This window comes from Ranitomeya imitator, chromosome 8, assembly GCF_032444005.1.
Source record: "Ranitomeya imitator isolate aRanImi1 chromosome 8, aRanImi1.pri, whole genome shotgun sequence".
Lineage (NCBI taxonomy): Eukaryota > Metazoa > Chordata > Amphibia > Anura > Dendrobatidae > Ranitomeya > Ranitomeya imitator.
The window spans coordinates 62,866,323-62,938,411 of record NC_091289.1 but is presented as its reverse complement, the minus strand read 5'-3'; the positions used below and the strand labels follow the sequence as shown (position 1 = coordinate 62,938,411).

Sequence of the window (72,089 nt, the reverse complement as noted above, 5' to 3'; positions counted from 1 at the left end):
ACTGCTCATACACGGTCAAGCAAAACAGCCATTGTCCATAGAAACTTAAGGTACTGTCACACTCAGCAACTTTTGAACGATAACGATAGCGATCCGTGACGTTGCAGCGTCCTGGATAGCGATATCGTTGTGTTTGACACGCAGCAGCGATCTGGATCCTGCTGTGACATCGCTGGTCAGAGCTAGAAGGCCAGAACTTTATTTCGTCGCTGGATCACCTGCTGTCATCGCTGGATCGGCGTGTGTGACGCCGATCCAGCGATGTGTTCACTGGTAACCAGGATAAATATCGGGTTACTAAGCGCAGGGCCGCGCTTAGTAACCCGATATTTAGCCTGGTTACCATTGTAAATGTAAAAAAAAAAAAACACTACATACTCACATTCCGGTGTTTGTCACGTCCCCCGCCTTCAGCTTCCCGCACTGACTGTGAGCGCTGGCCGTAAAGCACAGCGGTGATGTCACCGCTGTGCTCTGCTTTACGGCCGGCCGGCGCTCACAGTCAGTGCGGGAAGCTGAAAGCGAGGGACGTGACGGATACCGGAATGTGAGTATGTAGTTTTTTTTTAACTTTTACAATGGTAACCAGGGTAAACATCGGGTTACTAAGCGCGACCCTGCTCTTAGTAACCCGATGTTTACCCTGGTTACCCGGGGACTTCGGCATCGTTGGTCGCTGGAGAGCTGTCTGTGTGACAGCTCTCCAGCGACCACACAAGGACTTTCCAACGATCACAGCCAGGTCGTATCGCTGGTCATGATCGTTGGAAAGTTGATCAGTGTGAAGGTACCTTTAGACACTTATGGTTCTCTGCACGCGGCATGTGTATTTACTTATTATCACATACAGTATGTCAAGGCAGGCTCACCAGAACAGATTACGGTCCTTTCTCCCTGATCAAACTTCATACACAGAAGAGGGACAATCCCACCAGTTGCGACATCCCCTTCAGCCTGAGCTCCAGCAGCTTCCAGAGGCAAACAGAAGTTTTCAACTCTGCGCACAATTCACACTGAACAAGCTGCAGCTTCCGCATGGTTCTCTACAGCTCTCACAAATAGACTTAGCGCAGTCTTCATTCAGAGAGACTCTGGCGTGTCTCTATCTCAGCTACAGCTCACATTTTAGCTGGTCACACACCAGTTGCACACTAAACTCTGCTCAACATCCAGCAGACTGACACTCCCTCAGGAGACCGCCACTCCATGAAGATACTTCCTGGTTCTTAGTAAAACCCTACAGTTGTATTTATTCAAGACCCTACAGAGCGGGGATTTATCCCTGTCCTTATTGTATTGCCATTTTATGTGATATATCAACACAAAGTAGCAAGTATTTGTGAAGCGTGAAGGAAATAATATATGGTTTTCTAGTTATTTAAAATATATAAATCTGAAAAGTGTGATGTTTATTTCTATAAAGCCTCCTGTAATCTGATACCCCTAAATAAAATTCTGAGTGAGCAATTACTTCCAGAAGATACATAATTAGTAAATTAAGTCAACCAGTGTGCAATTCTTACTATAACTACAGCTATTCTGTGAAGGCCTCAGAGGTTTGTTTGAGAACATTAGAGATCAAACAGCATCATGAAAACCAAGGAACACACCAGACAGGTCAGTGATAAAGTAGTGGAGAAGAGTAAAGTAGGGTTAAGTTATAAAAATAAAAGCCCAGATGCTAAACATTTCACAGAGTACTGTTCAATCCATCACTTAAAAATGAAAGGAGTTTGGTGCAACTGCAAACCTATCACGACATGGCTGTCAACCTAAACTGATATCCCAAAGAGGGAGAGCACTAATTAGAGAGAAAGTCAAGAGGTCCATGGTCATTCTGGAGATGCTGCAGAGATCCACAGCTCAGGTGGGAGAATCTGTTCACAGGACAATGATTAGTACTTGCTCACACTGCTCATGCGAGAGAATCAAACTCTGCTGCGAGGGTGATATGATGCTCTCACATGAGAGCATTGCAAGTGCAACATAGGTGTGTAGAAGATGGAGAAAGCAATTTCTCCATCTGCCCCATTGCTGGCGTCTGCGGTAATCAGAAGACAGTAGCTGGACATTTAACTCCCTCCAACCACACAATTGAGGTGGCGATATGATGATTAGGTGTCCTGCCTATCTCTTAAACCTACTGACAACAAAACCAAGACCCTGGTAACAGCTGGTTTGTTCTCAGCACATATTATGCTGGAGGGAAACTTATGGGTTACACATCTCGCAAGATAACAACTTTGAGACAGATATCACCCTCATATACAGCGCCAGTCACCATGTCACAGTGCTATCCGATAAAACATCTCATAGCACTTGGCTGTGTAATATGGCAGTGTGAGCGAACATTTAGTCATATACTCCCATAAAGGCCAGATTTATGAAGAGTGGCAAAAACAAAGACATCTTTGAAAAAAAAAGCCATAAGAAGTCGCATATGCAGTTTGCAAAAAGCCATTTAGGGGACACAGCTAGCATGTCGAAAAGGTACTCTGGTCAAAAGAGACCAAAGCAGAACTTTTTGGGCTAAATGCAAATTGCTTCGTGTGGCGGAAAACCAACACTGCACATCACCCTGAAAACACGATATGCACCGTCAAATATGGTGGTGGCAACATCATGCTATAGTGATGCTGTCTTCAGAAGAGTCAGGGAAGCTGGTCAGAGTTGATGGGAAGATGGATTGAGCTAAATATAGAACATTCCTGGAGGAAAACCTGCTAGAGGCTACTAAAAACTTGAGACTAGGGCGCAGGATCATCTTTCTGCAAAAGAACGACCCTAAACATACAGGCAGAGCTACAATGAATAGTTTAGATCAAAGCATATTCATGTGTGGGAGGGGGACCAAATACAAATGCACAAACACAATTTTCAGACTTATACTTTTAAAATAATTAGAAAACAGGGAATCATTTCCTGTACATTTCACAAATATTTTCTACTTTGTGTTGGTATTCACGGTGTTCCAAATTATTATGCAAATTGGATTTAAGTGTCATAAAGATTTAATTGTTTTGTTTTTCAAATAAACTCATGGATGGTATTGTATCTCAGGGCTCGATGGATCACTGAAATCAATCTTAAACACATGTGATAATTAGTTTTTCAGGTGATTCTAATTAAAGGAAAACTACTTTAAAATGATGTTCCACATTATTAAGAAGGCCACAGGTTTCAAGCAATATGGGAAATAAAAAGGATCTCTCTGCTGCTCAAAAGCTTTAAATAGTGCAATGCCTTGGACAAGGTATGAAAACATTAGATATTTCATGAAAACTTATCATACAGTGAAGAGATTTGTGACTGAAACAGAGCACAGAGTTCATGCAGACAAAGGCATAATGAGGAAGGTTTCTGTCAGACAAATTAATTGGATTAAGAGAGCAGCTGCCAAAATACCATTACAAAGCAGCAGTTATTTGAAGCTGCTGGTGCCTTTGGAGTCCCTCGAACCTCAAGGTGTAGGATCCTTCAAAGGCTTGCTGTGGTGCATAAACCTACTATTCAGCCACCCCTAAACAGTGTTCACAAGCAGAAACGGTTGCAGTGGGCCCAGACATACATGAAGACTAATGTTCAGTCTTGTTTACTGATGAGTGTCGAGCAACCCTGGATGGTCCAGATGGATGGAGTAGTGGATGGCCACTATGTCCCAACAAGGCTGCGATGTCAGCAAGAAGGTGGAGTCATGTTTTGGGACGGAATCATGGGGAAACAGCTGATAGGGCCCTTTAAGGTCCCTGAAGGTGTGAAAATGACCTCTGCAAAGTATATAGAGTTTCTGACGACTTTCTTCCATAGTATAAAAAGTAGAAACGTGCCTTCAGGAGCAAAATCATCTTCATGCATGACAATGCACCATCTCATGCTGCAAAGAATACCTCTGAGTCATTGGCTGCTATGGGCATAAAAGGAGATAAACTCATGGTGTGGCCACCATCTTTCCCAGACCTCAAAACTATAGAGAACCATTGGAGAATCATCAAGCAAAAGATCGATGAGGGTGGGAGGCAGTTCACATCAAAACAGCAGCTCTGGGAGGCGATTCTGACTTCATGCAAAGAAATACAAGCAGAAACTCTCCAAAAACTCACAAGTTCAATGGATGCAAGAATTGTGAAGGTGATATCAAAGAAAGGTTCCTACAGTCATGGCCAAAAGTATTAACACCCCTGGAATTCTGTCAGATAATACTCAGTTTCTTCCTGAAAATGATTGCAATCACAAATTCTTTGGTATTATTATCTTCATTTAATTTGTCTTAAATGAAAAAACACAAAAAGAATTGTCCTAAAGCCAAATTGGATATAATTCCACACCAAATATAAAAAGGGGGTGGACAAAAGTATTGGTACCATTCGAAAAATCATGTGATGCTTCTCTAATTTGTGTAATTAACAGCGCCTGTAACTTACCTGTGGCACCTAACAGGTGTTGGCAATAACTAAATCACACTTGCAGCCAGTTGACATGGATTAAAGTTGACTCAACCTCTGTCCTGTGTCCTTGTGTGTACCACATTGAGCATGGAGAAAAGAAAGAAGACCAAAGAACTGTCTGAGGACTTGAGAAACCAAATTGTGAGGAAGCATGAGCAGTCTCAAGGCTACAAGTCCATCTTCAAAGACCTAAATGTTCCTGTGTCTACCGTGTGCAGTGTCATCAAGAAGTTTAACGCCCATGGCACTGTGGCTAACCTCCCTAGCTGTGGATGGAAAAGAAAAATTGACAAGAGATTTCAACGCAAGATTGTGCGGATGTTGGATAAAGAACCTCGTCTAACATCCAAACAAGTTCAAGCTGCCCTGCAGTCTGAGGGTACAACAGTGTCAACCCGTACTATCCGTCTGCGTCTGTATGAAAAGGGACTGTATGGTAGGAGACCCAGGAAGACCCCACTTCTTACCCAGAGACATAAAAAAGCCAGGCTGGAGTTTGCCAAAACTTACCTGAGAAAGCCTAAAACGTTTTGGAAGAATGTTCTCTGGTCAGATGAGACAAAAGTAGAGCTTTTTGGGCAAAGGCATCAACATAGAGTTTACAGGAGAAAAAAAGAGGCATTCAAAGAAAAGAACACGGTCCCTACAGTCAAACATGGCGGAGGTTCCCTGATGTTTTGGGGTTGCTTTACTGCCTCTGGCACTGGACTGCTTGACCGTGTGCATGGCATTATGAAGTCTGAAGACTACCAACAAATTTTGCATCATAATGTAGGGCCCAGTGTGAGAAAGCTGGGTCTCCCTCAGAGGTCATGGGTCTTCCAGCAGGACAATGACCCAAAACACACTTCAAAAAGCACTAGAAAATGGTTTGAGAGAAAGCACTGGAGACTTCTAAGGTGGCCAGCAATGAATCCAGACCCGAATCCCATAGAACACCTGTGGAGAGATCTAAAAATGGCAGTTTGGAGAAGGCACCCTTCAAATATCAGGGACCTGGAGCAGTTTGCCAAAGAAGAATGGTCTAGAGGGCAGATACAGCTAGAATACAGACTGACTTGGCAGGTACAGATGGTATACAGACTGGCACAGCAGGTGAGGGCAGATACAGCTAGAATACAGACTGACTTGGCAGGTGCGGCTGGTATACAGACTGGCACGACAAGTACGCTGAAAGGCACAAGCAGGCACAGGCAGAGCAAGTGGGTACAGGCAGGTTCTAGCGGGTACATAGAAAGGGGACCTGAGAACTAACAAGCGTGCAGGCTATCTGACTAAATACTTTGCTTAGGGACCCCCCATCAGGTGGGGTGCCTTAATCCCTAAACGATCACCAATACGCCTTTTAACGGCGGCAGTTAAGGGTACTTATTCCTCAGTGCTGCTTTTTAACGGTGTTGGGAAATAAGGTTATAGCGCCCCCCAGCATCATAAATTCTCCATGGGTCTCGGCTACCGGGGGTAGCTGAGACCCCAGAGAACACGATTCGGTTCAGTTTTTACTGACCCCAGTGTTGTGATCACTGTTATTCACGGAATAATGGCAACCGCAAAAAAAAAGTCTGATTTCCCATTTCATTTCTCTCTCCTCTGATATGATCTAACACATCAGAGGAGAGAGGAATGGGGTCCTCCAAACTCTCTCCCCCCACTTCCTCTGGAGTCCCTGGACCCTCCTGCATCCCCCAGTCCTGTCCCCTGGCCATCGGCGTCTTCTTCTGGAAAGAAAATGTTCGGCGCATTCGCAGTGCACCTGACGAGATCTGCCGGCCGCCACCCGGCAACAATAGGAAATTTTTCCTATTGGTTCATTTTGATCACTGTGATAGACTTTATCACAGTGATCAAAATAAAAAAAAAATAGTAAATCAAGCCCCCCTTTATCAAATAAAAAAATCCATTTATTTCCAGTTTTTCCATTAGGGTTATGGTTGGGCTAGGGTTAGGGTTGGGGCTAGGGTTAGGTTTGTGTTGGGGTTAGGGTTATGGTTGGAATTAGGGTTAGGGGTGTGTTAGAGTTAAAGTTGTGGTTAGGGTTATGGCTAGGGTTGGGATCAGGGGTGTGTTGGGGTTAGGGTTGGAGTTAAAATTGGGGGATTCCACTGTTTAGGTACATCAGGGGGTCTCCAGAAGTGACATGGAACAACAGTAAGCATCTTGGAGGTTTCAATGATGCTCTGAGGCTCCTCCTCTTGGTCAGAACACAGAAGGGACCTGGAAAGCGGGTCCGCTTTGATGTTCTTGTCTGCTTGCTGGAAATGGAGAACAAAATCAAAGCGAGTGAAGAACAAAAACCACCTGGTTTGACATGGATTTAGGCGCTGTGCAGACTGCAGGTAGGACAGGTTTTTGTGGTCCATATAGATAATTATTTAATGAACCGTCCCTTCCGATAGAGAGCGCCACTCCGCCAAAGCCAGTTTTATCTCCAACAGTTATCGTCTATTGATTAATTTTGTTCTGGAGCCGAGAAGGCTTTAGAAAAGTAACCGCAGGTTACCATATGGCCAGAAGGAGATTTCTGGGTGATGGCGGCTTCAGCAACGGTGGAAGAGGCATCCACCTCTAAGAAGAATTGTTTATTGTTGTCCGGTCAGTGCAACACTAGAGCGGAGGCAAAGGCCTGTTTTAAGGAGACAAAGGCGCTTTCAGCCTCCAGAGTCCACACCCTGGGTTTAGATCCCTTGCAGGTCAGGGGAGAGATTGGGGCAGTCCGGGAGGAGAAATGTAGGAATGAACTAGCAATAGTAATTAGCGAAACCAAGGAAGCGCTGAATTGCCTTTAGACAGTCAGGGCGAGGCCAATGCAGGACAGCGGGTACCTTCTTGGGATCCATGTTTAGCCCTGTCTCAGAGATGATGTACACAATGAAGGTAGAGAGGTTTGCACAAAGATGCATTTTTCAAACTTGGTGTACAAACTATTCTTCCTCAGTCTCTGAAGAACCTTGAGACCATCCCTACTGTCTGTGGGCAGATAGGGAGGGAACACTATTAGGTCGTCCAGGTAGACCACCACATATGAAAAGGTCCCAGAACATATCGTTCACCAGTTCTTAGAAGACTGCTGAAGCAATTCAGAGGACAAATGGTATTACAAGATATTCATAATGGCAATCCCAAGTGTTAAAGGCAGTCTTCCATTCGTCCTTCTGGCGTATTCAGATCAGGTTGTATGCCCCCCGCAGGTCAAGTTTAGTAAACGCTCTAGAACCTTTCAGATGATCAAACAGTTCAGATATGAGAGGTAGAGGATATTTATTTTTGACCGTTATCTGATTGAGACCCCTATAGTCTATACAGTGAAAAGTGAGATGTCCTTTTTCTTTACAAAGAAGAATCCTGCTCCAGCCAGGAGGAAGACTTCCAGATACATCACCTGGCTAGGTTCTCTTTGATATACTTGGAAAAGGCTCAGGTGTTAGAGCCAGGAAGGAGGTCTATAAGGCAATCGTATGGCCTGTGTGGTGGTAGTGTCTCTGCCTCCGTTTTATCAAAGACATCCGCATAAGTCCAATAAACGGGAGGCAGGTCAGGTAAGGCTGGTATACAGACTGGCACGGCAGATGCAGGCAGGTATGGCTGGTATATAGACTATCATGGCTGGTGCAGGGAGGTACGGCTGGTATACAGACTGGCACGGCAGTTGCAGGGAGTAACGGCTGTTATAGACTGGCACGGCCGATGCAAGCAGGTACGGCTGGTATGCAAACTGGCATGGTCGGTGCAGGCAGGTACAGCTGGTATACAGCCTTGGACGGCCAATGCAATGTAATAATAATAATAATCTTTATTTATATAACATATTCCTCAGTGCTTTACAATTAAACAGTTTCAAATGCAAGTCATAAGTAACAACGTTAATAATACAATAATTAAAGCACAATAAGACGACCCTGCTCGTGAGAGCTTACAATCTACAATGAGGTGGGGGAGATACAAAGTACAGGAGCTTATTTACAATGATGGTCCAGCCATCTTCAGGAGGTGGGGGATAGATGGAGATAGTGAATTGGGCTACACACGCGCCCTTACACATAAAATGACTTTTATTAGGGAACGCGATAGGTCGCTCTGAACAAATGTTTTGAGGGTGCGCCTGTGCAGGCAGGTACAGCTAGTATGCAGACTGGCACGGCAGGTGCAGGGAGGTACAGCCAGGGCCGGCGTCAGCACCCGGCGCAGCGGGCAAATGCCGGGGCCCTGGGAAGAGAGGGGGGCCCACTCACGCTGTCATAGATACAGCTGGGAGAGCAGAGCAGGAGATAACATGCTCTCTCCGCCCACAAAGTCACTGCTGGCTGCGTTCTCTTAACCCCTATGTGCCAGCTCTGACACAAGCATCTTCTCACTCAGTGAGTGCAGCCAGGCAGGCACACATAGGGGTTAAGAGAAGGCAGCCAGTGTGACATTGTTTGTGGGCGGAGAGAGCACGTTCTCTGCTCTGATCTCTGCCCCTGGCTGGCTGCCGTGCTGCTGAAGTTATGAGGCAGATTCAGGAGGAGCTCCTAGTCCTACCAGTGCCTGAGTGGGTGGCGCTGCTATATACTACGTGGGCTGCGCTGCTATATACTACGTGGGCTGCGCTGCTATATACTACGTGGGCTGCGCTGCTATATACTACGTGGGCTGCGCTGCTATATACTACGTGGGCTGCGCTGCTATATACTACGTGGACTGCGCTGCTATATACTACGTGGGCTGTGCTATATACTACATGGCTGTGTTTATATGCGATCATGAATCGGGGTATGTGTTAAAGGGGGGGGCCCACTGAGACTCTTTCGCCCGGGGCCCTCAAAAACCTGGAGCCGGCCCTGGGTACAGCTGGTATACAGACTGACGCAGTCGGTGTGCGACACCCGCTAAGGCAGTGGGGTACTCGGAACTGGGTCAGACAATTCTTAAAGGGATGTTTACAGCAGCGGTGACCTGGTCCTTGGCCCTGGGCGCGCAATAAAAGTATGATGATGGAATGTTTGTAGGGGATAGGGGAATTGTTCGTGACGCCACCTGTGGTACTCGGCTAGTGATAGCCGACTCTGCTTAAAGAGACCCCTGGGGCTGATGGTGATGCAGCATAGTTGGCACAGCTCTCCATAGGTAGTGCTAAGTCCCAGGGCACCTATGAAGTTACAGATGGTGATGGTGGATGTAGTGCAGGATGAGTGGCGCAATAAAGAGAGAGAACACAGCAAGGTGCAGTCTTCACGTTTTACTCACATTTCGGGTTCGGTATCCAGCCAGGACCTGTGTCCTCCGGGTTTAGTGGTCCAGCCAACTCTCCAGTAACTTGGGGCACTTGTCCAGAACCCCTTTTGTACGTGCCTTTCCTGGCGGACTCTCTGCGATGGCTCTCACTTCTCCTGCCCTGCGCTTCACACCCAGTGTCCCAAGCTGGTAGTCGCGGGTCCTGTCGGGCGACGTCATCACTGTCCCCTTTGACTCCCTTTTCAGCTAAATAGATGTGCATGTGGCCGTCGCACTTGCAGACACGACAGCCTCCGGGTTCCTAGCTGGGACTTGTAGTTCCTCCACTAGACCAGGGGCCGGTTCACCTACTGTGCCATGGGTGTTTCCACACTTCCCGTGCCCCTAGGACCCCTTTTTTACTTCTGGGAGCTTCTTTCCTTTCCTCCCTCTCTTCAGACTGTCAGGAGCTCCAGACCCACACGTCTGATCCACTCCACTTCTCCTCATACACTCTCCTTACTGTTCATCTAACTCCTCCCCTTCTTTACTTTCTCCACCCACACCCTCAACCTAATCCCTCTCTGGCCTGGAGATGTCTAGTGATGGGTGCAAGTGTTGGGGTTCTGTACAGTGTCCCCTCCTTGCCAGAGAGTTGGGGTATCACACCTCTGGCTGAGATGCAGTACCTCTGTGGCGACTGGACCCTCGGGGGAGCCACAGGTGCAGGCAGGTACACCTGGTATAAAGACTGACACGGCAGGTGCAGGGAGGTACAGCTGGTAGACTGTCGTGAATTCTGTTATCGAACTCCCTCCTGTGGTCATGAATGGTACTTCGGCGAGTTCTGTCCATGGACTCCCTCTGGTGGCTGTGAGTGGAGCTGCTGGTTCTGAGGTTCCTTCCACAGGTGACTTAGTTTATTCTTTGGCTGGCTGCTCTATTTAACTCCACTCAGATTGTTACTCCATGCCAGCTGTCAATGTTCTTGTACTGGTTCAGTTTGCTCTTGGATCTTTCTGATGACCTGTCTACTCCAGCAGAAGCTAAGTCCCTGCTAGTTAATTATTTGTTCATTGTTTTCTTGTCCAGCTTGCTATCATGATTTTGCCTTGCTAGCTGGAAGCTCTGGGATGCAGAGTGGCACCTCCGCACCGTGAGTCGGTACGGGGGTCTTTTTGCACACTCTGCGTGGTCTTTTGTAGTTTTTGTGCTGACCGCAAAGATACCTTTCCTATCCTCAGTCTGTTTAGTAAGTCTGGCCTCCTTTGCTGAAACCTGTTTCATTTCTGTGTTTGTGACTTTCATCTTAACTCACAGTCAATATATGTGGGGGGCTGCCTTTTCCTTTGGGGAATTTCTCTGAGGCAAGGTAGGCTTTATTTTCTATATCTAGGGCTAGTTAGCTCTTAGGCTGTGAAGAGGCGTCTAGGCAGAGTTAGGTACGCTCCACGGCTATTTCTAGTGTGTGTGATAGGATTAGGGGTTGCGGTCAGCAGAGCTCCCACTTCCCAGAGCTTGTCCTGTGGTAGTTTAACCATCAGGTCGTTCCGGGTGCTCCTAACCACCAGGTCCATAACAGTAGACAGACTGGCACGGCCAATGCAGGCTGGTATACAGACTGGCACGGTTGGAGCAGGCAGGTACAGCCAATATACAGACTGGCACGGGGTGCAGGGAGGTACAGCTGGTATACCAACTTGGTAACCAAAGGAAAAATTGGTCACAACTATATCGCACTTCCAATCAAACAATATACCCAAAAAACATATGAAAGCGTGAACTAACACATGAAGATAAAAGTACCTTTTATTGAAAGAATAAGGCCATGTTCACACAGTGCGTTTTTTACCGCGGAACCGCGGCGGTTTTGCCGCTGCGGTTCCGCAGCTGTTTTCCATGCAGGGTACAGTACACTGTACCCTATGGAAAACAGGACACACTGTGCACATGGTCCGGAAATTGTAAAAAAAAAGACGCGCTGAATAGCTCCCGGAAAAAAGAAGGAGCATGTCAATTCTTTTTCCGGAGCCGCAGCGGTTCTGCACCCATAGACCTCCATTGTGAGGTCCAAACCGCAGTAAAACCCGCAGATCAAAAATATATCTGCGGGTTTTACTGCGGTTTGATGTGCAGAACCGCTGCAGCAGGAAGTGCGGGGAGCGGGCGGAAGTGCGTGGGCGGAGTGTGGCTGCCCCCCCCGTGTTCCGATCCCGCCCCCCCGTGCTCCGATGCCCCCCCCCAGTGCTCCGATGCCCCCCCCCCAGTGCTCTGATGCCCCCCCCGTGCCCTAATCTCCCCCCCTTATACTCACCCGGCGTCCCGGTGTCCGTCCGGCCGTCTTCTCCCTGGGCGCCGCCATCTTGCAAAATGGCGGGCGCATGCGCAGTGCGCCCGCCGAATCTGCCGGCCGGCAGATTCGTTCCAAAGTGCATTTTGATCACTGAGATATAACCTATCTCAGTGATCAAAATAAAAAAATAGTAAATGACACCCCCCCCCTTTGTCACCCCCATAGGTAGGGACAATAAAAAAAATAAAGAATTTTTTTTTTTTTTTTCACTAAGGTTAGAATAGGGGTAGGGGTAGGGGTAGGGTTAGGGGTAGGGTTAGGGTTAGGGGTAGGGTTAGGGGTAGGGTTAGGGGTAGGGTTAGGGTTAGGGGTAGGGTTAGGGGTAGGGTTAGGGGTAGGGTTAGGGTATTTTCAGCCATTTTAACCCTAAAAAAATTCCTAGAAAACACACAGACTCTGGCTAGAAAACTGCATCAAAAAAACGCATCAAAAAACGCATCAAAAAACGCATCAAAAACGGACCAAAAAAGGACCAAAAAAAGGACCTGCGTTTTCTGCCAAGAGCTGCAGTTTTTTAAAAAACAGTCAGGAAAAAAAAAGGATGGAAATCCTGAACGTGTGAACATACCCTAAATAACATTTTTTGTTGATAAAAAAGATGATGAGTCATGGAGTGTCACATGACCAGGAACACATGGGTCTACAAACAAAATGTAGATGGTAAGTATAAAACAAATATACAAGGGGGGAGAAATGATGGCACTAAAGATAAATGTAGGTGGACGATAACAGTAAATTTCTATAGATAATTTAGTACAGGAATGGAATAATAAGACTATTTGGAGACAAATAATCGTGGCATCCGTAGAAGGCTACATGAAAACTGTTGAATATCACAAGGGGAACTCCTAATCAGAGCAAAGGCATTGTAGCAGTCACATGACCAACCCATCAGACTCCAGATGTAATATTCAATGTAAGCAGACCCATCAGCATATACAAGCAAAGTGCAGCATGCGTTAACTGGAAATGAGGTGCAACAAACCACAGACTGACACGGCAGGTGCAGAGAGGAACGGCTGGTATACAGACTGACATGGCACCTGCAAGGAGGTACGGCTAGTATACAGACTGACATGGCAGGTGCCCTGGAAGGCACAAGCAGAACAAATGGATACAGGCAGGTAGTAGCAGGTACTCACAGCCAGGGACCTGAGAAGTACCACGCGTACTGACTAAACTTGTTGCTCAGACAACTCCCATCAGGTGGAGATGCCTTAAATAATGTGTTTCCCAGCTGGGGACACTTTAGGATGGCATGCGCTGTCCCTTTAAGAAGGAGGGAGCGCGTGTGTGCCCTAAGCACAGTTCCTGGGGATCTGCAGGTAGTGCACAGACCTCGGGCAGTAGCAGCAGGAAGTTAGGGCCATGGCAGTGAGTTGGCGTCCCTACCGGGGAAGGGAGGAATCGTGCAGGAATGCCGACACTACAGTAAATAACATATATTCCCAATGAAAAACATTTAAGTTTATGGGTGCAAAGTGAAAAAATATGGAAAAGTTCACAGGGTATGAATACTTTTTCAAGGCACTGTGTATGTGAATATAGACTCTATATTATAGTGCAAGCCATTTCTATGCACACCTACAAATAGCTCTACGATGCTGGTCGGTTTCTTATTCAGCAATTTATTTTTTTTCTGTTTTTTATAGGTTTAACAATAAAAAATAATCATCACAATAATAACATACAATGCAGCGAGGTGCCCCGATGTGAATACACTTAAAAACAGCAACAAAAATTATAAAACTGGCACAAAAATGGGCAACAAAGGGCGTTAATCAAGGGGTTAAATGACTTTGGGCCACTGATAACACACTGCAGACAGGGAGCCCCACATCAAAACCAGGTCTCTCCAGCCTGACCCAAATGGGTTCTGGGCATCAGAACTGGCATCAAAGTGGGCAGTTGATTTTGGCCATTTGAATCTGTAACTGGCGTTTTTAAGGGGTTAAAGGGAACCTGTCACACCCAAAATCGAAGGTGAGCTAAGCCCACCAGCATCAGGGGCTTATCTACAGCATTCTGGAATGCTGTAGATAAGCCCCCCGATGTATCCTGAAAGATGAGAAAAAGAGGTTAGATTATACTCACCTGGACGGGTGGTCCGATCCGATGGCCCAGCCTGTATCCATTCATTCTTCTTATGCCTTCCAGCGCACCTGCCATGCCAGTCTGTATACCAGCCGTACCTCCTTGCAAATGCTGTGCCAATCTGTATACCAACCGTTTCTCCCTGCACCTGCCGTGTCAGTCTGTGGCCTCTCTGACTTTTCCCTGCGCCTGCGCACTGCAGTACTTTGCTCTGCCCTCAACAGGGCATACAAAGTACGCCTGCGCCGGAGCGTGAAGAAAAGAAGAGGACGTAATCTGATGAAGATGGGAGGCCCCGGACCGTGACACCCATCAGATCAGACCGCCTGCCCAGGTGAGTATAATCTAACATCTTTTTCTCATCTTTCAGGATACATCGGGGGCTTATCTACAGCATAACAAAATGTTGTAGATAAGCCCTGATGCCGGTGGCCTTAGCTCATCTTCCATTTTGGGGGTGACAGGTTCCCTTTAAATGACTTTGGGCCGCTGATCTCACACTAAGAATACATAGTGATGAACGCATCAAACCCAGGTCCCTCCAGCCTGGTCCAAATGGGTTCTGGGCATCAGAACTGGCATCAAAGTGGGTAAACAACCAAGTTTCACAGAGCTGACTAAGTAACTGAAGGTTTTTTATGGGTTATACTTATTCACATCTGGGAGAATTGGGTTTCAATGAATAGGACACCAACTTCAGTATGGTAATAGCTCTGCACCGTGTAATGAAGCACAGGCACATGTGGTTGTGTCCACACATATCCAGGTACGGGCAACTCTGCACCGCCAGCATTAGACTACGCGGCACACAGCAGCCTGCAGCACCTGTACTGTGTGACTACCACCAGCCCCACAGCTGCTCCGCTCTGCGCACACTCGGGTTACTAAACACAAGTGTCCGGACCAGGACTCCTCCCACACACGTGACGGATCACATGACCAAGACATCATGAAAGGTCCTTCACGTGTAGGATCCTGCGGCTTCATGAAATCGGTGACACGTCTGTAGCTGGAGGCTTAGAGGCTGCGGATCGCAGGTATGGCAGCGGCAGTGCACTGGGTGATCCTCCGGGTGTGCAACTGAAGCGGCGCTGCCGTCCACGCTGCTCTTTCCTTCTCCGCACTGCCCCCCCACCGTCTGTGCCCCCGTCCACGCTGTCCTTTCCTCTTCTGCGCTGCCCCTCCCCCGCTGTCTGTGCTGCCCCTCCTGCCGTTCAGACTGCCCCTCCCCCGCCGTCCTCGCTGCCCCTCCCCCTGTCGTCTGCGCCGCTGTCCACGCTGCTCTTTCCTCTTCTGCGCTGCCCCTCCCCCGCCATCTGTGCTGCCCCGCGTCTGCCCTGCCCCTCCCCCGCCGTCTGCTGCCCCTCCCCCGCCGTCTGCTGCCCCTCCCCCACCGCCTGTGCTGCCCCTCCCCCGCCGTCCGCGCTGCTCCTCCCCTGCCGTCTGCGCTGCCCCTCCCCGCCGTCCGCTCTGCCACTCCCCCGCCGTCCACTCTGCCCCTCCCCCGCCATCTGTGCTGCTCCTCCCCGCCGTCCACTCTGCCCCTCCCCCGCCATCTGTACTGCCCCTCCCCCGCCGTCCACTCGGCCCCTCCCCCGCCATCTGTGCTGCCCCTCCTCCGCCGTCCGCTCTGCCCCTCCTCCGCCGTCCGCTCTGCCCCTCCCCTGCCGTCCGTTCTGCCCCTCCCCCGCCGCCCTCTGCTCTTTCCTCTGCGTAGCTGATTCTTTATTAGAGCGATTTTCAGTATAATAATGTAACTATCAGAATCGGTGCAGAGACGTCACGTGACGTCAGAAGGGTGAACTGGTTTTGGTGAGTGACTGCAGTGAGAACCCCAGGACCCGCAGCCATTGTACAGTTTCTCAGCACCGCAGATGTCTTGTTAACCCATTCTGAGAGCTGCACCGATTTTCTTACTTCGGGTTTAATCCACAGTGTCCGGAGCCGCCGGGTGAATTCCACCTTCTGCCATTTTACTCCATGAACTAATTTGCCATGAATTGTGACACATATTTGGGTGCGCTCTGCAGCATTATCGCTGTGACATTCACCGTATGCAGCATAAAGGGTTAAATCCACTGCTATTCTGTTCAAGAATCTACATGTGGGTTGTGGCAGAAAATGCCGGTATGTGTGAGCACAGCCATAGGTGGATCCGAGCACAGCCATAGGGGGATCCGAGCACCACGGGGGATCCGAGCACAGCCATAGGTGGATCCGAGCACAGCCATAGGTGGATCCGAGCACAGCCATAGGGGGATCCGAGCACAGCCATAGGTGGATCCGAGCACAGCCATAGGGGGATCCGAGCACAGCAATAGGGGGATCCGAGCACAGCCATAGGGGGATCTGAGCACAGCCATAGGTGGATCCGAGCACAGCCATAGGGGGATCCGAGCACAGCCATAGGTGGATCCGAGCACAGCCATAGGGGGATCCGAGCACAGCCATAGGGGGATCCGAGCACTGCCATAGGGGGATCCGAGCACCACGGGGGATCCGAGCACAGCCATAGGGGGATCCGAGCACCACGGGGGATCCGAGCACAGCCATAGGGGGATCCGAGCACAGCCATAGGGGGATCCGAGCACAGCCATAGGTGGATCCGAGCACAGCCATAGGTGGATCCGAGCACAGCCATAGGGGGATCCGAGCACAGCCATAGGGGGATCCGAGCACAGCCATAGGAGGATCCGAGCACAGCCATAGGGGGATCCGAGCACAGCCATAGGAGGATCCGAGCACAGCAATAGGGGGATCCGAGCACAGCAATAGGGGGATCCGAGCACACCGCTGCATGTATGTCTGCTCAGAGGGTATGTAGATTGTGGTCAGATCCTCCAGAGATGGTGAGAATCGAATGCCATTCCACCTGCCCTGACAATGGTCTGCGGGCACTGTACCACCTCTCACCTGCCCTGGCAATGGTCTGCGGGAGCTGTAAATCACTTTATGAGCTTGCCACTTGGATTTTTGCCCACTCCTCAATGCAAAACTGCTCCAGCTCCTTCAAGTTAGATGGTTTCCTCTGGAGAACAGCAATCTTCAAGTCTGACCACATATTGCCAATTGGATTAGGATCTGGGCTTTGACTAGGCCACTCCAAAACATTTACATGTTTCCCCTTAAACCACTTCAACTTGTATTGTTGGAAGGTGAACCTCTGTCCCAGTCTCAAATTACTGAGAGACTGAAACAGCTCCCTGTCCCTGCTGGCGATAAACATCCCCACATGATGCTGCTACCACCATGTTTCACTGTGGGAATGGTGTTCTTGGGGTAATAAGTAGGTTTCACTAACCGCCAAAATGCAATGATGCTAATTACATGAACCAAGCAATTCCTAATGCTCGGATTGTCGTAATGAGTATAATGAGAAATCCAAGCATTTTTCCGGCAGACCCTACAAGAAGGTTTGGACGGCAGTGAAAATATTGAAATGGATGGAAAAAGTGCTGAATGGAAGGAGAATAGCATGGGGAAGACCCCATGAATCATCTTGGACTCCCATATGGCTGCTGCTAACAGTGGCGTCACACTTTTAACCCAACTTTAAGGACTGATGATGAATCATTAAAAATCAACGAGAGATTGACGTTTACAGGAAAAAATGTTCAGAAACATTCTTTCCTGTACAGTGACTTGTATTTAAGTCAAAATTTAAGAAGAATTGGAAAAAATAATTTAAGTAAATCAAAATTGATTTTTTTTTTAATAAAAAAAAAATTGGAAATTTCAGTGTAATTTATGAAGGAAGCAAAAACTGCCAAAAAGTAGATGGACAATGGACTCAGATTCACCCTGTATTAAACGTAAAGTAGAGATCCATACACATTCTGTTCAAATTGTCATGCACTCCTACACTTGTAAAGGCTATGCACTAAGTGCAAAGCCTGCCAAAAATTACAAGCAAAGTCATCCATACACCCTTGAAGGCAACAGCTGTAGTGCCTCATTCATATATTATGAACAAAGTGTAGTAGTGGTACTCCTACACTCATAAAAGCTTTACACACAGTGCAAAGCCAAAAAATATAAGGAGGGTCACCCATATACCCTTGAAGGTACCAAATGGAGTGCCTAATAAAAAAAATTAAGAAATTGTAGTTGCTCTACTCCTACACTCATAAAGGCTTTGCACAAGTTGCAAAGCCAGGAAAGAATAATGAGGGTAATACAGTTATCCTATTCAGGTGTTCGCTGCTTCTTCTCCTTCCTTGGGAGGCTGGGGGGACTGCCTCCATCTGTTTCCTGGAGCTTGATTCCCAGGTGCCTGGGCTGTAAGGCAATGTGCTCACGTTGCGGATTCGTGTGCGGATTCTTACGCAGCATTTTTGAAAAATCCGCTGGTAAAGTGCACTGCTTTTTACCTGCGGATTTACCGCGGGTTTCCTGTGTGGATTTCACCTGCGTTTTTACGCCTGCAGATTCCTATTGACGAGCAGGTGTAAAACGCTGCGGAATCCGCACAAAGAATTGACGTGCTGCGGAAAATAAAACGTAGAGTTTCCGCGCAGTATTTTCTGCAGCATGGGCACTGCAGGTTTGGTTTTCTATAGGTTTACATGGTACTGTAAGCCACATGGAAAACTGCTTCATATCCACAGCAAAATCTGCAACGTGTGCACATACCCTTAGTGACCTGGCTTTGGGTAGGGCTGGTGCCCCCGACATATAAAAAAGGGGTCCAGCCCCCTGTGTCGCCTGCACCATCTCCAGCTTCCACATTGGAGATGGGGAACCTCAAGGATAGTTTGATCTCTCAGGGGTGGTAACCCCATCTCGAGGAGCCTCTCTCATGATCATTTCGCCAGAAGGGTTCACCCTGCTCCCTTCCTTCTCAGATCACACCTGCCGCATACCAGCGATGTTACCCTCCGTTTTGAGAAACGTGGCCCTGTTCCAGCCATCAGCTCTTGCAGCCTTTGAGGCACACGTTCCATCTTTACTGCCCGCTGGTTGTACACGATGTGATGACAGGTCCAAAACTGTTCTATGGACCCCCCATCACTGCTGTCTGTCATACGTAACTGCCTCCCCCTGGAATTCCACCTCTCGGTACCTTGCGGCTAGCGCATGTCTCCAGCCATGGTCCTGGCTCTCCTCCTCTCTTCCGACCAGCCTAGGCCCTGCAGTTTGCTCACCAGTTGCTGGATCCTGGCTCTTCTAAAACCTTGGCACAGTACTGTGTAACATATATATGTTAATGTATATGTGTTTGCACCTATATTTTATATTCTATTTTTGTGTTTTGCTTTTTTCTGTATTTGCAGCCCAGGTCAGCTTCCACTATGTTTGTCCTTGTAGAGATGGTGGACACTGTGCGGACTACTCCATGGCAGTTTGAACGGAAACTAAATGACTCAATCTCTGAAGAACTCAACAAGAAATTGGCCAATAAGGTAAAATATGTTGGCAGTTCCCTTTTGGGATGAGGATGATTGTGAGATTAATTTAGCTGCCCATGTACATGAGTTAGCAGTCAGCCGATGGCCTATGAGGCTGACCCGTGAAATAGGATCATGTGTTTTTAAAGAGAAGACCGATGTTGGCCATTGTGTATTTCCCAATCTGATATTTCTCTTCACCAAAATCATCTACTTTTTTTATCATAGAAGAAGAGTGGGCACTCACCATCTGCTAATATTCAGTCTTTATTATGACCACACTAGATGGTGGCCCGATTCTAACGCATCAGGTATTCTAGAATATGCATGTCCACGCAGTATATTACACAGCCCACGCAGTATATTGCCCAGCCACGTAGTATATTGCCCAGCCACGTAGTATATTGCCCAGCCACGTAGTATATTGCCCAGCCACGTAGTATGTAGTATATTGCCCAGTCACGTAGTATATTGCCCAGTCACGTAGTATATTGCCCAGCGACGTAGTATATTGCCCAGCCACGTAGTATATTGCCCAGCCATGTAGTATGTAGTATATTGCCCAGTCACGTAGTATATTGCCCAGTCACGTAGTATATTGCCCAGCGACGTAGTATATTGCCCAGCCACGTAGTATATTGCCCAGCCACGTAGTATGTAGTATATTGCCCAGTCACGTAGTATATTGCCCAGCGACGTAGTATATTGCCCAGCCACGTAGTATATTGCCCAGCCACGTAGTATATTGCCCAGCGACGTAGTATATTGCCCAGCCACGTAGTATATTGCCCAGCCACGTAGTATGTAGTATATTGCCCAGCCACGTAGTATGTAGTATATTGCCCAGTCACGTAGTATATTGCCCAGCGACGTAGTATATTGCCCAGCCACGTAGTATATTGCCCAGCCACGTAGTATATTGCCCAGCCACGTAATATATTGCCCAGCGACGTAGTATATTGCCCAGCCACGTAGTATATTGCCCAGCCACGTAGTATGTAGTATATTGCCCAGCCACGTAGTATGTAGTATATTGCCCAGTCACGTAGTATATTGCCCAGTCACGTAGTATATTGCCCAGCGACGTAGTATATTGCCCAGCCACGTAGTATATTGCCCAGTCACGTAGTATATTGCCCAGCGACGTAGTATATTGCCCAGCCACGTAGTATATTGCCCAGCCACGTAGTATGTAGTATATTGCCCAGCCACGTAGTATATTGCCCAGTCACGTAGTATACTGCCCAGCCACGTAGTATATTGCCCAGCCACGTAGTATATTGCCCAGCCACGTAGTATGTAGTATATTGCCTAGCCACGTAGTATGTAGTATATTGCCCAGCCACGTAGTATATTGCCCAGTCACGTAGTATATTGCCCAGCGACGTAGTATTCAGCACAGAGCCACGTAGTATATTGCCCAGCCACGTAGTATATTGCCCAGCCACGTAGTATGTAGTATATTGCCCAGCCACGTAGTATATTGCCCAGCCACGTAGTATATTGCCCAGCCACGTAGTATATTGCCCAGTCACGTAAGTATATAACACTGCCCACGCAGTATTTAGCAGTGTGTGCACCATATCCCTGTTAAAAAAAAAAAAAAAAAGTAATTAAAATAAAAACCAGTTATATACTCACCACTGGGATCCAGCGAAGCTGTGTGATGCGGCCGCCATCTTCCGTTCCCAAGATGCATTGCGAAATTACCCAGATGACTTGCGTAAGTTCGCAATGCATCTCTGGGAACGGAAGATGGCAGCCGGTGCAAGCGGCTCAGCGGACAACGAGGGTGAGTATAGCAGGTTTTTTGTTTTTTTATTATTTTTAACATTACATCTTTTTACTATTGATGCTGCCAACGCAGCATCAATAGTAAAAACTTGGTCACACAGGGTTCATAGCAGCGGATATGGAGTGCGTTACCGGCGGCATAACGCGGTCCGTTACTGCTGGCATTAACCCTGTGTGAGCGGTTATTGGAGGGGAGTATGGAGCGGGCACTGACTGCGGGGAGTATGGAGCGGGCGCCGGGGACACTGACTGCGGCCAGCGGGGAGTATGGAGCGGAGCGCCGGGGACACTGCGGGGAGCGGGGAGTATGGAGCGGGCGCCGGGGACACTGACTGCAGGGAGCGGGGAGTATGGAGCGGGCGCCGGGGACACTGACTGCAGGGAGCGGGGAGTATGGAGCGGGCGCCGGGGACACTGACTGCGGGGAGCGGGGAGTATGGAGCGGAGCGACGGGGACACTGACTGCGTGGAGTATGGAGCAGGCGGCGGGCACTGTGACTGTAAGGGAGGGACTAATCGGACTGTGCCCATCGCTGATTGGTCGCAGCAGCCATGACAGGCAGCTGCCGAGACCAATCAGCGACGCGGGATTTCCGTTACGGAAGTTGAGGACAGAAAGACGGAAGTACCCCTTAGACAATTATATATATAGATGTCAATTGCAGGAACAGCAGTGAGAAACGTGATATCACAAGACGACGGCCGTTTTGCGTTGGCGTGCTTCCACGGGTCTTGATCAAGTTGTCACAGTTGTCACTCTTGCGCTATCAGCCCCGGCTGATTTTGAAACTGATCTGGGCAGATTAACCCTTTAAAAAATCCTTAAATACCGCTATCAATCACTAAAGCTGTATATAATGAGTTGAAAGACGCTCTATGGCAGGATCAAACTTCCCCCACCGTGATCATAATCGTGGGTGCCTACCATTAACATGGTACCCTGTGGTCATCGGATGACCCCAGATTCCAGTGGCCTGTAAGATCAAGCTAAAAGCCGGGTCCCACAGCCTGAGTCAGTGAGACACTGACAGTCATACACTGCAGTACACGAGTGCTGCAGTGTATGAGACCAGTGATCAAAGTAAAAATTATACATGTCCCACAGTTGGAGTTCGTGAAAAAATAAATTGCATAAAATTTGTAAAAAGGTTAAAAAAAAAATGCAGAAAAAGTGCACTTAAATCGAAAATTTCCTTTTACCACTAAAAACGCAGCCTTTATGATAAAGCAAAAATAAACAGAAAAACCTAATTGGTATTGCCGCATCCAGAACTACCCAATCTATAAAACGGCACGTTATTTATTGCATACGGCAAACGCCATACAAGAAATAAAATGCACCTTTTTTCATCACACTAACACAAAAAATGTAATAAAAAGCGTTCAAAAAGACCTATGTAAAAAAAAATGGTATAAATGAAAATGCCAAGCTGTCCCGCAAAAAAACAAGCCCTAATATGTCTTATTCAGCAAAAAAATAAAAAAGTTCCAGCTCTCAGAGTATGATGATGCAAAAGTAATTACATTTTGGCAGAATATTGTTTTTATTCTGTAAAAATAGCCAAGCGTGGAAACACTATATAAACCTGCTATCGCTGTAATCATACTGGCCCGACGAATAAATTGGTCTTATTATTTTTACTGCATAGTGAACGGCACAAAAAAATTAAAACAATTTATTTGCTGAGGTTTTGTTTATTCTGTGTCTAAACAATCTGAATAAAAAGTGATAAAAACATGTTAGGTGCCCCAAAATGGTACCTAAAAACCTCTAATTTGTAGCACACAAAATAAGCCCTCATACAGCTCTGCTCGCCAAAAAATAAAAGTTACATTCTTCAGAATATGGTGATGGAAAAAACTATTTTTTTTTTTTTTTTAAAAAAGGCATTTTTACTGTGCGAGAGAAGTAAAACGTGAAATTTTTTTATATAAATCTGATACCGCTGTAATCGCACCAACCTGAAGAATAAAGTTGTGTAATTGCTTATACCGTACTAGGGAAAAAATAAATATGGTAACTAAGAGCTATTCTTGTACTGCTGTCTATTTGTTCATTCTACCTCCTAAAAATCGGAATAATGCTCGAATCACATTTATCCTGTGTATAAATGCCAAAAACTGCGATTCAGACAACACCCACCAAAGAAACCGCTAGCTTACGAGGCAGAGTCACTTTCTATTCTGTCCGGTCTGTGTTCCGGCAGTGTCCCATCATTTGACGTGTCTTTTTAGCGCGCTAGTGTGGTCGACCAAAGTTCTGTTAAAAAAGATGTATGGTAGTAAGAAATGATACATGGGACATTTTCTATCAAACTTGGCGACCTTGGATAGACCTGGATGTTAATAGTAACCTGGAGCAGACCTTATTATTATCCTTACTAGCTATTGAACCCGTTCTACGCCCGGGTGGCGAGCATTTATATTGGTATATGGTCTCCATCCTGGTATGTGCTGCTCCATCCTGCGCCCCCATCCTGTCATGTGCTGCTCCCATCCTGCGCCCCCGTTCTGTCATGTGCTGCTCCCATCCTGCGCCCCCGTTCTGTCATGTGCTGCTCCCATCCTGCGCCTCCATTCTGTCATTTGCTGCTCCCATCCTGTCATTTGCTGCGCCCGTTCTGTCATTTGCTGCTCCCATCCTGCGTCCCCGTTCTGTCATTTGCTGCTGCCATCCTGTCATTTGCTGCTCCCATCCTGCGCCCGTTCTGTCATTTGCTGCTCCCATCCTGCGTCCCCGTTCTGTCATTTGCTGCTGCCATCCTGCGCCCGTTCTGTCATGTGCTGCTGCCATCCTGCGCCCGTTCTGTCATGTGCTGCTGCCATCCTGCGCCCGTTCTGTCATGTGCTGCTGCCATCCTGCGCCCGTTCTGTCATGTGCTGCTGCCATCCTGCGCCCGTTCTGTCATGTGCTGCTGCCATCCTGCGCCCGTTCTGTCATGTGCTGCTGCCATCCTGCGCCCGTTCTGTCATGTGCTGCTGCCATCCTGCGCCCGTTCTGTCATGTGCTGCTGCCATCCTGCGCCCGTTCTGTCATGTGCTGCTGCCATCCTGCGCCCGTTCTGTCATGTGCTGCTGCCATCCTGCGCCCGTTCTGTCATGTGCTGCTGCCATCCTGCGCCCGTTCTGTCATGTGCTGCTGCCATCCTGCGCCCGTTCTGTCATGTGCTGCTCCCATCCTGCGCCCGTTCTGTCATGTGCTGCTGCCATCCTGCGCCCGTTCTGTCATGTGCTGCTGCCATCCTTCGCCCGTTCTGTCATGTGCTGCTGCCATCCTGCGCCCGTTCTGTCATGTGCTGCGGCCATCCTGCGCCCGTTCTGTCATGTGCTGCTCCCATCCTGCGCCTCCATTCTGTCATTTGCTGCTCCCATCCTGTCATTTGCTGCTCCCATCCTGCGTCCCCGTTCTGTCATTTGCTGCTGCCATCCTGTCATTTGCTGCTCCCATCCTGCGCCCGTTCTGTCATTTGCTGCTCCCATCCTGCGCCCGTTCTGTCATTTGCTGCTCCCATCCTGCGTCCCCGTTCTGTCATTTGCTGCTGCCATCCTGCGCCCGTTCTGTCATGTGCTGCTGCCATCCTCCGCCCGTTCTGTCATGTGCTGCTGCCATCCTGCGCCCGTTCTGTCATGTGCTGCTGCCATCCTGCGCCCGTTCTGTCATGTGCTGCTGCCATCCTGCGCCCGTTCTGTCATGTGCTGCTGCCATCCTGCGCCCGTTCTGTCATGTGCTGCTGCCATCCTGCGCCCGTTCTGTCATGTGCTGCTGCCATCCTGCGCCCGTTCTGTCATGTGCTGCTGCCATCCTGCGCCCGTTCTGTCATGTGCTGCTGCCATCCTGCGCCCGTTCTGTCATGTGCTGCTGCCATCCTGCGCCCGTTCTGTCATGTGCTGCTGCCATCCTGCGCCCGTTCTGTCATGTGCTGCTGCCATCCTGCGCCCGTTCTGTCATGTGCTGCTGCCATCCTGCGCCCGATCTGTCATGTGCTGTTGCCATCCTGCGCCCGTTCTGTCATGTGCTGCTCCCATCCTGCGCCCGTTCTGTCATGTGCTGCTGCCATCCTGCGCCCGTTCTGTCATGTGCTGCTGCCATCCTGCGCCCGTTCTGTCATGTGCTGCTGCCATCCTGCGCCCGTTCTGTCATGTGCTGCTGCCATCCTTCGCCCGTTCTGTCATGTGCTGCTGCCATCCTTCGCCCGTTCTGTCATGTGCTGCTGCCATCCTGCGCCCGTTCTGTCATGTGCTGCGGCCATCCTGCGCCCGTTCTGTCATGTGCTGCTGCCATCCTGCGCCCGTTCTGTCATGTGCTGCGGCCATCCTGCGCCCGTTCTGACATGTGCTGCTGCCATCCTGCGCCCGTTCTGTCATGTGTTGCGGCCATCCTGCGCCCGTTCTGTCATGTGCTGCTGCCATCCTGCGCCCGTTCTGTCATGTGCTGCTCCCATCCTGCGCCCGTTCTGTCATGTGCTGCTCCCATCCTGCGCCCGTTCTGTCATGTGCTGCTGCCATCCTGCGCCCGTTCTGTCATGTGCTGCTGCCATCCTGCGCCCGTTCTGTCATGTGCTGCTGCCATCCTTCGCCCGTTCTGTCATGTGCTGCTGCCATCCTTCGCCCGTTCTGTCATGTGCTGCTGCCATCCTGCGCCCGTTCTGTCATGTGCTGCGGCCATCCTGCGCCCGTTCTGTCATGTGCTGCTGCCATCCTGCGCCCGTTCTGTCATGTGCTGCGGCCATCCTGCGCCCGTTCTGACATGTGCTGCTGCCATCCTGCGCCCGTTCTGTCATGTGTTGCGGCCATCCTGCGCCCGTTCTGTCATGTGCTGCTGCCATCCTGCGCCCGTTCTGTCATGTGCTGCTGCCATCCTTCGCCCGTTCTGTCATGTGCTGCTGCCATCCTGCGCCCGTTCTGTCATGTGCTGCGGCCATCCTGCGCCCGTTCTGTCATGTGCTGCTCCCATCCTGCGCCTCCATTCTGTCATTTGCTGCTCCCATCCTGTCATTTGCTGCTCCCATCCTGCGTCCCCGTTCTGTCATTTGCTGCTGCCATCCTGTCATTTGCTGCTCCCATCCTGCGCCCGTTCTGTCATTTGCTGCTCCCATCCTGCGCCCGTTCTGTCATTTGCTGCTCCCATCCTGCGTCCCCGTTCTGTCATTTGCTGCTGCCATCCTGCGCCCGTTCTGTCATGTGCTGCTGCCATCCTGCGCCCGTTCTGTCATGTGCTGCTCCCATCCTGCGCCCGTTCTGTCATGTGCTGCTGCCATCCTGCGCCCGTTCTGTCATGTGCTGCTGCCATCCTGCGCCCGTTCTGTCATGTGCTGCTGCCATCCTGCGCCCGTTCTGTCATGTGCTGCTGCCATCCTTCGCCCGTTCTGTCATGTGCTGCTGCCATCCTGCGCCCGTTCTGTCATTTGCTGCTCCCATCCTGCGCCCGTTCTGTCATGTGCTGCTGCCATCCTGCGCCCGTTCTGTCATGTGCTGCTGCCATCCTGCGCCCGTTCTGTCATGTGCTGCTGCCATCCTGCGCCCGTTCTGTCATGTGCTGCTGCCATCCTTCGCCCGTTCTGTCATGTGCTGCTGCCATCCTTCGCCCGTTCTGTCATGTGCTGCTGCCATCCTGCGCCCGTTCTGTCATGTGCTGCGGCCATCCTGCGCCCGTTCTGTCATGTGCTGCTGCCATCCTGCGCCCGTTCTGTCATGTGCTGCGGCCATCCTGCGCCCGTTCTGACATGTGCTGCTGCCATCCTGCGCCCGTTCTGTCATGTGTTGCGGCCATCCTGCGCCCGTTCTGTCATGTGCTGCTGCCATCCTGCGCCCGTTCTGTCATGTGCTGCTGCCATCCTTCGCCCGTTCTGTCATGTGCTGCTGCCATCCTGCGCCCGTTCTGTCATGTGCTGCTGCCATCCTGCGCCCGTTCTGTCATGTGCTGCTGCCATCCTGCGCCCGTTCTGTCATGTGCTGCTGCCATCCTGCGCCCGTTCTGTCATGTGCTGCTGCCATCCTTCGCCCGTTCTGTCATGTGCTGCTGCCATCCTGCGCCCGTTCTGTCATTTGCTGCTCCCATCCTGCGCCCGTTCTGTCATGTGCTGCTGCCATCCTGCGCCCGTTCTGTCATGTGCTGCTGCCATCCTTCGCCCGTTCTGTCATGTGCTGCTGCCATCCTTCGCCCGTTCTGTCATGTGCTGCGGCCATCCTGCGCCCGTTCTGTCATGTGCTGCTGCCATCCTGCGCCCGTTCTGTCATTTGCTGCTCCCATCCTGCGCCCGTTCTGTCATGTGCTGCTGCCATCCTGCGCCCGTTCTGTCATGTGCTGCTGCCATCCTTCGCCCGTTCTGTCATGTGCTGCTGCCATCCTTCGCCCGTTCTGTCATGTGCTGCTGCCATCCTGCGCCCGTTCTGTCATTTGCTGCTCCCATCCTGCGCCCGTTCTGTCATGTGCTGCTGCCATCCTGCGCCCGTTCTGTCATGTGCTGCTGCCATCCTGCGCCCGTTCTGTCATGTGCTGCGGCCATCCTGCGCCCGTTCTGTCATGTGCTGCTGCCATCCTGCGCCCGTTCTGTCATGTGCTGCTGCCATCCTGCGCCCGTTCTGTCATGTGCTGCTGCCATCCTGCGCCCGTTCTGTCATGTGCTGCTGCCATCCTGCGCCCGTTCTGTCATGTGCTGCTGCCATCCTGCGCCCGTTCTGTCATGTGCTGCTGCCATCCTTCGCCCGTTCTGTCATGTGCTGCTGCCATCCTGCGCCCGTTCTGTCATTTGCTGCTCCCATCCTGCGCCCGTTCTGTCATGTGCTGCTGCCATCCTGCGCCCGTTCTGTCATGTGCTGCTGCCATCCTTCGCCCGTTCTGTCATGTGCTGCTGCCATCCTTCGCCCGTTCTGTCATGTGCTGCTGCCATCCTGCGCCCGTTCTGTCATTTGCTGCTCCCATCCTGCGCCCGTTCTGTCATGTGCTGCTGCCATCCTGCGCCCGTTCTGTCATGTGCTGCTGCCATCCTGCGCCCGTTCTGTCATGTGCTGCTGCCATCCTGCGCCCGTTCTGTCATGTGCTGCTGCCATCCTTCGCCCGTTCTGTCATGTGCTGCTGCCATCCTTCGCCCGTTCTGTCATGTGCTGCTGCCATCCTGCGCCCGTTCTGTCATGTGCTGCTGCCATCCTTCGCCCGTTCTGTCATGTGCTGCTGCCATCCTTCGCCCGTTCTGTCATGTGCTGCTGCCATCCTTCGCCCGTTCTGTCATGTGCTGCTGCCATCCTGCGCCCGTTCTGTCATGTGCTGCGGCCATCCTGCGCCCGTTCTGTCATGTGCTGCTGCCATCCTGCGCCCGTTCTGTCATGTGCTGCTGCCATCCTGCGCCCGTTCTGTCATGTGCTGCTGCCATCCTGCGCCCGTTCTGTCATGTGCTGCTGCCATCCTTCGCCCGTTCTGTCATGTGCTGCTGCCATCCTTCGCCCGTTCTGTCATGTGCTGCTGCCATCCTGCGCCCGTTCTGTCATGTGCTGCGGCCATCCTGCGCCCGTTCTGTCATGTGCTGCTGCCATCCTGCGCCCGTTCTGTCATGTGCTGCGGCCATCCTGCGCCCGTTCTGACATGTGCTGCTGCCATCCTGCGCCCGTTCTGTCATGTGTTGCGGCCATCCTGCGCCCGTTCTGTCATGTGCTGCTGCCATCCTGCGCCCGTTCTGTCATGTGCTGCTGCCATCCTTCGCCCGTTCTGTCATGTGCTGCTGCCATCCTGCGCCCGTTCTGTCATGTGCTGCGGCCATCCTGCGCCCGTTCTGTCATGTGCTGCTCCCATCCTGCGCCTCCATTCTGTCATTTGCTGCTCCCATCCTGTCATTTGCTGCTCCCATCCTGCGTCCCCGTTCTGTCATTTGCTGCTGCCATCCTGTCATTTGCTGCTCCCATCCTGCGCCCGTTCTGTCATTTGCTGCTCCCATCCTGCGCCCGTTCTGTCATTTGCTGCTCCCATCCTGCGTCCCCGTTCTGTCATTTGCTGCTGCCATCCTGCGCCCGTTCTGTCATGTGCTGCTGCCATCCTCCGCCCGTTCTGTCATGTGCTGCTGCCATCCTGCGCCCGTTCTGTCATGTGCTGCTGCCATCCTGCGCCCGTTCTGTCATGTGCTGCTGCCATCCTGCGCCCGTTCTGTCATGTGCTGCTGCCATCCTGCGCCCGTTCTGTCATGTGCTGCTGCCATCCTGCGCCCGTTCTGTCATGTGCTGCTGCCATCCTGCGCCCGTTCTGTCATGTGCTGCTGCCATCCTGCGCCCGTTCTGTCATGTGCTGCTGCCATCCTGCGCCCGTTCTGTCATGTGCTGCTGCCATCCTGCGCCCGTTCTGTCATGTGCTGCTGCCATCCTGCGCCCGTTCTGTCATGTGCTGCTGCCATCCTGCGCCCGTTCTGTCATGTGCTGCTGCCATCCTGCGCCCGTTCTGTCATGTGCTGCTGCCATCCTGCGCCCGTTCTGTCATGTGCTGCTGCCATCCTGCGCCCGTTCTGTCATGTGCTGCTGCCATCCTGCGCCCGTTCTGTCATGTGCTGCTCCCATCCTGCGCCCGTTCTGTCATGTGCTGCTGCCATCCTGCGCCCGTTCTGTCATGTGCTGCTGCCATCCTGCGCCCGTTCTGTCATGTGCTGCTGCCATCCTGCGCCCGTTCTGTCATGTGCTGCTGCCATCCTTCGCCCGTTCTGTCATGTGCTGCTGCCATCCTTCGCCCGTTCTGTCATGTGCTGCTGCCATCCTGCGCCCGTTCTGTCATGTGCTGCGGCCATCCTGCGCCCGTTCTGTCATGTGCTGCTGCCATCCTGCGCCCGTTCTGTCATGTGCTGCGGCCATCCTGCGCCCGTTCTGACGTGCTGCTGCCATCCTGCGCCCGTTCTGTCATGTGTTGCGGCCATCCTGCGCCCGTTCTGTCATGTGCTGCTGCCATCCTGCGCCCGTTCTGTCATGTGCTGCTGCCATCCTGCGCCCGTTCTGTCATGTGCTGCTCCCATCCTGCGCCCGTTCTGTCATGTGCTGCTGCCATCCTGCGCCCGTTCTGTCATGTGCTGCGGCCATCCTGCGCCCGTTCTGTCATGTGCTGCTGCCATCCTGCGCCCGTTCTGTCATGTGCTGCGGCCATCCTGCGCCCGTTCTGACATGTGCTGCTGCCATCCTGCGCCCGTTCTGTCATGTGTTGCGGCCATCCTGCGCCCGTTCTGTCATGTGCTGCTGCCATCCTGCGCCCGTTCTGTCATGTGCTGCGGCCATCCTGCGCCCGTTCTGTCATGTGCTGCTGCCATCCTGCGCCCGTTCTGTCATGTGCTGCTGCCATCCTGCGCCCGTTCTGTCATGTGCTGCGGCCATCCTGCGCCCGTTCTGACATGTGCTGCTGCCATCCTGCGCCCGTTCTGTCATGTGCTGCGGCCATCCTGCGCCCGTTCTGTCATGTGCTGCGGCCATCCTGCGCCCGTTCTGTCATGTGCTGCTGCCATCCTGCGCCCGTTCTGTCATGTGCTGCTGCCATCCTGCGCCCGTTCTGTCATGTGCTGCGGCCATCCTGCGCCCGTTCTGTCTTGTGCTGCGGCCATCCTGCGCCCGTTCTGTCATGTGCTGCGGCCATCCTGCGCCCGTTCTGTCATGTGCTGCGGCCATCCTGCGGCCTTTCTGTCATGTGCTGCGGCCATCCTGAGCCCGTTCTGTCATGTGCTGCTGCCATCCTGCGCCCGTTCTGTCATGTGCTGCTGCCATCCTGCGCCCGTTCTGTCATGTGCTGCGGCCATCCTGCGCCCGTTCTGTCATGTGCTGCGGCCATCCTGCGCCCGTTCTGTCATGTGCTGCGGCCATCCTGCGCCCGTTCTGTCATGTGCTGCGGCCATCCTGCGTCCGTTCTGTCATGTGCTGCTCCCATCCTGCGCCCGTTCTGTCATGTGCTGCTCCCATCCTGAGCCCGTTCTGTCATGTGCTGCTGCCATCCTGCGCCCGTTCTGTCATGTGCTGCTGCCATCCTGCGCCCGTTCTGTCATGTGCTGCTGCCATCCTGCGCCCGTTCTGTCATGTGCTGCTGCCATCCTGCGCCCGTTCTGTCATGTGCTGCTGCCATCCTGCGCCCGTTCTGTCATGTGCTGCTGCCATCCTGCGCCCGTTCTGTCATGTGCTGCTGCCATCCTGCGCCCGTTCTGTCATGTGCTGCTGCCATCCTGCGCCCGTTCTGTCATGTGCTGCGGCCATCCTGCGCCCGTTCTGTCATGTGCTGCTGCCATCCTGCGCCCGTTCTGTCATGTGCTGCTCCCATCCTGCGCCACCATTGTATTATATGCCCCCCGCTCCAGTGTGTATGCCCCCGAATGCTGCTGCCATATAATAAAAAAAAAAATACCATACTCACCTATCGTCCGGCTCCACTGCAGGTATGTCTTCAAGAAAATGGCGCCGGAAAGCGGGGACTGCGCAGGCGCCGATTCCGGCAGCAGGAATCGGCGCCTGCGCAGTCCGCGCTTTCCGGCGCCATTTTCTTGAAGACACACCTGCAGTGGAGCCGGAGTGTGTCTTCAAGAAAATGGCGCCGGAAAGCGCGGACTGCGCAGGCGCCGATTCCGGCAGCAGGAATCGGCGCCTGCGCAGTCCGCGCCCTCCGGAGCCGGGAGCAGAAGAGCCGGGAGACGGAGCCGCAAGCAGCGCTGGAACCGGGAAAGGTGAGTATACTTACCCTCCCTCCTGGCGGTCTCTGACTCTCCGGTGGAGATCGCGGTATGCGTTCAGTGCTTACGCATACCGCGATCTCCCGGGAGCGTCGCTCTGTGAGGCCCAGACTGCGCCAGCGCTTGCGCTTGCGCAGTCTATAGAGGCTTCGGACAGAGTGACGCTCCCAGCGTTATATTATAGATGATGGTTTTGACTCTATTTGCACTCATTCCTGTTGCATAATGCTCAATGGCTATTTAACCCCCCCCCCCCCTCCTTATGTGTTTTCCTTCTTTGTCTATGTCTTACTGTTTTATTGTTTACTTTGAATAAGTTTAGTCGTTCCTTTTATACGACTCATGTCCTTATGTTACATAACTTACAATTGAACGATAATCCCTTGCAAGGGAAAATTACTGTTAAATTTTATTGAGAAAATAAAAATCTATTGAAACTAAAAAGATGTATGGTAGTCAGGTCACCTGGTAGGCAGAATTCCCCTATGTCTACAGCTCGCATGGAGGAAGGCTGAGCAGCCATTCATGAACCAAACAAAAAACGGACTAAATCCAGCAAGCAACTGTGTCCAGATAAAATATAGCTTTTAATGAGCCATATAGAAAAGGATTACTATGGTGTTCCACAAAAAATGAACGCAGCACATTACAGCAGCATACACATAATGCAGCGTTATAACCAACGCGTTTCGACTACTGTCTTAATCATGGTATCCTAATAAGCCTTATTCTGGAAACTTTAAAAAAATTATGTACCCCAACATTTTGCCAATAAAAACCCAAACTCATCCTGCATAAAACCAGCCCCCACTCAGGTCCGTCATCTGTCACTGGAACTATAGGGTGTTCTCATGTCACTGGTAGAACAAACTGGAAAAAATACATGGCTCCCATCCCCTCCAATAAAATCCAGTGAATTCTGAGCTCCAAATTCCAACTGCGGCCATCGGGAGCCTAAGCCACAGTAAGCGGCCACATGTTTGGCATTACTGTAGTGGGGAGGGTAAACTTAACAATTTACGGGGTTCGGATCAATATACGGGGGCACTATACAGTATGGGGGCACAATGTGGGTACTAGACTGGCAGATTTTCAATTCTCAAGAAAAAAAGCCTGGTGTGGATGTTACTAAATAGTTACTGCAGCCGTAGATGAATTCATTGAGAGGTTCAAATTCTACAGTGGGGTCACTTTGGGGTTTTCTGCTGTTCTGACACCTTTGGGGCTCTGTAAACTATTACAGCAAAATCTGTGCTCCAAATAGTGTTCCTTCCTTCCCAGTCCTGGTGTGTGGCCTTTCAGTAGTGTCTGACAATTATGTGGGGCAGCATCACGTTTGGGAGAAATTGCACAATAAATTGTGGGGTCCAATTTCACCTAAAACCCTTGTGTACCTGACAAATATGCAACAATTAAAATAATTGCTGTATTTTTCGGATTATAAGACACACTTTTTTCCCCAAATTTGGGGGGAAAATGGGGGTGCGTCTTATGAGGATATTCCTTACCGTTGCCATAGGCTGGGATGAGGAGGTGTCCGGTGCTGTGGGGTGTCCAGTGCTGCGAGGGCTCTGCCGACATTTTGTGAGAGGCAAAGCCCCCCGCAGTTCCATGGTTTCCTATGCGGTGGACTCCGAGAAAATGGCCACCGGGGGGGAGGCGCATTCGCAGATAGAGAGCTCGGCACCAAGATCTCAGGAGATGAGCAGCACCACCGGAGACAGCCACAGCAGCACCAGACAGCCGCAGCACCGGAAACCAGCAGCATAACCGGACACCCGAAGCGGCGCACCACACATCGGAACACCCCCTCATCCCAGCCTGCGACCTGCAGCATCACCCCACTCCTGCCTCCTCCAGCAGCGACCCTGGGACCCCGCTTCACCGCAGCCACCACCCCCGGTAAGCAATAAGACTGATGGATTATAAGAAGCACCACCGTTTAATTAAAATAAACAAAAAAAAAATCCCATTTTTCTCCTCAAAATTTGGGGTGCGTCTTATAATCTGAAATATACGGTGCATTTTTACCACTAAAATGTCATATTTCCATTTCCCAATATTATAAAATTCTGTGAGGCATTATAGGTTCAAAATACTCACCTCACCCCTAGAAGAATTCCTTTAAAAGTCAAGTTCGCTATATGGGGTCACTTGTGGGGTGTTACTGGTGTTCTGGCACCTCAGGGGTTCAGCTGATTGAGCACAATCTATTCAGACGGCATCTGCCAAGTAGTGCTCCTTCCTATCCAATCCCTGCCGTGGGCTCAGACAGTAGTGTATTGCCACATATGGGGCACTGCCAGCTTCAGTAAATATTACATAAATTGTGGGGTCCAAATTCTCCTACTATCCCTCAAGTAAATATAAATTTGGTGCTAAAACAATATTTTAGTGGGATTTTTTTTTTTTCACATCTAGATGTTAAAGTTTTGTGAATTACATGTAGGTTAAAAATGCTCTGTACATCCTTAAATGAACGCCTTGAGAGGTCTAGTTTAAAAAATGGGGTCACTTGTGGGGGGGTTTCTGCTTTTTTAGCATGTCAGGGGCTCTGCTAATGCAAGATGGTGTTCCCAATCTATTCCAGACAAATTTACGCTTCAAAAATCAAATGGCGCTCTTTCCTTTCTGAGCCCTGCCATGCGCCCATACAGCCGATATTGACCACATATGGGGTATCTTTGTGTTCAGAATAAATTGTGTAACAATTTTTGGGGTCTGTTTTTTCCTATAATCTATTGTGAAAATTACAAATTTGGGGCTAAAACAACATTTTAGCAGAAAAAACTTAATTTTCACTCTCAAATCCACATTTTAAAAATTTTTGTGAAGTACTTATGGGTTCAACAAGCTCAACACCCTTGATGGGTTTAGTTTTCAAAATGGGGTCACTTGTGCGGGTTTCTTCTGTTTTTTTGGTACCTCTGGGGCTCAGTTAATGAGACATGGTGCCTGCAATCTATTTCAGCCACATTTACATTCCTAATACCAGAGACACTTGACCTCAGAATTGAAATTTAGGCAACGAGCAGTAAACTAGAGGAGGTTTTATCAAATTTTTAATGTTGAACTGTACACCTCTTGTAATAGTAACTGCAGTTTGGAGTAAAACAAAACCTTTTTTCTTAATTTTTTTGCCTCTCTATTGCGCATATATTATCATTCAAAGTATTTGGCCCATAAGGAGTTAATTTTATGTTCTTGCTGGGGGCATGTACTTCTTCTTCCCCCCCCCCCTGTATGATGCTGACCAATCATAAGCGCTAACACTGAATAGAAAGAACACGCCCCCGCCACAGCTTAGAGCTGGTTTCTCAGTGTGTGAGATGTAATGCCACAGCCCTGGTCTCCTGGTCTAACCTCCTGTATGAGTTGTGTGGGGGGAGGGGCAGCACAGCTTCAACTTGCTTAACTGTTCACAAGAGCAGTGATTTTGACAAGATGTGCCCAAACTTTTACATGAAACTGTAAGTATGAGTGCTCATCTACAGATAGACAGGAACATTTGGTGAAGGGTCTTGTTTAAAAATCTTAGTTCTTGAGAGGATCTACTATATAATTGTCTAAGGATCACTTCCGTCTTTCTGTCTGTCTTTCTGTCTGTCACGGAAATCCCAAGTCGCTGATTGGTCGCAGCAAAACAGCCACGACCAATCAGCGACGGGCACAGTCCAGCAGCAAAATGGCCGCTCCTTACTCCCCGCAGTCAGTGCCCCCTCTATACTCCCCTCCAGTCAGCACTCACACAGGGTTAATGGCATCGTTAACGGACCGCATTATGCCGCGGTGTAACGCACTCCGTTAACGCTTTAACGCTGCTATTAACCCTGTGTGACCAACTTTTTACTATTGATGCTGCCTATGCAGCATCAATAGTAAAAAGATCTAATGTTAAAAATAATAAAAAATCATTAGTCACCTTCCGGATCCAGCCCAGGCCTTTTCCGCTCCTCACGACGCTGTGGTCCATGCATTGCGGTCTCGCGAGATGATGACGTAGCGGTCTCGCGAGACTGCTACGTCATCATCTCGCGAGACCGCAATGCACTCTTGGGAGCGACGGGCACAGTCCGGCTGCGAAATGGCCGCTCCCTCCTCCCTCACTCAGTGCCCCTCTATACTCCCCAACCCCTTCTCCCCCCAGTCATCGCCCGCTGCCCACATAGTGTTGTAGCAGTCCTTTAAAGCGACTGCGTTACACCGTGGCATAACGCAGTGTAACACAGTGTGTTAACGCTGCTATTAACCCTATGTGACAAACTTTTTACTATTGATGCTGCCTATGCAGCATCAATAGTAAAAATATATAATCTACTATATAATTGTCTAAGGGTCACTTCCGTCTGTCTGTCTTTCTGTCTGTCTGTCTGTCACGGATATTCATTGGTCGTGGCCTCTGTCTGTCATGGAAATCCAAGTCGCAAAACGCCCACGACCATTGCCACGACCAATCAGCGACGGGCACAGTCCGGCGGCAAAATGGCTGCTCTTTCCTCCCCGCAGTCAGTGCCCGCTCCATACTCCCCTCCAGTCAGCCCTCACACAGGGTTAATGCCAGCGTTACCGGAGTGCGGTGTAACTCACTCTGGTAACGCAGCTATTAACCCTGTGTGACCAACTTTTTACTATTGATGCTGCGTATGAGACCGCTATGTCATCATCTCGCGAGACCGCAATGCACTCTTGGGACCGGAGCGTCGCGAGGAGCATCGGTAAACGCCTTGGCTGGATCCGGGGGGCCGACGTAGGGTGAGTATACAGTTATATGAAAAAGTTTGGGCACCCCTATTAATCTTATGCTTAATGTTTTATAAAAATTGTTTTTTTTTGCAACCGCTATTTCAGTTTCATATATCTAATAACTGTTGGACACAGTAATGTTTCTGCCTTGAAATGAGGTTTATTGTACTAACACAGTGATTTTCAACCTTTTTTGAGCCGCGGCACACTTTTTATACTTAAAAAATCCCGAGGCACACCACCAACCAAAATGGCACAAAATGGTGCGTCCAGGTTTGAGATGAAAGTCTGCAGTCATTCTATGTGACTGCAGGCTTCTGAATTCTCACAGCGCAAGCACTGCACACTTTCAGGATTCTCCCTTGCCGGTGGCCAGAGTGGACGGTCATGACAGCACAAGTATGTGATTTGGATACTTCTGGCCACATTCTAACTAGACGTGTCCGGCCTCAGTCAATTCATTTTCATTGAATGAGGCCACACATGTCTAGTCAGCACGTGACCGCATGTATGTAAATCACCAACATCAGAGAATTATGATAGCAGTGTGCACTGTGAGAATTCAGAAGTCTGCAGTCACATAGTATGACTGCAGACTCATCACAACCTTGGACATCCCCTTTAATGTTCCTAACAAATAAAAATGAGAATTAGTATCACAAAAAAACACATTTACATCCAGGTACCTGATAGATGACGTTGTTTGTGGAGTCGCCTCTTTCTTTTCATCTTCACCTTGTCCAGATGCCATGATGACTCTTCTCATCCACCGGCAGAGCTCGTTTCTGCAGACTTCCATCTTCTCCTGTCTTCTGCAGCACATCCCGACACAACACCCTTAAAGATAGCAGTGTTATTATAATGCTCCGGAATAACAATATCTGCCCTAGGCTGAGCCCCTGAGTAAATAATTGCCCCTCACTTTATTCCCAACACATAATATGACCCTCACTGTCCCTCTTATGGTACATGCCATCCACACTGCCCTCTCTCTCTTTTCTATACTTCACACTGCCTTCTCATACGGTGTCCCTCATAGAGAGCCCAGTCTCTCTACTGTGCCCCTTCATTACACTCCTCCTGCTTGGCATACTGTCTCCTCCTGGCTGTTACCCTCACACTACTCAGTATCTATTATGTGTCCACTCACACTTTCATCCCCCCATACTGTCTGCACACATTTCTAATAGCCTCCTCCTGTACATCCCCCCCTGCTAACATACCCCTTTGCTCTCTCCATATTTCCTCCTCACACATTCCCCCCTCACACATTCCCCCGACTCCCCATACTGTCCTCACACATCCCATCACCGTTGCTCCCAGTACTGTCAGCACACATTTTTCCCCTCGCTACTGTGTCCACCCCCATCTCCCCACTCGCCCCCACAGAATATATCCACTCCCCTTCCGATAGAATAAATCCATCCCCTTCCACACAGAATAAATGCACCCTGCCCCACACATGCTAAATAAATTCCAGCTCCCCCCCCCCACGTACACACTGAATAAATCCCCCCCACACACTGAATAAATCCCCCCCACACACTGAATAAATCCCCCCCACACACTGAATAAATCCCCCCCACACACTGAATAAATCCCCCCACACACTGAATAAATCCCCCCCACACACACTGAATAAATCCCCCCCACACACTGAATAAATCCCCCCACACACTGAATAAATCCCCCCCACAGAATAAATCCCCCCACACACTGAATAAATCCCCCCAACACACTGAATAAATCCCCCCACACACTGAATAAATCCCCCCACACACTGAATAAATCCCCCACACACTGAATAAATCCCCCCCACACACTGAATAAATCCCCCCCACACTGAATAAATCCCCCCCACACACTGAATAAATCCCCCCACACACTGAATAAATCTCCCCCCCCCACACTGAATAAATCCCCCCCCACACTGAATAAATCCCCCCCACACACTGAATAAATCCCCCCACACACTTAATAAATCCCCCCACACACTTAATAAATCCCCCCACATACTCCCCATAAACCCACCCCACGCTGAATCTTCGGTGTCTTCAGCTCCACAGCACAGGAGCACTTACCACCAAGTGTCTTCTGTCTCCTGCGCGCCGGATAGTGACGTCAGCAGCGTGATCACATGACTTGATCACGCTGCTGGCGTCGCTCTGACCCAGCGGTCAGAGCCTCAATTGTACTCGCAGCTGGTAGATGTCTGCGAGTACAATTGATCTCCGGGAGCCGGCGCGCTGCAGCTTCTCTGTGCCGGCTGTCAGCTTGACAGTCGGCACAGAGAACAGCTGACCCCCCGTTCCCCGCGGCACACCCGACCATGTGTCGCGGCACACTAGTGTGCCGCGGCACACTGGTTGAAAAACACTGTACTAACAGAAAATGTGCAATCTGCATTCAAACAAAATTTGACAGGTGCATAAGTATGGGCACCCCACCAGAAAATATTTAGTAGATCCTCCTTTTGCAAAAATAACAGCCTCTAGTCGCTTCCTGTAGCTTTTAATGAGTTCCTGGATCCTGGATGAAGGTATTTTTGACCATTCCTCTTTACAAAACAACTCCAGTTCAGTTAAGTTTGATGGTTTCTGAGCATGGACAGCCCTCTTCAAATGATCCCACAGATGTTCAATGATATTCAGGTCTGGGGACTGGGATGGCCATTCCAGAACAGTGTAATTGTTCCTCTGCATGAATACCTGAGTAGATTTGGAGCGGTGTTTTGGATCATTGTCTTGCTGAAAGATCCATCCCCTGCGTAACTTCAACTTTGTCACTGATTCATGAACATTATTGTCAAGAATCTGCTGATACTGAGAGGAATCCATGCGTCCCTCAACTTTAACAAGATTCCCGATGCCGGCATTGGCCACACAGCCCCAAAGCATGATGGAACTTCCACCAAATTTTACTATGGGTAGCAAGTGTTTTTCTTGGAATGCTGTGTTTTTTGGCCGCCATGCATAACGCCTTTTTGTATGATCAAACAACTCAATCTTGGTTTCATCAGTCCACAGGACCTTCTTCCAAAAAGAAATTGGCTTCTCCAAATGTGCCTTTACATACCTCAGCCGACTCTGTTTGTGGCGTGCTTGCAGAAACGGCTTCTTTCGCATCACTCTCCCATACAGCTTCTCCTTGTGCAAAGTGCGTTGTATAGTTGACCGATGCACAGTGACACCATCTGCAGCAAGTTGATGCTGCAGCTCTCTGGAGGTGGTCTGAGGATTGTCCTTGACTGATCTCACCATTCTTCTTCTCTGCCTTTCTGATGTTTTTCTTGGCCTGCCACTTCTGGCCTTAACAAGAACTGTACCTGTGTTCTTCCATTTCCTTACTATGTTCCTCACAGTGGAAATCTCTGAGACCGCTTTTTGTATCCTTCCCCTGAACAACTATGTTGAATAATTTTTGTTTTCAGATCATTAGACAGTTGTTTTGAGGAGCCCATGATGCCACTCTTCAGAGGAGATTCAATCAGGAGAACAACTTGCAAGTGGCCACTTTAAGTAGCTTTTCTCATGATTGCATACACCTGGCTATGAATTTTAAAGCTCAATGAGGTTAGAAAACTAAAAAAAGTGCTTTAGTAAGTCAATAAAAAGTAGGTAGGAGTAAATTATAAGGGTGCCCATACTTATGCACCTGTCAAATTTTGTTTGAATGCAGATTGCACATTTTCTGTTAGTACAATAAACCTCATTTCAAGGCAGAAAGATTACTGTGTCCAACAGTTATTAGATATATGAAACTGAAATAGCTGTTGCAAAAAAAACAATTTTTATAAAACATTACGCTTAAGGTTAATAGGGGTGCGCAAACTTTTTCATATAACTGTATAACTTTTTTATTTTAATTCTTTTTTTTTTAACAGGGATATGGTGCCCACATTGCTATATACTACGTAGGCTGTGTTAGATACTACGTGGGCTGTGCTATATACTGCAATATACTACATCTCTGTGCTATATACTATGTAGGCTGTGCTATATACTATGTAGGCTGTGCTATATACTATGTAGGCTGTGCTATATACTATGTGGGCTGTGCTATATACTGCTATATACTATGTGGGCTGTGCTATATACTATGGGCTGTGCTATATACTGCTATATACTATGTGGACTGTGCTATATACTATGTGGGCTGTGCTACAAACTATGTGGGCTGTGCTATATACTACGTGGCTGGGCAATATCCTACGTGGCTGAGCAATATCCTACGTGGCTGGGCAATATACTACATGGCTGGGCAATATACTACGTGGCTGAGCAATATACTACGTGGCTGGGCAATATACTATGTGGCTGAGCAATATACTATGTGGCTGGGCAATATACTATGTGGCTGGGCAATATACTACGTGGCTGGACAACATACTACGTGTCTGTGCTATTTACTACGTGGGCTGTGGTATATACTATGTGGCTGGGCAATATACTATGTGGCTATGTTATATACTACATGGGCTGTGTTATATTCTACGCGGGGTGTGTTAAGTACTACTTGGCTGTGCTATATTTCTCTGCTGTATCTGTGCATCATGAATCGTGGTATCTGTTAAAGAGGGGGGCCCATTGAGACTCTTTCGCCCGGGGCCCTCAAAAACCTGGAGCAGGCCCTGGCTTCACTGATTGGTCACGCCCGGCCGCGAACAATCAGCGACAGGCGCAGTCTGCCCGCGAATTGGCCAGAATTTGAACCACGCTTCGCTAATTGGTCGTGCCCGGCCGTCCGAATCCTGTGTATAAATTTCATTATTCTGAAAACTTCATAAATAAACTACATACATATTCTAGAATACCCGATGCATTAGAATCGGGCCACCTTCTAGTTTTTAATAAGTGATAAATTGAAAAGTTGCTTGTTTTACATGACCTACTCTTTTCAACCAGGTGGTGTATAATGTGGGCCTCTGCATTTGCCTGTATGATATCACGAAGTTGGAGGACTCCTACATTTTTCCTGGTGATGGAGCTTCTCACACCAAAGGTTAGTCCTACATGTTATATTTCTGTTCTTTTTTTTTCAGACAAACTAACCAAGAAGAGACAGTCCGGGATGAGCTGCAGCCCTGGCTTCCCCTTCATGTTCAGCTTGTCTGAAGACGGAGATGGTGACGCCGGGCAGCACACGTCATTCCACCGCACGACAGCCCGGGGAGAGCGAGTGCTGGAATGGCGCCGGCACGGGAGGAGAGTATAGGCTGTAATATTTTATCAGGACCGAACATCTAGTTTAAATGTCCTAGTAGTGGACAATCCCTTTGACAAAACTCTAGAAACATTATCTCTGTAGCCTACCCAGCACCACTTCCGCAGAGAGAAACACCGTCGTGCAACGGCTTATTGTCACATCTGATTTTTATTTTTACGCGTTTCTCCTCCCCTTCAGAGAGCCACGTAAAAATAAAACAAAAATAAAAAATGAAATTCCACCATAACGTTTCAGAGTTTATTTTTACTGCATTCATTGTGCAGGTTCCTTCTTTAGGCGCATACGAAAACCGAACTTATCAGGAATTTTTTTATTTATGTAGTGAAAAAAAAACATTAAAAATTTGTTAAGAATAGTTTGTGCAGCCATTTTCTGAGAGCCATACATTTTTTCTTTTTCTTCTTCCATTGAAGCAGCGGTTCAGGACTTGCTTTTTCACGTGTCCAGCTGACATTTGTAGTGTTACCCTTTTGGGGTACAATGTTTTGGCGGCTGATGAATGGCAGTTCTGGTGATTTTTGTTTTACGGTGTCATCAGCACTTGGCACGCACCGTGGAAGTCAGGAAGGGGTTAAGTATAAATTGCCATAAACAAGTGTTATTCAAGGGTTTTCAAAGAGGCTTCCAGAAGGTTTCTATTCGCTGAGAATGTATCTTCAGGACAGGGCCCTTATAAAGTATATTTGTAGTCACTGGTACAAGAGGAAAATGGCTTATTCTCCATTATACAAGTTGTATCCTGCGTTCTTCACTAGTTTTTCTCTGGGAACTTTTTATTTTCAGTTGTCTCTGAGCTAGTAGGTAAAGTGTAGCTGTCGTGATGTCTCCCAGACATGAATGATTCCTACACATGGGTTGCTGTATGTGCTCGTCTTTCACTCGGCTCCTCACTCTGCTCCTCACCACCTTCTCTCCATAGACTGGGGTTCCATACCATCTTTTGCATTTGAAAGTAGCTCCTGCCGATTGGGGACCACTGCTGTATAACCTTACATGACTGTGCAATACTATGTATTCCGCTAATAAACTGCATATATAACCGATCGATCCCGAAAACAGGGTTCCCACGTACCGTGTGTGAATGAGGTGCTAGAGAGCATTAATGGCTGCACACAGGGCTGTGGAGTCAGGAAGCTAAACCTCCGACTCCTCAATTTCCATGACACCGACTCCACAGCCCTGGCTGCACATGCTCACTAGCTCCCTGGATCTGCGAGGGGGTCCTCAGTAGTTCAGCAATCATACCTTTGTCATCTACCCAGTAAGTATGTGATGTATGTTGTATATGGGAGACCACACCTAGTAACTATACCATTCTCTATATGAGGAATGCTTCCATTACATTGATTCTCTGTACGTATCTGTCTCCTTATGGATTTGTTGCTTGTTTCTGTTACCTAAACTGTGAATATGTTTTTAAAAAAGTATTTTATAATGGATAATTAGCAGTTATTTGTTCTGGTGGGAAACTTGGGGGCATGTATTTCCTGTAGCAACCAATTAGATCCCAGCTCTCGTTTTCAAATGCTCTTATTTTAAAAGGAATGGGTCACCAGATTTTTGCTATCCCATCTTAGAGCAGTATAATGTAGGGGCAGAGACACTGATTCCAGTGGTGTTTCACTTACTGGGTTGCTTGCTATAGTTTTGTTGAAATCACTGTTTTCTCTGCTGCATATCTAGCAGTCTTCTGAATGCTGAGCCCTGTATAACCCTTCCTGACCACTGATTGGCAGCTTTCTGCCTATGCACAATGTACCCACAGAAAGCTGCCAATCAGTAGAGGGGGCGGGGGGGGGGTTACACAGGGCTCATGAATATGGAGGACCACCTGGCAGCAGGTTTACTATTCCTCTAATGATAATCTCCTGCTAATAAAATCACTGTTTTATCTAAACTGCATCAAGCAGCCTAGAAAGTAATACATTGCTGGAATCAAGGTTTCTGTCACTACGTTATGCTGCTGTCAGATTAGGTGGCAAAAACCTGGTGACAGATTCGCTTTAACTGATTGCTAAGACATGATTGGTCACCATGGGTAATTCCTTTGATTTTCCTTTGTCCTGATTTTCTTGCTTTCACCTTTTAGTCCATTTCCGATATGTTGTCTTCCATCCATTCCTGGATGAGATCCTAATGGGAAAAATCAAAGGCTGCAGTCCTGAGGGAGTTCACGGTGAGTGACGGACCATCATTATGGATCACAGCCCGTATGTAGAGGCCCCTAATAATCCGGTGGCCATGATTATAATTATTCACCACTGTAAAGTGTATCATCGGGCTGCTTGAAAAATAACTCGTATTCTGAGAATGTTCCAAGCAACACGGTTCATGCCCCGGTTTAATGACTCCGATACACTGAGATCCAGTATCTCCTGTACAGTCATGTGAAGGGAGGCACACCCCATGTAAAGGTTCTGACAATGTGCGTACGTGACGGATCTGCCTTCACACAATATATCATGACGTTCATTAAACAGGGAAAGTCTCCCACTTTTCACATCGGCAAGTTGAAGTCTTTTCCCTTTGTAGATGATTGATGTCCAGTCCCGTACCGTCCTCTTGCTATGTTGACGCATTGGAGAGATCTTTGGCTCTATGAATGGTGACACATTTTTAACAGCAAAGTACAAACCTTAAAAAAATGTTTGAGGCTTTAATTAAGGCTGTGTTCACATCCAAAGGATAGGTTACTGGACATATGGCAGAAGAGAAGGGGAGAATATACCCCTGAATAGCTTTTTTCTTTTTTCATCTGCTGTTTTTTTGTTGTTGTTGTTTTTTAGCAGAAAAAAGTCCCAGTACAATATTCTCCCGTCCCATTGAATAAAAACATTAATTAAGGGTTAATGATTAATCATTAAGGGTCTGCAGCTGTGGTGGTAAGTTGACATTTTCAGGATTAACTGTGTGTTTGGTTCCTTTCATATTGTCTTCAAGCACCCGTTCGGTGGCCCCGTCGAAGCTTACATTCGAACCCCCCCACAAAATGGGTTTTGGAGATATGCGCTAACTGGGCCATAGACTATACTGGTGCAGACAGAGTGACCGTGTGCGCTGTCGTGCATCGTTTTTGGCCGTGTACACCTACTGGAGGCAGTCACACCAGATGCAGTCTACTACAGCAGAGTGCCAGGAGGGGTATATGCATGCTCCATTATAGTCTATGGCCCCTTTGGCGCATACATCCGAACCCCATTTTGCTGGGGGAGGTGGATGTAAGTCCCAGCGCAGCCACTGAACGGGTGCCTGAAAACAAGGTGAAAGCACCCAAACGCACATTTAGTCAATGTTTACTTGCGCCACCATTGCAGATCAGAGTAGAAGTTTTGAGATCAAAATTACATTTGATTCATGAATGTGAAGAGCAAATTTTCCAGAATGGGTGATCCCATAGTTAATGAAGGCATATTTGTGGGGTAACAAGCTGTAGAACTGATGTGGGCTAAGCTCACACTTAGGCCGGGATCACACATGCGAGAAACACGTCCGTGTCTCGCATGTGAAATCCAAGCTCTAGCACCGGCACTCCAGAGCGGAGCGTGCAGCTCCATGTGTTGCTATGCGGCCGCACGCTCCGCTCCCAAGTGCCGGCGCCAGAGCTTGGATTTCACATGCGAGACGCGGACGTGTTTCTCGCATGTGTGATCCCGGCCTTATACCGTGCCTACACTCAGCAGTATATCTGGGGTTTTGTGCATGTCGGAGGGAGGCCGTGTAGTTTCTTAGTTCCTCCAGCTGCTCTACACAAGGGAATGGCTCTGGCTGGATTCCCGTATATATGAATCTGATCATAATGGAGTGTAACGTCACTAAAAATCTGTGGTTTGGATTCTCACCTTGGCTTTTCCCCATGACTCTTTCCTGCTATCATCTAATTTCACCAAGATATTTCAAATATGGAAATCCAGTCCTAAGGAAAATAGCGCCCGAATGCCTGGCTGCTTACTGATGGACCCTCAAACTAATCAGGGGCTAAACACTCTAGAGACTTAGCGAACTAACATTTCAGGTGGCGTGCACAAGTTTTAAAGGGAGTCTGTCAACAGGTTTTTGTCACCTAATCTGAGATCAGTATGATGTAGGGGCAGTAACCCTGATTCCAGCGATGTATCACTTACTGTGCTGCTTGCCGTAGTTTTGATACAATCTTTGTTTTAACAGCAGGAGATTATCACTAGGGGACTAGTCCTGCTGCCGTGTCGTCCTGCATATGCATGAGCTCTGTATCTCCCCTCCCTATCACTGATTGGCAGCTTCCTGCCCATACACAGTGCACACATTACACATGAAGCTGCTAGTCAGTGGTGTGGGCAGAGCAATACAGAGCGCAGCATACAGAGCGCAGCATACAGAGCGCAGCATTTAGAGCACTGCTAGATCTGCAGCAGATTAAACTGATTGTATCAAAATGACATCAAGCAGCCCAGCAAGTGATACATCTCTGGAATTGGGGTATCTAAAAAGGCTAAAATAGCATTTTAATGTAGTAGCAGTAAATCTGTGACAACTGGATGCTTTCTATAAACATTTGGTCCTCTGAATAAATGCTTTTTTTATCTTGGAAGGAAGCATTGACCTGTTGTTGCACTTGGCATCTGCCTTATTTTGTGTCTTTCTGGGCAGTAATTCATTCTGATTTCTCCTCAGTTTCGCTTGGCTTTTTTGATGATATCATTATACCTCCTGAGTCCTTGCAGCAGCCTGCAAAATTGTATCCTTTTTTAAGCTATCAGTTGCTTGATGTATATGAATGCAATTACGGTATATTGTTGGCGTTATTAGTGAATGTTAACAATAGTTTGCTTGTTTGATTTTCATGTAGATCTTTCTACATATTCTGCAGCAAAATCCGGGTGAAATCTGCAATAGAAAATACAAATGATTGTTCTACACAGCCTGCGTTTTTAAATCTGTGTTGCAGGAAAAAAAAAAGGATGGTTCCTTACTGAGAAATCCACACAGAAAAACAATGGCTGTAAAACCTGCTCCCTTCTTCGGACACCACTACCAGTTTCTCTGAAAGGAATCATTAGTGGGGCAGTGGGAAAAGCAATGTGAGAGACAGTAACTCTGCCCCACAACTTATTTCACCGCTCTGAAATGAATCCTCATCGGGGCTGGTGCTGCTGTTTCACTACTTCTATCACCATCCACTGATAACTATTCGTTTCAGAGCAGTAATAGATGCTCTGGGGCGACACTGCTGTCACTCACACTGCTTCTATCGCCGCGCCCTGTTGACAATTCAGTGATGCCAAAAGCTGTGGTAAGTGACGGCAGCGCCTTCCACTGGTGACGTCCTGTCTCGGTTGGGGTGGTAAAAGCTGTGGAGACGTGACTGTATGGCTATCCTCCTATGACATCCCTTTTGAGACTCCCCTCAAACTAAACATCACAGGAAGTAAAGGAGGGGAAAAGGGACACACAGGGTTTAGCAGGGTAAGAAGAATAGTAGGGGATGTTAGAATAAAGCCGATTTCAAAAGGGGTTAGGGCTTCAAGCACCACTTCAGAATTGTTGTTTTTTTTTTTTTTTAATACAGTGCTGGAGTGGTGTTCCTAATCTAAGTTCCCTGCCCTACTCTCATACTTACCCACCGCCATCTTCACCTTCTGTTGCCGCTTCTCCTGTTGGTCTCCAGCAGTTTGTCTGCCGTATTGCTCTGGTGTTTAATGGAGCAAGCCGGAGGTCCCAACTCCATACAGGTCTATGATAGCCTCGTCCTGGCCTTGTTCTAGCTCTTATAGACTTGCATTGAGAGCTTGTGATATAACTTCTGACTTCCGACCAGTCAGAAGTTACAATCACTAGTTGGCGCCAGAGGACAGAAGCGGCACTGAAAAAAGGTGAAGATAGTGGCAGAGGAGTATAATACTCAGGTCAGGGACCATACATTAAAAGCACCATTTCAGCGCTGGAAAAAAAAATGCTGGATTGGTACTTTAAAGATAAATATTCATAAAGCGCATTACAGGTATCAGAGAACCCCTTTAACTAGCAATCATTTGTGCTATAGCACATGGCCTTTGGGTTCTTCTCCACACCAGTGCTACAAGCTGTGTGGCCATATGTTTATGTATGAACATGGATTTAAAACTTGCTCACTCCCAGCAGCCACCATTTAGGGTATATGCCCACGATCCGGAGTTGCTGCGGGTTTGATGCTGTGTATTTTTGCAGCGTCAAGCCCGCAGCGGCCAGATGTGACAGCATAGTGGATGGGATTTCTAATAACACCATGTCCAGTATGCGTCCATAGTCACCTGCAGCTCACCTGCGGAGACTGACATGCGGCGCGTCATTCCAGACCGCAGCATGTCTATTTCTCGTAGGGAAATGGTTGTCTCCGTATGAGAAACTTCACCAATAGAATGTGTTGGATGCGCTAAATCTGTGTTCAATAGACGGCAGCGGTTTGGACGCAGAGAACATGCGCTGCTACTTCTGGATTGTGTGCACCCAGGATAAAAGTAGTGTGGGGATCTTGCTGCATGATGTATTATCACTGACTAAAATCTTTGTCTTCTCTTGTCCCCCATTTTCCTCCCGTTTCCTTTTCTGGCTAAGTGTTGCGGTGACTGCTTAGACAATACATAGCTTCCTTTACCATTCTAAACATAAAGGGAAGCGGTCAGGTTTCCAGAACATGCTCTGGTGGTCTCCTAGTATTTGTAAGTGTTCGGAGACTTAGTTTTCGTCACCTCAGCTGAATGATTTATGGCTACTATCCAGGCTGAGTACATGTGGGGGTTGCCTGGTTGCTAGGGTATTCCCACATGTACTCAGCCTGTCTACCAGCCGTAAATCATTCAGCCGAGGTGACGAAAACTAAATCTCCGAACACTAACAAATACTCGGAGATCACCCGAGTGTGCTCTGTAAAACCCGAGCAACGAGTACATTCGCTCATCACTAATGATTAAACTCCATCCCTAACCAGCACTGTATAACGTAAAACAGTCAAATAAATGCTATAAAAAACATTTATAATGAGATGTTACCTATGGTAATGAGGGCTCTGACTAGTCAATGGGACGCTAGTTGCCCCAGACTAGCCAGCCTCCTTTCCATGTTATCACACCCCTGTGGGCCTGTACCGTAACTTGCACAAACTGCGCCATCAACAGCTCATACAAATCTAGCGCATGTGCACCGCTCATTCCGACAGCGTCACTGCGTCTGTGGAACTGCGTGTGCGCTTCCTGGCTTCAGAGGCATACCGCACGTGACTGGAAGCCATCTTCAGAACTTCCAGTCATCCACACTGCGTCTCTAAAGCCGGGAAGCGTACACGCGGCTTCAGAGACGCACTGATGCTGCCAAAATGAGCGGCGCACATGCACTAGATTTACATGAGCTGGCAGTGACCGTTCTGTAATGACAGCTGCAGACTAATTTATTGGTTAGTAGTATGTTGTAACTGTTGCTAAAATGTAATCCAAATGAACTTATAGCAAAAAAATAAAAAAGAATGGAAAAATATTGTCCTGGTACAGGAGTACCTCTCCATTGAAGTGAATAGGATTCCGCTACAAAAGCATCAACAATCTGTGTATGAGTTTGGCACAGTTTATGGAATAAATCGTCCATATTGTTTCCAATCTTGGGCAACCAGATTATGGAAAGACCCTTTAAAATGTTTAAAGATAGGCCGGTGTTTTTCCATTACATGTTTACTCCAGTGATGAAGCAGAACAAGTCTGGGTATGGGAATATGAAACTGACGAAGGAGCTCATGACCTGTACATGGATATTGGTGAAGATATCAGGTTCCGTGTTGTAGATGAAACCTTTATAGACACTTCTCCAACTGGACCAAGTACTACTGAGTCCTCCTCCTCCACAGCTACAGAGGAGCCACAACGCAAAGAAGCACCATACACATTAGTGGTAAGATGGGACAGCATGGATATAATGAAAGGGTTGGTCCAGTGCCTAAAATGTCCTTTATGAATATCTATTTTTACTCCCTTACCACTTTTTAATTTTTTTTTATTATACAATACCCTACATTTCTAACACCTACATGTGTTTGTTTTTTTTAATTCTTGTGACGTTTTATTTGAGAGGTGTCTCAAACAGGTTGTCACAGGAGGATGGGGCTGCACTCACTTCTCGGCAGCGTCTCTCACCCATTTGGAACAGGATATCACGAGGGTCAGCGCTGCAGCTACTTACTACAGTTTCTTAGATTGCCACCCTCTGAAGAAGTCCTGAAAACATAATGATAGAAGCAGAGTGCAGGTGCTGCACTCGCCTCTCTCATGGATTCTGTCTCCACCGCTGCTGCTTCTAACTGTGAAACAAGACATTGTCAAGGGGGCGGAGATAGAAGCAATGAGTGACACTAGTGCCCTCAAATGAATCATCAGGGGGCGGTGATAAAGCAGTGAGTGATACCAACGCTGCCCCACTGCTTCATTATCTTCAAACGAATCATTGGGACAGTGATAGAAGTAGTGACTGACACCAGCACCGATCCCCTGATGGTGATTCCTTTGAGGGCAATGATAGTCTGAGGGGTGACACTTGTGTCAATCACTGCTTCTCTCGCCGACCCCTGATGATGTCTTGTTTCACAGAAGCTGTGGAGACAAGGACACAAGAAGGCTGCTGGCGCTGCGCTCTCTTTTCCCACAGCTTCTATTACCATGGATCCAGGACATCTTCAGAGGGCAGCGATGTAAGAAACGAATAAATGACTGCAGTGCCACCCCACTGATGACATCCTATTCCAGGAGGGGCCTTAGACGCTGCAAGGAGTGAGTGCAGCCTCCTGGGATGTCATGTTTGAGACTCCTCCCAAACAAAACGCCTCAGGATGTTAAATAGAAAAAAAAACACCTTTAGGGATTAGCTAGATGACAGAAGTGTATTGTATAATAAAGCTAATTACAAAAGTGATTGGAGTGTAAAAATAGATATGTAGAAAGGACATTTTAAGTAGCGTGATGCCATCAGTTTCCAAATAACAAATATGGCGTTTGCAGTGGCCTTCAGCAGTCCCTCGGCTGCTATGCCAACCTATCGGCCACCTACCATTGCATTTGCGTTACGGAGAGACATGCCAATTGGAGCCAGTGCACACACAAACATTATCGCACAATTTAAATACTGTTGTCATTGATTGAAATGGTTAATCAGCAGCGATTGGATATCGCTTAGTTTGCTGTTACAGCAAGATGTCGGCTGTCTGCCATTAGTTATGTCCTAAGTAAAGTGCGGGCTCACTTCCTGAGCCTGCTCCCATACACTGACAACCGGAATTTGATGTTCCATTACCCCACATGTCAGTAAAGGGTTGAATCAATAAAGGGCAGAAAAACAAAAATGGCTCTGAGTGCACAAAATCATACAGTGGGTACGGAAAGTATTCATACACCTTTAAATTTTTCACTCTTTGTTTCATTGCAGCCATTTGGTAAATTCAAAAAAGTACATTTTTTCTCATTAATGTACACTCAGCACCCCATCTTCACTGAAGAAAACAGAGATGTAGAAATGTTTGCAAATTTATTAAAAAAAGAAACTGAAATATCACAAAATTTGCATGAAGGTGTCTTTGCGTATGTGCTTAGTGATATTTTGACCGTGTCTTATTCTGCTTACATAACGTTTTGGTATGGAGGTGTCACATTATTCATTTGACTTTTTTATCGTAATGCAATTCTAATTCTAAATCTTGACAATTCTTTCACACTTTCTTAGGGTTCCATAAGTGAGCCTGGACTAGGTCTTCTGTCCTGGTGGACTAACACCTGAAGATTAAGGAACCTGTTTGCAGCCTTCACATTTTCTCCGACTTAAGGGGGTGAGGGGGGGGGATGGGCGGTACAAAGTGCTTTTTGCTTATCTATTTTGTATAAGTATATATTAATTTAACAATTCTGATGACTTTTGTGGAAAAGCTTATGTATTGTAATAAACTTCTGGAATAATTTTTCATGTTTATGTATTTTGTTGTTGTTGGGCTAACAACCAGGATTGGCCAGTGTAAAGAATCATAAGGAAAACCATTGTCTTCCTCCTGTCCCCCTGCAAGGAAAGTTTGACTTGGAGTCAAAGAGTATATTGGGGAATAGGAAAGGGCTAGGACTAGACCAGTGCGGTGCAGTCAGTAAGCCAAACTTCTGTTCTTCTACACACCAACACTATCACTAACATCTTATTGAATGGTGCATGCATGATAATTACTGATAACGAATGTCCTGGTTATTACAAATTTTCTGGAAATAATGGAAATCATTTTCATGGGTAAATGGAAATAAAGTAAGCAAGGGCATCATAGAATCAGACATTTTAACTGATGGCTTTGGAGCAGCAGCATGAGTACGCAGTACAAAGAACCTCATATATGTTTGTCTAGCCAACCACGATCTCTCCTGACTCCCCCATGCTTGGAAATGTTTGACTTGGTGAAGTGTTCCTGTGTTCTTTGAGAGCCACAGCCAGAATCCTCGGCTGTTCGAAATCTTAATTTGCCAGTTCGTCTCGCCCAGCCCCTCTACATGATCTGTTGCGGAAGAGGAGCTGTACCTTCAACAAACTACATTAATCAATAGTAAAGGTGATTGTAATGCATCTTATCAGAGGAATCTTCTTTCTTCCCCACTTATCAGAAACTTCTTCCACTCTCGCCTTCCTCCTGAAGTGGTCACAGACAGTCCATTATCCTCTATGGAGAGGAGAAGTGATCAGCGGGGAAGAGAGAAAGATATTGTGCGTGATTCTATAATAAGTGCTTTACCTCGCATCAAAGCTTCATTCAGATCAAGACCGCTCAGCTCTGCTGTATAATGGCCTCCATGTTACTGCAGCTCATCTCTGAGCTAAAAAGCGAATGAAAAGCAAAAATACCTCCTGTCTGTGCCGAACTGTATGTAGGAGAGATCACTACACTTTCTCTCCTTCCTGCTCTTACTGGATTGCAAGTTTAGAGCATGCTGAGGGGAAAACTGGTGAAAATAAAGACTATACAACATGATGGCCAGAAATTGTTACCGCTCATTTACACACAGGACCATTTATTCAGAAAATTTCTTTGAAAGCACAGTTACCCTTTTAAGACTCATTTGATATAATTTATAAAACAGTAATTTTTCAGTCAGGGAGCAACAGATTGAAAGATTTCATCCGTATCTTTCCTGATGAAGAGAGTTATACGGCCATATAAGAAGTTTGGAGGGGGTGAATATTACTGAATGATTTCCTTTTAACAGTTTTGTTTTCTTTTTGCACAAATAATCAAATTAAATGTTTAAATTTCATCTTTGCTTTAATTCTAGTAAAGCACCAGAGTTCTTCAATACAATTTTGAATACCTTGAGGAATGATGGTTTTTTTAACCCCTTAGTGACCAAGCCAATTTTTCACGACCGTGGTAAATTTAGGTCAATTTCTTTTGTGTATATTTGTGAAAATAGTGTGAATTTTTCAAAATTTTCCCCAAAATTCCAACATTAAAACTTGCAATTTTTATGTCCTTAAACCAGGACATACTGTACAAAATAATTAATACATAAGATCTGCATCATTTTTCAAGTATCATTTTTATTTTTTTATGGTGTTAGAAGGGTTAAACATTTAGCATCATTTTCTCATTTTTTTCAAGAAATTAACAAAACCTGTTTCTTTAGGGACCTACTCCGATTTAAATAGACTTTGTGGAGCATATTGGAAACTGCGCAAAAGTGATGCAATCTTAAAAAACGCACCCTGAAATACTTCAAAACTGCTGTCAGGATTTGAGAAAGATATTGACAAGTGGGAAAATGAGATAAGTGAACTTAAATTAAAAAAATTCCAAAGGGATATGATCGATTTTGAAACTGAAAAAATCTTCCGATGGCAGCTTCCAAAGAAAAAACCTAAAGAGGGTGGAGGAAACTACAACAGTTCAGGACGAGATCAGACCTCATTCGCTGAAAGTAGCACCTCTTGCAGTGAAGCAGAACGTTCAAATGAATATCAGATGCGTACAAGGGCCAATAATCGGGAAAACCGTGAAAAGAGAAAATACCCGGATATTTTCAACCACAGGAAAATGAATAAACGGCAAAATGATAAATCCAAGGTAATTAACCTGTCTAACCATATTTTGAGCGAGTCACAACTAAAATTGTTAGAAAAGGGTTTGTCTTTTTCTCCCTCCTCACATTTAGACAAATTTGAAGTAGTAAAAGATGTGCATCTATTCGCACGTAAAATTATTCTACAGAAGCTACATCAAAAAAGTGACCTGGGTGGTTTTGACCACAACAATATGGAATTAGAAGCTCTAAAAGATTTGGAGGAACTTTTGGATGAAAATGAAAAATATGGAGAGGGTAAGTTTCCATTTCATCTTATGGGTAAATCTAAAACTTTTCCAAGCTTGAGCACATGCTCAGCTGTGGAAGTTTTTACAAGATTAGTTACTAAAGAAGTAGAAAATTTGCCACCTATTCCTAATTGGGTTTCTAATATGAGTGAGGAGAATAAAGCTCTGAGGTAATTGCAGTCTCTGGAGGATGTAGTAGTGAAAAAAGCAGATAAGGGTGGAAACATAATTATATGGCCCAATACTCTATATGAGAAACAAGTAATTAAGATCTTAAATAAGAGAGGATGCTACAATAAATTGGGTTTTAACCCTCTTACGCAATTCCAACAGGAATTAGTGGGAATTTTAGAAACAGCGTATGAGGATGGAATTATCCCCAAAAAAATTGTCGAAGTGATTAGCAAATTGCAACCCAAAATGGCTACTTTTTACATCCTGCCAAAATTGCATAAAGACCCAGTGGACCCGCCTGGAAGGCCCATAGTGTCGGGCATAGGGGGATTATGTGAAACAGTATGTGCAGTTATAGATCACTACTTGCAACCGTTTGTGCTGGCTCTGCCTTCGTACATAAAGGATACAACAATGATGTTGCAAAGGTTAGACTGTGCATTTGGAAGAGGGTGCAGTCTTTGTCACAGCGGACGTGGAAGCACTGTATTCCTCTATCAGGCATTCTGATGGGTTGAATGCAGTCTCACATTATCTGTATGAAAGCAACATGGACCCACCCCTAATCGAATTAATATTGACATTATTAAAATTTATATTAGAACACAATGTCTTTATTTTTAATAAGGAGATATATATACAAATGCAAGGGACAGCCATGGGGGCCAAATGTGCCCCCACTTATGCAAACCTTTTTATGGGGTTTTGGGAGCGCATGATTTTTAAGGATAACGGTATTTTGGGCAATGAGGCAATTCATGGGTGGAGTCGTTACATAGACGACGTCCTTTTCATCTGGGAAGACTCTGTTGAAAATATGTGTTTTGATGGATAAATTGAATCAAAACAATTTAAATATTAAATTGACTTACAATTATGGTAGAAAGGTAGAATTTTTAGACCTAAAAATAGAGGCCCTCCCAGATGGAAAGGTTGTCACAGATATATTTAGAAAGCCCACAGCCACGAATACCCTTTTATGTGCCTCTTCTGCCCACCATAGGTCCACTTTAAATGGGATCCCTACAGGACAGTTTGAGGATTAAAAGGATTTGCACTACAGAAGAAGACTTCAAATGTCAAGCGGAAGACCTTACCCGAAGACTAAAAGATCGAGGATATAGTAATAGACAAATAAAGAGAGGTTTTAAAAAAGCATCAAGATGCTCAAGAGAAGATCTTTTATATACTCAAAAGAGAAAAGAGAAGACAGAGACAAATAATCAGGTAAGGTTTATCACCGAATATAACAAACAATGGCCGGAATTGGTGTCCATTATGCAAAAGCATTGGGGGGTCTTACTATCAGACCCAATCTTGAGGAAAATTTTACCAAGTCATCCTTTAATGACACCTAAACGGTCAAAAAATTTGGGTGACTTTTTGGTACACAGCCATTACTCAGAAATTCCTGCAAAAAAATCATTGGCGGAATTAAATGGTTTTTTCCCTTGTAATTCCTGTAAGGCATGCGCTAATCACTTTAAAAGTACCTCTTTTGAGAATTATGATGGATCCAAAGTCTATAAGATACGGAAGACCCTGACATGCACGTCTAAAGGAGTTGTGTACCATGCACGTTGCCCGTGCAATAAGATCTACATAGGCCTAACAACACGAGAGCTGAGGGTGAGGACAAGGGAACATATAAGGGATATTGAAAAATCAGCTATATGCGAAGACATCAATGCCCTTAAAACTCTGCCAAGGCATTTTAGATTACATCATAAATGTGACCCATCAGGCCTTAAAATTCAGGCTATAGACCAAGTATATCTGGGTTCTAGAGGAGGTAACATCGGTAAAATACTAGCGCAGAGAGAAAGTAAGTGGATTTTTCTACTAGGGACTATGGCCCCACAAGGCCTCAATGAAAGTTTAGGCTTTAATGCCTTTCTGTGATGTGCATTCGTGTAAATTGAGGTTTCTATTGATATAATATAGTAATATTTTCCTGTTTATCCTGTTTTTTAATATTGTTTTTGTTTTGTGTGCTGCCTTTGTTATTTTTAATCATGGTATTTTTATTTCAGTTTATTAAGGGTCTGTTATGGGATATGTCCTTGTTCCTATTCCCACTTGAAGAAAAAGCGAATTATGAAGACTGCGAGCGTCTTGGGATTTTCTTTGGGATTAGAAGCTCTCGTCATCAGTACTATATGGAATATAGGACTACCTCTTCTTTTTAAACCTTTTTCGTTCTGTTTTTTCCCCCTCCCCATTTTTCTTTTTTGTATATTCTTTCTGATTTCAATAATTATTATTTTTTTTTTATGATAATATAATAGCACAATAATTTTTTGATTTTTTTTTTGGGAAACATTAGTACTTACTGTCTATAATTATTGCACTGTTATTTTTATTATTATATACGGGATATATCCACTTATATATTTATTTGTATTTTTTGTCATTTGTGATTATTTTTGAGCTTGGAAAGATTTATTTATTGGCTATGATTTATTATTATAGTTGTTATTAGGTTCTATGTTCACATATTACTAGCATTTAATATATATCACAGTATATGTTTAATTATAATTTTTGTACAACATATTACTATATCTGATGGTTGTAGATATTTTTTCTATTACATCACTACATGGGTGCAGAGTCACCTTTCCACATATGGTGTAGTTCACCTCAGTTCACATTGTATTTTGTATGTGGTTTAGTTCTCAAAGCCAGATTGATTTTTTAAGGATCTGACCATTTGCTGTTTCATCTCGGCACCTGGAGGGCGCATGCGCTGATAAGAGCTTCCCTAAGCCTTCCTGCTCTGCCCACAATTGGTGACGTAGAGCGCTTTTTGCTTGCATCCCAAGTGCAGAGTCCAGGAAGACTATATTCTCTATGAGGGAGCTCCGTTTGTTGGCGCATGCGCATAAGAAAGCCGGGTACGCCGACATTGTCTTCAGCTGTGAGTGGGGGTATAAATATACGGGGCGATGCAGCGCACATACATGCCCCTATTTGAAACGGCGCTGTCGGGGTCACTGATGGACACATAGGAAAAGACACACATATGTGAGTATAATAAGCTTTCGGCTGCTATCGCTTATCATTACATCTGCCTGTTACTATTTGCATTAAGTACTTTCAGCTTTTTATAGGCGGTGCAGGCACGCTAAACACTTTGTTTTGTGAGTAAGTGCTCTCCTGCAAATAATTTTTCTGCTGCTACTGCTTTTTATCATATTTCTACGTTATTTTCTGCACTAGGCACTTTTTAGCCTTTTTTAGGCAGTGCAAACATACTAAAATTCTATCTTGTGAAATATTGAAGTTATTATGGTAATGATTTTTTCACAACCGCAATAGATTAGCACTAGGCACTTTGTATATTGACTTATAGAGGCGGATATATTGCCCCATTATACAAAGATGCGGTTTTTCTAAGCAATAAAATATTATGTGCACATGCCACTTTATTTATTTATATCTTCTTATATAGGGCTGGTTCCCATAAATATATAGAAAAATTTTTTAGAAGGTGCTATAGTGCTATGCAGCTTTGTCTTTTTCTTTCCTTGTGTTTTTTTTTCATCAGTATTTTTTTGAAATTCCTTGTCTTGTTTTATGTTTTTTTGTCTAAATAAAAGTATCATGTTTTAAATATATTATATTTGCTTATGCCTCTTTTTCACCTATCATTGTTTGGGTGTTTTTTTGGTATGATAATGTATAATCGGAGGTGGTGAGTCCACTTTTTGGATTTTGGTTATGTATAAAATCATTTTTCAAGTATCATTTTTATTTTTTTAGGGTGTTAGAAGGGTTAAACATTTAGCATCATTTTCTCATTTTTTTTCAAGAAATTAACAAAACCTGTTTCTTTAGGGACCTACTCCGATTTAAATAGACTTTGTGGAGCATATTGGAAACTGAGCAAAAGTGATGCAATCTTAAAAAACGCACCCTGAAATACTTCAAAACTGCTGTCAGGATTTTTATTTTTACAAGTTATTGCTTGAGAAAATGTACCTCACAATTTGTTCCCCAGCTTCTTCTGAATTTCCTGATATTCTATGTGGTCAGAAACCTCTGTTAGGACAAATGTCCGGGCTCAGAAGGGAAAGGACACCATTTCAATTTTGGAACACAAATTTGGCTGAAATCGATTGCGACCGCAATGTCACGTTTGCAGGACCCCTAAGGTGTCTAAAATGCAGAATACCCCCACAAGTGTCCCCATTTTGGAAACAACATGCCTCAAGGATTTTATACAGGGTTATAGTGACCATTTTGAAACCACAGGTACTACACAGAATTTCATAACATTAGGTCGTCATATTGAAAATTTTCCCCCTTTTCTTTTTTTTTTTTTTTTAATGAAAATGTTGCACCAAATGTTTCACTTTTGCAAGAAGTAATGTGAAAAAATGGACCAAACAGCGAATTTTGGTATTTGGAATATAAATTTGGCTGGAATAGATTGCAGAGACCATGTCTTATTTGTGCAAGTGACCGCATTTTGGAATCCAGACCCATTTAGGGATTCATCTATAGGTCTGTTGAGCTTGTTCATCCCGTAGGTCAGGGGTGTCAAACTGCATTCCTCGAGGGCCGCAAACCGTGCATGTCTTCAAGATTTCCTTAGCATTGCACAAGGTGCTCGAATCATTCTCTGTGCAAGTGATTAAATTATCACCTGTGCAGTACAAGGAAATCCGGAAAACATGACCTGTCTGCGGCCCTTGAGAAATGCAGTTAGACAGCCCTGCCGTAGGTGCTTTACAGAACTTTTTAAAATGTGGATGTAAAAACGAAAACTACGTTTTATGTTAAAATATTGCTTTAGTCGCACGGTAGCTCAGCGGTTAGCATTGCAGCCCTGGGTTCAAATCCCACCAAGGACAGCATCTGCAAAGAGTTTGTATGTTCTCCCTGTGTTTGCGTGGGTTTCCTCTGCTTTCTCCGGTTTCCTCCCACATTAGGCGAAAACGGACCCAATAATTTGTTCCGCAATTTCTCCCGTTTGCAATGATGCCAGATGTTGTCAAAGACTGCTATCTGGACACATGGCAAGGCTCAGAAAGGAAAGCGTGATTTTTGGAATGTAAATTTGTCTGTGATAGATTGTGAATGCCATGTCGTATTAGCAGTGCCCGTGACATGCCAAAACAGTTGAAATCCCCCACAAGTGACCCCATTTTTGGAAACTAGATTCCTTAAGCAATTAATCTAGTGATGCACTGAACATTTTTAACCTAAAGGTGATTCACAAAGCGTTATAACATTTAGGTGTGAAAACAAAAAAATACATTTTTTTTCACGAAAATACTATGTTAGCACGAAATTTATAATTTACACAAGGGGTAATAGGGAAAATATACACAGTAATTTTTACTGAACATGGCAGTACACCACTATTTGAGCCCACGGCAGGGATCTGATGTGAAGGAGCACTACTTGGCTTGTAGAACACAGATTCTGTTTGAATAGATTGTGGGCTCCATTAGCTGAGCTGAGGCGCAAAACCAGCAGGAACCCCCCAGGTGACATCAAATTGGAAACTTCACTGCCAAAGGAATTCTGTGGGTGACGGGAGTATTTTGAACCCATAGGTGTCTCTCAGAATTTTATGCCATTGGGATGTGGAAATATGGCATTTTTGTGGTAAAAATGTAATTATTTTTATTTGCTGCAATTTTTTCAGTTACACAAGAGTTAATAGGTGACACTGAATCCCACAATTTATTGCGCAATTTCTCCCGAACTCGGTGATGCCCCACATGTCATCAGAAACTACTGTTAGTCCGGGGTCACACTTTCAAGTGCAATGCGAGAAATTCGTGCGAGTCTCTCGAATCAAGTCCTGGCACTGCCGCCGGCACTCGGCACCAGAGCATTCAGCTGCATAGAAATACACGCGGTCCCGAGTGCTGGCGGCAGTGCCGGGACTTGATGCCAGTTTCTCACATTGAACTCGCAAGTGTGACCCCAGGCCTTAGGCCGGGTTCACATTGCGTTAACAGCAACCCGTTAATGTATGTGTTGAACGGGCTGCTGTTAACGCAAGTGCCGGTATGGCAGCGCGCTAGCGCATTTAGAGCATCTGCTAGCTCTCTCTGCACTAGCGGTGACGGACCCGGAAACACTGCAGCCCGCGTCTCGGGGTCCGTCATTCAATGACGGCACATCGCTAGCGCACGCCCATTGTGGGCGTGCGCTAGTGATGCATCCGACATTGGATTCAATGGCGGCGTTAACGGACTGCGTTGCACCGCGTTATGCCGCGGTGTAATGTAGTCCGTCTAACGAACGGGTTTAACGCAATGTGAACCCAGCCTTAGGCCACACGTCAGGGCTGAGAAGGAAGGAAGGAATTCAAGATGGTGAGCGGCAATGACGCCATAATTAACATCTCCATCCTGCTTCTCTGTGTTCTAATATAAATATTTATAGTTATTTATTTAGCGTCAACAGTCCTAAGTAGTAACAATAATACAGTAATTAAACAGAAAAAGAACAACCCTGCTCGTGACAGCTTATAATCTTCAATAAGTAACAACCAGAACAATAATGAAACCCCCCAAAAAACATCCTGCTCGTGACAACTTACAATCTACAATGAGGTGGGGGAGATAAAAACTACAGGGAAATGTATTTACAAGGATGTATTTACAATGATATTACTGAGGTTTGTCGAAACTTGTGGAGGCCTGAGGACAAGTAGGAGGAGAGCATGGTTAGTTGTCCTCTTGGTGGTGACACGGAAGTATCGACTGTTAGCAGTCTTGCACGCATGGCTGAGTTTATGTTCCGCTGCCTTTCCCGTCACCCTCGCGTTCTTAAAATTTTGGGTGACAGGGAATACTGATTGGTGACACTTCCAGACCCACGCTATAAGGCCGGTTTCACACGTCCAGATAATTCCAGTATCGGAAAAAATCTTCTCCTGTATGCGGTCACGTGGGGCCGCCGATTACAGTAATCAATATGCGGCTCCACCCCTATGGGAGGTGGAGCCGCATATTCATTACTGTAAATGAGCGGCCCCACGTGACCGCATACAGGAGAAGATGCGGCCAGAACAGGAAGCAGCGACAGCCAACGAGGGAGCTGGGTGAGTATTTTCAGAACAGCAGGGGGGGCGCACAGGGGGTGGGGGGGCACATAGATCTTTATTTTAAACACTATTATTAATATCTTCTCTGCAGCAAACGCTGCGGCAGGGAAGATATGAATCGCGGCTTCAGCACCAGTGGGGGGGACAGCGCCTAATGTAGCGCTGTCTCCTGCACGGCACACGGACGGCACAGGGACAACGTCCGTGCAGAGGCGTAGCTAGAGCTTTTGCCGCCCGGGGCTGTTCCCGAGTTTGGCGCCCCCCCCCCCCCCGGCTCAATACACACAAAGGTTACCAAAAACGGTTTTCCTGTTTTGTAGAACTTAAACTGGGCCTAATGGTGTCACCCCCACATGCCACACCTGTGACTTAATACCACCACACCATGACCAGGCCACATAGTGACCGAATAATACTACATACAAGGGACAAATACCACAACACCATTTCCAGACCACATATTACCACCACATAATGACTGAATACTACAATACTGATCAGTAATAAAAAAAAAACCACAATACTATCACCATAAGTGCCAGTATTCACAGGAGATCTGTACTTAGTATGCAGTGTCTGTGTAGAGGTAATATAGAGATCACTGGTGACATTATACACAGGACCTCTATATAGTATACAGTGTATAGTGTCAGTGTATAGGTAACACTGACTCACCAGTGACGTCTCTAGGTGAAGTCCTTCATCTTTCATCCAGCACAGACCGCCATCATTCCTTCCAGCCAGGACTCGTTTCTGCAGGAAATAACACAGTTATCTCGAGCTCCGCTTGCAGAACACATTACTTAATTTTTCACAACTTCTACATTACATCACATGAAGAAAAAAAGGTGATATAGTGTCACTCTGCACAGTAACAGGACCGCCCCCCCATTTAAAACAGTATACTCAAAAAATAAAATAAATACATCACTGCAGTAATAATATCCCTTAATTAGCCCCTATGGTAATAATATTCCCCACCCTGGCCCCGTTTCTCATTCCTGGCTCCAGCCATATGTTCTCGCATCCTGCCCTCATGAGTATCCATTCTACCCCATATGATCTCCACATCCTGCCCCACCAGCCTCCATCGTATCCGTCCTGCCCCATGATCCAATCCTGCCCCGTGTCTCCAATCATGCCCTGTATCTACATTCTGCCCATGCCTCAAGTCCTGCCCCCAGTGTGTCCAGCATATTACCCCCATGTTGTCCAGCAATCTGCCCCAGTGTGTCCAGCATATTACCCCCATGTTGTCCAGCAATCTGCCCCAGTGTGTCCAGCATATTACCCCCAGTGTGTCCAGCAATCTGCCCCAGTATGTCCAGCACTGCCCCCAGTGTGTCCAGCAATCTGCCCCAGTGTCCAGCCTTTCCCCAGTGTGTCCAGCAGTCTGCCCCAGTGTGTCCAGCATATTACCCCCAGTGTCCAGCATTGCCCCAGTGTGTCCAGCATATTACCCCCAGTGTGTCCAGCAATCTGCCCCAGTGTCCAGCATTGCCCCAGTGTGTCCAGAAGTCTGCCCCAGGGTCTCCAGCATTGCCTCAATGTGTCCAGAAATCTGCCCCAGGGTCTCCAGTATTGCCCCAGTGTGTCCAGCAATCTGCCCCATGGTCTCCTGTATTGCCCCAGTGTGTCCAGCATTCTGCCACATGGTCTCCTGTATTGCCCCAGTGTGTCCAGCATTCTGCCCCATGGTCTCCAATATTGCCCCAGTGTGTCCAGCAATCTGCCCCATGGTCTCCTGTATTGCCCCAGTGTGTCCAGCAATCTGCCCCATGGTCTCCTGTATTGCCCCAGTGTGTCCAGCATTCTGCCACATGGTCTCCTGTATTGCCCCAGTGTGTCCAGCAATCTGCCCCATGGTCTCCTGTATTGCCCCAGTGTGTCCAGCATTCTGCCACATGGTCTCCTGTATTGCCCCAGTGTGTCCAGCATTCTGCCCCATGGTCTCCAGTATTGCCCCAGTGTCCAGCAATCTGCCCCATGGTCTCCTGTATTGCCCCAGTGTGTCCAGCAATCTGCCCCATGGTCTCCTGTATTGCCCCAGTGTGTCCAGCATTCTGCCACATGGTCTCCTGTATTGCCCAAGTGTGTCCAGCAATCTGCCCCATAGTCTCCTGTATTGCCCCAGTGTGTCCAGCAATCTGCCCCATGGTCTCATGTATTGCCCCAGTGTGTCCAGCAATCTGTCCCATGGTCTCATGTATTGCCCCAGTGTGTCCAGCAATCTGCCCCATGGTCTCCAGTATTGCCCCAGTGTGTCCAGCATTGCCCCAGCCCCAGACAGTCAGACATAAAGAAAAAAAAAGTAAAATCCTCACCTCTCCCGTTCCTAGCGCAGGTCCGGTGCAGTCAGCGTCTCTCCGGCTCTGCGACGCTCAGGACAGAGAGGCAGAGCGGCGCGCACAGTAGTGACGTCATTGCGCCCTCTGCTCTGAGACGTCGCAGAGTCAGAGGACGCTGCAGCTGCCGGCGCCGCAGGAACCAGGAGAGGTGAGTATAGAGCGGGGGGCGGGGTCCGGTGGTGGGGGGAGCTGGCCCTGGTCGTGGCGGCGGACGGCGCCGCCCGAAGATTTAAAGGGGCGTCTTTTTTTTTTTTTTTTTCTTCTCCTGCAGCGCCGGCCGCCCCCCGCATTGTGCCGCCCGGGGTGGACCGCCCCCCCCGCACCCTACGCCACTGCGTCCGTGTGCGGTACGTGTTTTACACGGACCCATTGACTTTAATGGGTCCGTGTAATACGTGCGCTCCCATGAACACTGACATGTCTCCGTGTATGGCACACAGAGACATGGTCCGCAAAAAATCAATGACATCTGCACAGATGCATTGATTTTTATGTGTCTACGTGTGTCAGTGTCTCCGGTACGTGAGGAAACTGTCACCTCACGTACCGGAGACACCGACGTGTGAAACAGGCCTAAGGAGAACTTTATTTCTCTTATTCCAGAGGCAGACAGGTGTGCTACAATGTTGGAGGACCATAGGGCCCTTCGTGCTGAATTATTAAAAAAATTCCCAGATGAAAATGCTGGCAGAAGAGGTCACAGTTCGTTGGCAAAGCAAGGAGTACTGGTGAGAGAGACACAACTCCAATCCAGCAAAGGCAGTGGAACACTGACAAAGTTTGGGGAGAGTTTTCTCACACCCTCCTATTGCCCTGGCCTTGAGGCGTGGGCAACTCTCACAAGGAGTGCTTTGTTTTAGAAAATGCTGAGGGAGTACCTTGCTGACCGTACCAACGTCCTCTGTCATTCCTCTGTGCCCTTTCATTATTGTTTTGCAAAGCTGAACACGGAGCATGAACTGTCTCTCTCTACTGCGAACGTGCGCTGTACTCACGGTCATGGAGCGCACGGTGCCTCGCTCTCTGGCGGTCATTGTGAACATGGCTCCTCGCTTTCTGGCAGTACCACTTTTATTGGTGGGAGAAAATGCCTCCGTAATACAGAGACAGAGTACAACACCGAAAAAGCGTTCACACTCTGGTTCTCAGACTTTTTATGTGCGCAGTGACTGCCTCTAGGCAGAAGATGATGATGGTGGTAGTAGTAGTTGGAGCATTTAACACAGTCATGAAGCAGCCATAACAACTTGAAAAAGAAGTATTTTTAACGAGATACCACACTGTTCAATATGTGACCTGTATTTGTTAATTTTTGTAAACTAAAATAGTGTAGTGAACTAGGGTAACAGACAGCAAATAAAGCTGAATGTAGGCCTGAATTTCCACATTTTGTAGGCCACAAATAAATCCGACGTCTGACAGCGATAACACACTGGCAAATATGTGGCCTTTTTATAATTTTTTTTAGCTAAATAGTGCTGTATAAAATTAGAGTATCAGACAGCAAAAAAGTGGTACACCGGCCTACAATGACCAAACTGGGAGCACACAGATATATGAGGGCTGTCACGGAAATACCACACTGGCAAACATGTGGCCTTTTAATATTTTTTTATGCTAAATAGTGCTGCATATAATTTTAGTTACAGACAGCAAAAAAAGTGGCCCTCTGGCCTACAATGACCAAACTTGGAGCACAGAGATGTATGAGGACTGTCACGGATATACCACACTGGCAAATATGTGGCCTTTTTTTTTTATATGCAAAATAGTGCTGTATAGAATTAGAGTATCAGACAGCAAAAAAAAAAGGGGTCCACCGGCCTACAATGACCAAACTTGGAGCACGCAGATATACAAGGCCTTTTTCGGTGAATTTAAAACACACACAAAAAAGTGCCACAAGGCAAGCACAAACACAACTATCATACCTCCCAACTTTTGAGGAAGGGAAAGAGGGATAAAGTTAGCGGCGCGTGCAGCGCGCCATGGGAAATTGCAACCACACCCATTTAGCACTTCTGATCTCAATGTTTCGTAAACAATAATTATAAACAAAAAAAATATGGCCACACAGTGCTCCATACTGAATAATAGCCCCAAATGATGCTGCATACAGTGTACTGGCCCCATGTGATGCTCCATACTGTATAATGGCCACACATGACGCTCCATACTGTATAACGGCCCCAAATGATGCTGCATACAGTGTACTGGCCCCATGTGATGCGCCATACTGTATAATGGCCACACATGACGCTTCATACTGTATAATGGCCCAAAATGATGCTGCATAGTTTACTGGCTGCACGTGATGCTCCATACAGTATAATGGGCCCACATGATGTTGCATACTGTATAATGGCAACACATGATGCTCCATACTCTATAATGGCCCCAAATGATGCTGCGTACAGTGTACTGGCCCCACGTGATGCTCCATACTGTATAATGGCCACACATGATGCTCCATACTGTATAATGGCCACATTATGCTCCATACTGTATAATGGCCACATTATGCTCCATACTGTATAATAGCCCCACATGATGCTTTGTACTGTATAATGGCCACTGTTGTGAATTCTGTGGCAGAGCTCCCTCCTGTGGTCACAAGTGGTACTTCGGCTGATTCTCTCTGTGAGCTTCCGTTGGTGGAGGAAAGTGGTACTGCGGCTTCTGAGTTTCCTTCCTCAGGTGATGTGGTGAAGTCGTTAGGTGCTGCTCTATTTAACTCCACCTAGTTCTTTGATCCTGGCTTCCAGTCAATGTTCTAGTATTGCATTTCAAAAACCTGACCTGCACATCCAAACATAGACTGAGTGTGAACAGGTGCTGAACCCAGAGTCACCAACTCGTATATAGTTAAATAAATAGGGCAGCACACTGCAGCGCCAAAACATGCAAACTTGAAAAAACGAAATTTGAACTGCATTACTGCACTAGAAATATGAAAAATGAGAGCTTTTAGCGCACAAAAATGGCCAATTTTATGTGTACCTCGTAGCCACGTTAAGGCATCTCTCTTATACGAGGTCCTACGTTTGACCTACCTCACTGAGAATAAACGTCTCCATCTGAATGGGTACATGTAAAAACCTCTTCTTGGACTCAAATTCTCTCTCTATGTGGAGGGGTATTGGACCTACTATAATTAAAACACCTGAAGCTAGGAGGCGGGGAGTGCACGATCAGAAGGCTAGAGAATACATTTCAAAAACCTGACCTGCACATCCAAACATAGACTGAGTGTGAACAGGTGCTGAACCCAGAGTCACCAACTCGTATATAGTTAAATAAATAGGGCAGCACACTGCAGCGCCAAAACATGCAAACTTGAAAAAACGAAATTTGAACTGCATTACTGCACTAGAAATATGAAAAATGAGAGCTTTTAGCGCACAAAAATGGCCAATTTTATGTGTACCTCGTAGCCACGTTAAGGCATCTCTCTTATACGAGGTCCTACGTTTGACCTACCTCACTGAGAATAAACGTCTCCATCTGAATGGGTACATGTAAAAACCTCTTCTTGGACTCAAATTCTCTCTCTATGTGGAGGGGTATTGGACCTACTATAATTAAAACACCTGAAGCTAGGAGGCGGGGAGTGCACGATCAGAAGGCTAGAGAATACATTTCAAAAACCTGACCTGCACATCCAAACATAGACTGAGTGTGAACAGGTGCTGAACCCAGAGTCACCAACTCGTATATAGTTAAATAAATAGGGCAGCACACTGCAGCGCCAAAACATGCAAACTTGAAAAAACGAAATTTGAACTGCATTACTGCACTAGAAATATGAAAAATGAGAGCTTTTAGCGCACAAAAATGGCCAATTTTATGTGTACCTCGTAGCCACGTTAAGGCATCTCTCTTATACGAGGTCCTACGTTTGACCTACCTCACTGAGAATAAACGTCTCCATCTGAATGGGTACATGTAAAAACCTCTTCTTGGACTCAAATTCTCTCTCTATGTGGAGGGGTATTGGACCTACTATAATTAAAACACCTGAAGCTAGGAGGCGGGGAGTGCACGATCAGAAGGCTAGAGAATACATTTCAAAAACCTGACCTGCACATCCAAACATAGACTGAGTGTGAACAGGTGCTGAACCCAGAGTCACCAACTCGTATATAGTTAAATAAATAGGGCAGCACACTGCAGCGCCAAAACATGCAAACTTGAAAAAACGAAATTTGAACTGCATTACTGCACTAGAAATATGAAAAATGAGAGCTTTTAGCGCACAAAAATGGCCAATTTTATGTGTACCTCGTAGCCACGTTAAGGCATCTCTCTTATACGAGGTCCTACGTTTGACCTACCTCACTGAGAATAAACGTCTCCATCTGAATGGGTACATGTAAAAACCTCTTCTTGGACTCAAATTCTCTCTCTATGTGGAGGGGTATTGGACCTACTATAATTAAAACACCTGAAGCTAGGAGGCGGGGAGTGCACGATCAGAAGGCTAGAGAATACATTTCAAAAACCTGACCTGCACATCCAAACATAGACTGAGTGTGAACAGGTGCTGAGTGTGAAGCATGATGCTTTGTACTGTATAATGGCCACTGTTGTGAATTCTGTGGCAGAGCTCCCTCCTGTGGTCACAAGTGGTACTTCGGCTGATTCTCTCTGTGAGCTTCCGTTGGTGGAGGAAAGTGGTACTGCGGCTTCTGAGTTTCCTTCCTCAGGTGATGTGGTGAAGTCGTTAGGTGCTGCTCTATTTAACTCCACCTAGTTCTTTGATCCTGGCTTCCAGTCAATGTTCTAGTATTGGACCTGTTTCCTCCTGGAGCGTTCCTGTGGCCTGCTGCTCTGCATAGCTAAGTTCCGCTTTTGCTTTTTGTTTGCTGTTTTTTTCTGTCCAGCTTGTTTATTTGTTTTCTCGTGCTTGCTGGAAGCTCTGGGACGCAGAGGGTGTACCTCCGTGCCGTTAGTTCGGTACGGAGGGTCTTTTTGCCCCCTTTGCGTGGTTGTTTGTAGGGTTTTGTGTTGACCGCAAAGTTACCTTTCCTATCCTCGCTCTGTTCAGAAAGTCAGGCCTCACTTTGCTAAATCTATTTCATCTCTACGTTTGTCTTTTCATCTTAACTCACAGTCATTATAAGTGGGGGCTGCCTTTTCCTTTGGGGTATTTCTCTGAGGCAAGGTAGGCTTATTTTCTATCTTCAGGCTAGCTAGTTTCTCAGGCTGTGCCGAGTTGCATAGGGAGCGTTAGGCGCAATCCACGGCTGCCTCTAGTTGTGTTGGAGAGGATTAGGGATTGCGGTCAGCAGAGTTTCCACGTCTCAGAGCTCGGTCTATGTTTTTGGGTTATTGTCAGGTCACTGTATGTGCTCTGACTCCTATGTCCATTGTGGTACTGAATTACCTTATCATAACAGGCCACACATGATGCTGCATACTGTATAATGGCAACACATGATACCTCCATATTGTATAATGGCCACACATGATGTTCCTTACTGTATAATGGCTCCACATGATGCTCCATACTGTATAATGGCCACACAGTGCCCCATACTGTATAATGGCCACACACAATGCTCCATACTGTATAATGGCCACATTATGCTCCATACTGTATAATGGCCCCACATGATGCTGCGTACAGTATACTTGCCCCATGTGATGGTCCATACAGTATAATGGCCCCACATGATGCTTTGTACAGTATAATGGCCCCACACGATGCTGGGTACAGTATAATGGCCCCACACAATGCTGGGTACAGTATAATGGCCACACATGGTTACCCCCAACCCCATCATTGCCTTCTCCATCACTACACACACACCTTTCACCGCGCACCCTCGCAGCAGCCGGCAGCTTCCACTCCCACGGCGCTGAATGGTGTCATCCAGCTGCGCCGCTGACTGCTCACGTCGTTGCAGCTGTGATACGCCACTGATAAAGACCTCTCCGTGTCTCCTGTGCCAGTCAGTGTCAGAGCGAGGAGCAATATCTGCTCCGATCAGACTCAGCCAGCGTCTGCTCCGTACACCTCGTACACATGCGACTCTGCTCCATACACCTCGTACACACACGACTCCGCTCCATACACCTTGCACATGCAGCTCCGCTCCGTACATCTCATACACACACGGCACCACTCCGTACACCTCGCACACACACGGCTCCTCTCTATACACATTGCACACGCTGCTCCGCTCCGTATACCTTGTACACACATGGCTCTGCTCCGCACACCTGGTACACACGTGGCTCTGCTCTGTACACCTCGTACAAACGTGGCTCCGCTCCGTACAACTCGTACACACACAATTCTGCTCCATACACCTTTCACACTCTGCTCCGATCCGCACACCTCTTACACACATGACTCCGCTCCGTACACGTCTTACACACACGACTCTGCTCCATACACCTTTCACACGCTGCTGTTATGATCAGGCGGCCTTGGAGCAGCATCAAAAAACCTTCGCTGCAGTAGTGGTAACTATACAGACCGCAAACCCTGATCTTATCACAGACACTAGAAGTAGCCGTGGGGTGTGCCTAGCAAGACCTTGACACCTCGACACAGCCGGAGGACTAAATATCCCTAAAGATGGAAAATAGGAAAACTGACTTGCCTCAGAGTAGACCCCCAAAGGATAGGCAGCCCCCCACAAATAATGACTGAGTAGGAGAGGAAAAGACACGCAGGCAGAAAACAGGATTAGTAAAGGAGGCCACTTCTACCTAGACAGGAAAGTATAGTACAGGATACTAAGCGGTCAGCACAAAAAACTACAAAATATCCACAGCAGAAAAATACAAAAACTCCACCACCTAACTAAAGATGTGGAGAGTATATCTGCGACTCCAGCGAATCCAACCAGACTGAGAAAACAACAGGACAGTCTAAGCTGGAACAAAATAGAAACTATGAACAACACAGAAAATAGACACACAGCCTGTGTGCCTAAGAAAATAAAGCAGACACTTATCTTTTGCTGAAATGGCAGCAAGCAGGAGAGGCCAGGCAGAGAACCAATACTTCCAATAGAACATTGACAACTGGCGAGGACTAATGAGTCCTGCAAAGCTAAATACCCCAGTCAGAATTGCAATTAGCAGAAACACCTGTCCAGGACTGCCGCCCAGGCTCAACTGCATTACCATCAACAACCACCGGAGGGAGCCCAAGAGCAGAATTCACAACAGTACCCCCCCCTTGAGGAGGGGTCACCGAACCCTCGCCAGAGCCCCCAGACTGATCAGGATGAGCCAGATGAAAAGCACGAACCAAATCAGCGGCATGGACATCAGAGGCAAAAACCCAAGAATTATCCTCCTGGCCATAACCCTTCCATTTGACGAGGTACTGAAGCTTCCGCCTCGAAAAACGAGAATCCAAAATCTTCTCAACAACATATTCCAACTCCCCATCGACCAACACAGGTGCCGGAGGATCAACAGAGGGAACAACGGGCTCCACATATTTCCGCAATAAGGATCTATGGAAGACATTATGGATAGCAAAAGAGGCCGGAAGCGCCAGGCGAAAGGACACCGGATTAATAATCTCAGAAATCCTATAAGGACCAATAAACCGAGGCTTAAACTTAGGGGAAGAAACCTTCATAGGAACATGACGGGAAGATAACCAAACCAGATCCCCAACCCGAAGCTGGGAACCAACACACCAACGACGGTTAGCAAAACGTTGAGCCTCCTCCTGAGACAACACCAAATTGTCCACCACATGACCCCAAATCTGCTGCAACCTCTCAACCACAGAATCCACACCAGGAAGGTCAGAAGGCTCAACCTGTCCAGAAGAAAAACGAGGATGAAAACCAAAATTACAAAAAAAAAGGCGAAACCAAAGTAGCCGAACTAGCCCGATTATTAAGCCACCCAATCATCCTGATCAGCAGACACAAAGCATCTCAAATAGGTCTCCAAAGTCTAATTAGTTCGCTCGGTCTGGCCATTTGTCTGAGGATGAAATGCAGAAGAAAAAGACAAATCAATGCCCAGCTTAGCACAAAAGGCCCGCCAAAACCTAGAAACAAACTGGGAACCTCTGTCGGACACAACATTCTCCGGAATACCATGCCAACGGACCACATGCTGAAAAAAAAACGGAACCAAATCTGAAGAAGAAGGCAATTTAGACAAAGGCACCAAATGAACCATCTTAGAGAATCGGTCACAAACAACCCAGATAACCGACATCCTCTGGGAAACAGGAAGATCGGAAATAAAATCCATAGAAATATGCGTCCAGGGCCTCCCAGGGACCAG

At 47.2% G+C, this 72,089-nt stretch overlaps 1 protein-coding gene across 1 annotated transcript; it reads left to right on the top strand.

Annotated features, from left to right (window-relative positions):
* The first annotated feature begins 14,988 nt into the window (after nt 1–14,988).
* Nucleotides 14,989–51,848, top strand: POLR3H (RNA polymerase III subunit H). The gene is made up of 7 exons (XM_069737029.1): nt 14,989–15,119; nt 19,356–19,484; nt 41,581–41,677; nt 43,992–44,078; nt 46,553–46,616; nt 49,588–49,795; nt 51,614–51,848. Exons 2-7 carry the CDS (start codon nt 19,374–19,376, stop codon nt 51,665–51,667), a joined length of 621 nt encoding a protein of 206 aa, XP_069593130.1. The 5' UTR covers nt 14,989–15,119; nt 19,356–19,373; the 3' UTR covers nt 51,668–51,848.
* Nucleotides 51,849–72,089: the final 20,241 nt, after the last annotated feature.

Excerpts from the sequence above, each read along its gene's own strand:
- POLR3H (XM_069737029.1), top strand. The coding sequence starts at position 19,374 with ATGTTTGTCCTTGTAGAGATGGTGGACACTGTGCGGACTACTCCATGG. Across the intron at positions 41,678-43,991 it reads TGGAGCTTCTCACACCAAAG|TCCATTTCCGATATGTTGTC; the intron begins GTTAGTCCTACA and ends TTCACCTTTTAG. Across the intron at positions 44,079-46,552 it reads CAGTCCTGAGGGAGTTCACG|TTTCGCTTGGCTTTTTTGAT; the intron begins GTGAGTGACGGA and ends ATTTCTCCTCAG.